Below are 72,089 nucleotides of genomic sequence, written 5' to 3'. Positions count from 1 at the left end.
TGAATATGCATCACGCAGTCTCTTCTGACATAGTGCACTTGAATCCTAAAAGACATCTTTTTTTTTTTTTGCTCTCTTCTCCATTCCTAGTCCCAGCCGCTTCACACACAAACGATTCGGTTGCTGCTGTTACAGGAACTGATCCTGATTTATGGCTGCCTTACTGCTCGAAGTTCATCCAATTCAAACGCCAAACCCGGGGCACCCGCGGGGTCTTAAAAACCCTCCGCCCTCCCAAATGGTGGCAATGGGCGAGTCCGTCATAACGCGCCCGCCGACCGACTTGTTGCTCCAAAGGGTAGTACCGTCCCCGGCGTGAATAATAGAACGGCATAATACGAAGCGAGATACTACGGTGAGCGCTGAATAATGCATGAATGTTTCGCTTTCCAAAGCGGGGCCACAATCATCAATATTCGGATGTATCTTGGCGCGGTTCGGTGAATGGTGATGTTTCGATCTATCTCCGCCGCATCTTTACGGGCACACGATTCAACGAACACCGCTCAGGGTTAAACATCCCCCTATGGGAGAGAGCATAGTGCAAAGCGCTATAAAATAAATAACGCTTCAAACTGTATTTCTTTTCCCGCAAAGGTAATGGAGACGGTATGAAATATAAATTTGCCGAAAGCCACCTTGCCGCAACTGCTTCATCAACGGTAAGGCAAGGTAAGGTGCGGGCCCACCTTTAAGATGACAGTTCTATCCGCCTCATCCGGTTCGAGTTCGCGATGCACCAGGACCACCACTACTACTACTGCACTACTGCCATATTTCACCTCAACAACAACGGCAACGGCACCAACATGCTGCGCCGCAGAGTCGTTTCGTAGTCGATGCTGGTGGTGATGGTGGTGGTGGTGTAGTGGTTATCGCCGTCTTAATGGGTCCATAAATTCATGCCGCTCAGTGTGGCCTAATTGCGGAGCTGAAACAATTTCACTGTTTTGCTCATTATCTGGCCGTTTCGGTTGGATTGTTTTCCGGGGCGGCTGGCTTCCTGTTTATGCTGCGGCTCCTTTGGCTGTGGCGGGATCGTCCTGGATCGTCGGACGTCCGTGCGCGATTTCTGTTTGCGTTTCGTTGATTTTTTGTTGCTGTTGCCGCGGCTTGCCTGCTTCTCTGCTCGAAACAACTAGCGGAAGAAACTCGCTCGCTAGTTTGTTTGTAGGATGACCTCGTTTTGGGTTTTCTGTTTTTGAGTTCAGCCCTTTATCTTTGGCTATTTACACAGCGCAATTGCAAGATTGAAGATTTCATTTACTGCTAGCAAAAGTGAATGGCAACAATGGTCGATGAGGGTTTGTTTTATTTTTTGCCAGCACGAGTTTTAGTCTTTTTTGGATAATATAAATTTATTTTAAAGTATATTACCTATCTTGTGGGTAAATGGTGAATAGTATTCATATACTTTTTTTAACAATAGTTAATTTACTCGTGTAATTTTTCACTTTCAAATGAACCATTCAATCTGCAAATCATTAGTAGAAACCAGAAAATAAATGCTTCAAACAAATCTCTGCCAATTGGATTTTGTTTCATTGTGAAACGAAGTCTATCGATGACATTCTACTCATATTTTTTCCAATTAGAGCTTTTCTATACAGCCTTCCTGGAATCGCTCAATGCATGTATAGAAATCCGATGCCAACAGCATGTCCAGCTACAACAAAAGCATGCTTTTAAAATGCAGCAACAACGGCTCTTTCGCGAATGAGTTTATTGTTACACGAAACAAAAACAGCTCCATGATGACTTTCCAGCGAGATAAACAATAACATTCGCGTAATTGTTACCACTATAAGTTCAGCAAAGCTAGCAAGTAAAACAAGCGAGCCCGTACTGCACACGTGTTTTGTTCCTCTGCTTGGCAACTTTTTCCCCGCTCATCGGAGGCACGTACGAGCCGATTCCAAAACTACAGTGCACACTGGTTTTGTGCAGCACGTAGTGATTGCGCAATAAATCGAAAGAATTTATAGTACGACAAAATAGTATGTGAAGTGCGATAAGGATTTGGTCCCATCGAATTTTACTTCCCTGATCTATCTCGTTGTGTGTATGTGCTCTGTACAGAAGTCGGGTGTGTATTGCAATGATTATTAGTCGGACGTGAATTTGTCGCTGCTTTCGGTTAACTTTTGTGCACGCCCTTATTGAGACAAACCCCTTCGTACGACGTACAGGTGTAGGAGTGTTTGGGTAGCTTTTTAGAGGGAGTTTTTTGTGCCAAAAATGTAACAATAAAACTGTAACATTGCACTGTACGTGTTTAAATGTTCACAACGTGATGAGGATGTGTGTTGTTTAAAATAAACAAATCCTACAGTATCGGACAGAAAGATAGGGCATTGGGTTTTTAACGCACCGTGCACCCGTTGGGCCAAGTTTATGTGTGGTTTGTATGTGTTTGTGTTTGTGTGTGTGTGTATGTGTGTGTATGTGTGTGTGTGTATGTGTGTGTGTATGTGTGTGTGCATGTGTGTGTGTGTGTGTGGATGTATGTTTGAATGTGTATTGATGTGTGTGTTTGTTTCACAAGTAGGTCGTTTCGGATAGATTTGTAAGTAGCTTTTTTGTGTTTTGGGTTAGGTTTTAGGTGTGATAAGCAGGACCACCGCCCTCGCGATCAGTGTGTTTTCGATATATTAACAATGTTACGGTCTTCTTTCGCCGTGGTCTTCGGAGGACGACCGGTTGACTTGCGCGTTTCGGTTGTCCAAGCGCGTTTCAGTTGTCTAAGCACGTTTCGGTTGTCCGAAGCGCGTTTGCCACAAAAGTGCGCGATCGTTCCATTACGAACTCGATCCTTTTACGCTTAATGCCAGCAGCAGCCATTCGCTTTTACATATGGCGCTGATGATCGGTACAACGTTTACCTCGACCCATTGTTACTAACATTGCTTGCTTGGACCGTCAAGTACGCGCTGGTTAAAAACTTGGACACGGCTGATCCCGTGCTCTGCCTGCGTTCTACTTCTATACGCGATGAATTACATCGTTGTCGAGCAGCGAAAACATCGCATGGATAAAAACTATCAACGAGTACGCGAGTAAGCGTCTTCCCTTCAAAATCGAGAACAGAATACTGCCGCGCTCATGAAACAAAACGCCCATTGAAAAGAACAACTGCGCGCCAGCTCAATGCACGCACAAAGTTTACCATTCGCACACAACGTGCAACGCAGAGATGCACGAAGGCCTTTCAATGGCGTGCACTGGAGAAACACCTGTGAGAGAATGCCGAGTTCATTGATATTGTGCGTGTGTCCATTTCGCACCGGTGTCGCATTCACAGTCATGAAACAGCACACCTGCGTTTTCGTCCGAGGAACAAGGGCTGCTGTCGATGCAAACTTTAGTTTTTGTCCAAGTGTAAACGCACAACGTTTCACATGATAACACACATAATAAGAATAATTTCAACGCAATATGACATCATGGCAAGCTATGTTTTTCAGACACAAACCCGCGCACTTGCAAATACACATTAAAAAGCACACTCTCTTTCTACTACTACTACACACACACATGCACACACACAGACACACACACATACACACACACACACACTCACACACACACATACACACACAAATACACACATACACACACACAAACACGAGTAACGTGGCAAAACAAGTGCACGGTGCATTGAAAAAAAAGGGTCCTATCTTAATGTCCGTTACTGTAGCTATGCACTATTGTATCAAATCCTAACTTTAATCCTAGGCATGCTAGGCTCTTTTCCGTCAAACAAAATCGAGTTCTTTTATGTTTTAACAACGCTTTATTTTCCAGCAATCTTTTCTTTTATTATTACATCCTAATACCAAAAAAAAAGGACACGACTCCTCACCAAACCAGACCATATTTAGAAGATCTGCAGCCCGAGTTAAGGCCTTTCGCCCAGTGCTCAAAAATAACAGCGCACTGAAGCTGTACGGAAATAACTTGAGCCTTGGCAAACTGCCACACGGCCGTTGGGCAGTTGGATTTTTGTCGCAAAATAAAACAGACATTCAACATCATAACAATAGCCGGGGATGCCGCCCGGCCGGTGTTGGTCGCTGGCCAACAAAAGGAAATTATCTGGCACTGGATCCTCTTCACACCTTTCGAGCATTCGTGCTGAAGTGTTGGTAGCGCTGCAGACTCCGGCTGCGGTAAACCTCAGACAATGACGATGACGGCTGCCGAGATAGTTGCTGCTGCTCGCTTTAAATCTTCCCTTGCTGGAGGATCATTTTTCGGACGAATTTATTGTACCATTCCCGCTCGCAACCCTTCCCATCTTTCCTCACTAAGAGCAGGTTGTGTAAGAGTGGCTGTATCGAGGTAGTACCGATTGTTTGGAATTTAAAATAAAATTGCTACAGAAATACATTCATCACAAACAATCCATGGGTGTGCTTTAAATAACTCTGGTGAAAGTATGTGTTTCCTTTTGGTTTCAGGGAAGGGAAGAAAACCATCACGAGTGGTATTAAGCCGGTCTGAGAGCTTTGTTTTTAACATACCGAAGGCTGAGGCTGGCTGGTAATTGGCACGGTCGGCTTACAATTGCTCATTTACATTGTATTTCTATCATGAAGCATTGCACAGCAACTCAACAAGAAGTGGTCTCCTTGACGTTCATTAGCAGTTTCAAAGTGTGGCTGTTTTTTTTGCATCTGATGCTTAGCAACATGTTTTAAATCTTATTAATGGTTGAAAGCAAACATTTATTTCCCAACAAAATCTCTGCTCAAAGTTTATTGTTATGGTCTATCTCCTATCCACCAATAAATGAACACATCCGGCCCGCCACACAATGGCGAGCTGCTTGCATATACCCCGAAACACATACACACACACAGGGGACCTAAAAAAAACAACAGAATTAACAAAACTTGTACAACACTACAATTAGTCGTCGGTCGGGTTGCTTCATAGCTCGGTCTGCGCACCAGCTCGCACCAACCACTGCAGTGCATTGCATTGTGCGAGCGAGCATATTGTAAAGCATCGAACCGCTGGGCGCCTCTCCCCGCACAACTTCCGACGAGCAGGCGAGGTGGCAGCTTTTTCGGTACAAAGCTGCGGTGTCGGCAATCCATTGACGCCGCACTGCAGCAGATCGAGCGCCCGTCGAAAAGTGCACTTGTTGGACCAGCTGGTGCCGCTGCTGCAGCCGCAACGTGGAGAGCCCCTAACCCTTCGTCGGTTGCGCTGCACCGCATGCATCATCGTCGGGCGCACATCCGGTTCCCATTGCAGCACTGGCACAGGACAAAAGAATTCCACACGGCGCTCCGGATGGACCGATTGGCGATACTTTGCTGTGGGTGGTGGAAGATCCAGCAGCACATCCTGTACGACACTGCCTTTTTGTCAGTGTGAGCGAAGAGTGTATGTGCGTGTGTGTGTGTGTGTGTTTGTTCCAAATTAGTCAAAAAGGAAGTGAACGGAACTTTTCCGAAGTGGAAAGCGGGGTAACGACTTCAAGATGGGAAAATAAAATGAAAAACCAAGCTTGAGCACTGTGCTCAAAACACTTTTAAACAACGCCCAAACAATTTTCACTCAAACATATATAGATGTTTCCTTCCCCTTTCTCTCTCTCTTTCTCTCTCTCTCTCTTTCTATTTCTTTCTCTCTCTCTCTCTGATTTGTAATGAACAATACAATATTCTGTTATGTGTTGTTCAAAAGCTCAATGCATATTTTGTTAGGCTCGTGTAACACTCCGTACAAAGTAAGTTGCACTAATTCGAAAACAACACGCATTGCTTCCTTTTTGATAATGATTTGAAAATGAAAACAAGACACAAAGCATTGAAATTTAATGTTATGTTGATTAGTATTTCTGATTGCGTTGTTTTCTTCCCCCCCGAAGGGCCGAATGCGCTTCCGACAACCCGAACCCATATGCTGGAGGTCAAATAATTTACATATTAATTGAGTTCTACCAGCCAACGTTGAAATTACACCCCCTTTACACATCGAAATTAAACCGTTTACTTCACTCTGTGCTGATTGATGTTTTGTGGAAGTTTTTTTTTTGTGTGAAGCTGTGTGCGGTCGTAGAGGATAATTGTCTCATTTTCTGCACCACGCAGGAGCGAATGGTGCACCAAAAGAGGATACTCATTTTTTACCGCTTTTAAGCCGTTACTTTAAAATGTACGCACTGATTCCATCATCAAATGGATATTTGCATAAAATCACCTCGTTCGCTGTGGCGCAGCGCGGCAGAACCACGGCACGTAAAGCAAACGGCGGTTATTGGGGCGACCGTCAATATCGATCAGCGCCATCGTAGCAAATAATGTCTCATTAAACTGATCCGGCTTGGGAACAATGGCAGCTGCATTTAATCATGGCGATTTACAATCTGCTTCATGAATATGATCCCGCCCATCCTGTCCGATGATTGACATCGTGATGGCCGAACCGGTTGCCAGCCGGCTGGAGTTATGAAAACGTATGATAATCAACACAGTGGAGGTGGAATGCTAACTAAGAGCCACCGGTAATAAATTATCATTAAAGCTTTAATAAGCGCCGATGGCACTTGAATAAAGAGATCAATGCTCTCAGCATAGGTGCAGAATGGAAATCATTAAAAAAAAGTCTTTAACTATGAGTTCGGTAATGTGTTTTTCTGTAATGACGTCATAAACAATCTTCCCATTTTGTTGCTGTGGTTGTCCAGGGATTTTCTTACTTGATTTCACAAGCATTGCATCTTTTAACGCAACCGCAGCATTTGACATCACAATCGCGTAAGTCAGGACATCATCACGATTAAGACTACTGTAGTAAGTTCGATTTTAGATAGTTACGGTCGCCATGTAATATGCAGTGGCAGATATAGGGTATCGGGGGGGGGGGGGGGGGGGGGGGGGGGGGGTATTGAGCATTTTTCCCTAAGCGGAAAAAGAAGTTGAGGCCCCCTGTTGATGTCAAGCGAGGGGGGGTGGGAGGATATATTTTATTTGGCTTTGTTTCAAACTCACCGTGATGGTTTGCTGGCGGGGGGGGGGGGGGGGTTAAAGATACCTCGAATACCCATAAAGTTTATTTATTTATTTATTTATTTTTTAATAATTTAATTTATTTATTTATTTAGCTATTCAACATCTACTCCTTAACTTATTCCCCTAACATCTGCCTTAATCCGGTGACGCCAAAAAGGAAATTAATAAATTATGCTCTCTAAATGTGTTTGTAGTTTAACTAAAATCAAACTGTAAATACCATGTATTGAATTGCCTTGTCATAGCTAGTAACGGCTCATTGTATCCATATATATCCACCAACAAGCAAGTAATGAGAGCGAAGAGGCACGTAGATGTTGCTCTTCTCGAAGAAACAACGTCTAATTCGTTTTTTAGACGAATATTTTAGCAACAAATACACATTGGTTTATCTTAAAACGATGTTCGAGCGTCTATAGGCCAAGCAGAAGGCAACGCGAGCGATAACTTGGCATGGTTGTAAATCCTCTGAATTGGTCGCAATTTTAAAGTAAGTCTTGTAAACTTCCGTTGTATTGCCTCCATTGTGTATTGAACATCGTAGTGCAATTCGGGAACCAAAGTACTGAGCAGTACTTCACCCACCAGCACACAAGACACGTAAACAACGACATAAGACTTAAGACATGACTACATTATTGGAATTGTCGAAAGATAAAACCTAGCATCTTGTATGCCTTGTTAACAGTGTTGTCATCGAGGAAATGGAAATTTAAATTAAAGTCCAGTGTGTAACATCTAGATCACAAACATCCTGATGACGATCTAACACACTGTATAACAACAAATAATTATACTTGATCGTTTTTTAAAGTCTATGAAACGATATAATAAAAAAATTATTCAAGGGATAGCTCTAGATCATTTTTAAGGCACCAAGTACCAAACGCCAAGTATGAGTTTCTTCGTCTATGAGGCCCCTATTGGGCACAGAAGTTCTCGATGAGACTACTGTATAAACTGTTGTATGCGCTGGAATTACCATCCACGGGGCCCCTAAATTGACGGGGGCCCCCGCGGCCGCTCAGTCCGCATACCGTTAAATCCGCCGCTGGTAATATGATGATCGTTCAAACGGCACAACTGATCATCGAGTACTGTCCGGTAGGTCAGCGGTTCACTGACATGTATCGAACAAGAATAAAACTTTGTTCGAAGCGGGCTTTTCGACACTAGATCGCCCAGGCGATCTTAGAAACCCGGAAGGGGTTTCCCTTACTGGAAACGTTGGAGTTTAGAAGCCTTACCTTGAGTAGGGGGACGTAACTTGGATTGGATGTGTGTTACATTGAAAACGTTTGTAGGCGAAGGTTGTATTAAGCATGATGACGTTTCGAAAACAACTGATGTCGTTGTCCTGTCAATTGCTGCGGTTACGTTAAATGTTGCGTCACTTGCGAAATGAAGTAAAAAACCATGGAAAAATAATATTTGATGTATCTTTATTACCAACAGACAAAGAACATATTTCGCCGTCATGTTGCTGTCCATCTTAAAGCGCATAGCGTATGACACCCGTTACATAAATAGATAGATTATACAACAAAAAAATCATAAATATTTCAAAACACTCACAGAACCTCAGTCACACACCAAAAAATGCTACCGCTTGGCCGGCATTCCAAAAACAAACCGCTCAGCGCAAATCCTCTGTCTAAACAGTGATTGCTGTGTTTCGCCATCCCGGGCTATCGCACCAAACTACAACACCACTCGCACCACAAACAGGATGCACAAACAGACCCCGAAGACCCTTGTCAAGAATTATGCCACAGCCCTCTCCCCCCCAACAACCCAGGCCACGCGATGCAAATCCGACGTGTCAACAAATCAGCCTATCACTCAAATCCACCCGCACGCGTTCCCCGGATACGTTACGGCTGGGTTTTGTGGGGCTGCGTCCCCACGCAGCCTAATCCGATGCCCGATCCCGGTTGCCCGGTGTTGTATCCACTCGGAACAAACTATATGATGTTCAGAACGGCTCGTCCATCGTTTACATAACACCTTGCGGGCCTGATGGAATCGGACACGTTGGGCGATTTATTTAAGGCTTATGATGTGCTGGCTGTTGTTCGGTCCGGCCGGCGAGCAAAGCGAACAAAGCGTACCGCGTGGCCCCAAAACCCTGACAGATATGGGGTATAATTGGAAATGGAACTACTGTGTTAAGAGCCGCTGCTGTAGTGGAATTAGTTTTGAATCACGGTTGAAAAACAAACAACTGCTTGTACTGATACGAGCCACTTTGATATGGTATCGGTAAAGCAGGTAAACCCTCTTTACGGTTCTCTTTATAATCCCTTGCAATTTAGATCTTTGTCCAAAAGCCTTTGAAAGCTCCTAAAATGCTCATTTTTTACATCAGGATACAGCTGTAACTGCTAATATTTACATTTACTTCTTGCTACTCATCAAAAATATGAAATTTGAGCTTTAAAAACCTGCTCGTATGAAATTATTTTTATTCATTTAACATCTCATTACATGAATGCTTCAACGTACCTTACGGCGTTTACATCAGCATGAACCACCTCACACTGTTTTGCAAAACACGGCAATCATCGCTAGCATGTTTTCCCATTCATTTCGCTTTAAGCGCGTACGGCACCAACATCCCCATCGGAACCGTCGTAATTAACATCATCAGCCGCGAAACGCAATTACAATCACGCCATGTGGGCAATTAATTCGATACTGCAGTTGATTCCGCTGCAGCGATTTTCAATCACAAAATTCGGTTTCATTTGCACTTTTCCCGATTGCAGCTGCCCTTTTCAAACCCCCCCTCCCCCCTCAAGCCAAAGCTCTCATTACGCAAATGGATGTCCGGACGTCGGGTTTTGGTGCGCGCTGACGGAAACAGGAAATTGTCTCCTATGTATGTTGCAGCACACTTTGGGCACACTTCCGCCCGCGACTGCCGAATTGTCTAATAAATGATTAGAGCTTCGAGCGATGTTGCGTATCGCATCAGCCCTGCAACCCTTTGTTTGACAATTGAATTGTACATCCGCGGTTGTGCAAACAGTGCCAGCATGATCGTGCAATTTAATTTACCATTCCGAAACGCTTTAGAGAAGTTTGCCCGTTGCCACGACAGGGACGGGGGAAGATTGAATGGTGGTGGTGGTGGGGCCATAGCAGATGAGCACAGACTGCAGCAGGACTTTTATCTGTAAAATCCATTTTATTCTAATACGAACTAATGAAACCAATTGGGAGAAACATTTCCAATGGCAAATAGGTGTTTTCCAGTACAGCGCAACGAGAGGAGAATTAATCATAATTTTACAACTGAGCCACCGTTTTCCGGCGCCAAATATTGCCCCAATCGTTTGCCGCCTCAATCCAAATCCTGGTACCGGGGGCTGTTCCAGCTTCAGCCTTCAACCATTAATCTTCCTTTCATCGGTGGTACGATTTAAATAGATGCTTGATTGCTTCCCGGGCGCTCCTAATGCAACACCTCACCCTGTCCATTCTGGTACCGTACGGGCACGCGCGCGCTCGAGCGCCACACCAATACCGACCGCAAACCGTTGATGTATGGTGTCTTTTTCACAAATGGCTTCAGGAATTGATTTTCAACCATTTCCGGTCGTTAATTACCGACTGCGAAACGTGATTGATAGCCCACCGGCTGCGGAGTTTTTGTCCTCGGGACACACACACACACCACACATTGGCTTGGTTTGATCGGACTGTTTCGGACTGTTTTGGAATGCGATTGAGGGGTCCAGATGAAAGAACAAAAAAATAGTCCAGCCATTCCGTGCATACGCTTGGCACGCACTCACAGTGCGCAATGACGCCCAAACGCGGCCCAAAAGTCGTGCTCGCCTGCACTGCTTCCGGTTCGTCACCATTGCTCGTGGCAGCCGATCATACGCGCATACCAGATACTTCTGTCACACGCGGGTAGCATCACCAGGCACTCGCACTGAATCATCTCCATCATCGCACGTACAGATGCGGAACACTGGGCCACACAACAACAGCAACAAAAAACTGTTCGGTGCGATCGGGCCCCCGGTACGGTCCTGCTGCACTTCCGATTCAAATTCAATTTCGCCCGTAAAAGCCTATAAATTATTTCGCATTCGTACCCGTAAGCTTCGCAGTGGATGGCGCCATGCGTTTCCATGCTGTTTGTGTTTATAGAATGCAATAAAACCGTGGCTGGCGCTGGCACATATGTGTCCCCGTGGGTGGCGTGGGACGAACGAAACCGAAGGTGGATAAGGAAACGAAATCAATTCTTACCGAAAGATGCAGCCAGTGTGCAAAGATGGTTTCCAGCGGGGTTGAGACATTTATCTATGGTTTGCTGGGAGTTTGATTTAAAATGCAGATTAAACTGCTCTATGCTGCTATGGTTGGTAGTAGAAAGATAAAGACTTAAATTGCGCGTCTTTGGCCTAGTTTTTGAGTTTGAATGAATGTGATTTGAACGTACGAATAACATATCCAATGCTCACTGCAATGTTTTTAGACTTTTCAAATAACTTACGCTGAGGTCGTGTTGAATACAAATATTATGTATTATCGTCTGCCTTGGTATAACTATTTAAATTGTCTCTCCTACCAGACGATATGTTTATTGTTTGGACTGGAAAGGCAGCAGCATAGAAGGATGTCAGGTCAACGTGCATGTGTCGCCTCATCTCTCCTTTCAAATATTAACTCTAACATCCGCGGTAGAACATAAAGGACAAGACATTTTTTAAAGAACAGATTCCAGAAGTTTTTGTGCAAATGAAGTCATTTTTCAAATGATCTCTATTTAAAGCGCCTCAAGCAATCAAGTTGACCTAAACATAACTTTGAACCAGCTTAGAAATCACTGAAGATATTGTTTTTGTTAGCGTTTTGATTTTCTGTCTATTCAATCGCCATTTATTTTTCTGCTCATCTCCTATCTCCTGCTCACAGCATCTATGAGCAGGAGAATGGGCTTAATTTGCCATATGACGCTATTTACTTAAATTAAATGAAATAAAAAAAAAACTTAATAATTCAAACGAAACAGTTTAAATTTGATCAATTTTTGTCATTGTAAGCTCAAAATGAAATGCTTAAAATTACTTCCGCAAATGATTCACCCCACAAAACATTCCTAAATTGCGCTAAAAATATTCCCACACATCCATCGCGCTGCCCAATTGGTTTCGTAAATAATCCAAGCACTTCAAATTGCATCCATTGCAATAACTCCTATGCAAAGATCCTTCAACCATGCATATGAGTGGTTTTTTCACTTCCCTCGAGATGGCACCTCTCCCCCCATCGAGACACACACTCACAATGGATAAAAGTTGTATTCAGGAAACATATGAGATCGTTTTTGGTACAACAACATAACAACGGCAGCATGAGGGTGGTGCACACACAAAAAAGAGTAAACTTTATAACTATACAAAGCCGTGCCTCCTTGTGGAACGGAACCATGCGAACCCCCATTCCACCGCACATCGTTTGCGCATTGTGCAAAGTATTTTATATTGTGAGTGGGCATGTGTTTTTTTTTTTTTTGGTTGTTGTTGATGTTTTGTGTGTCTGTTTTTGCTACAAAAAAGAAGGAAGAGCAGCAGCAGCAGCAGCAGCAAAAAAAAGAATGGCCTGCATGCATGAATTTTACTTTGTTGAGGCTCCGCGCGTATGATCATTGTTCCGGTGGCCAAAAAGGATGCACACCGTCAGTAATGAAGTGGGTGCAACGGTGCAGTGCGAGAGAGAGAGAGAGAGAGAGAGAGAGAAAGAGAGAAACCCGTAGCCACTATTCACCAAACACAACGGCTGCCAGGAACCAGCGGGAAAGAAAATTCCCAACGGCCGTTCCTTAGTGGTCGAGCTGCGTTTGCTACTGCTGCGCTTCTGCTCCTGCTGGTTTTTTGAAAAGTTTCACCCGGGGTCGAAATAGTTTTCTGTCCTGCTTTTTTTTTTTTTTTTTGTTGCTTTTTGTGCCCGGTGGAACAGTTCAGGGAACCATAGCCACCAGCCAGGATGTGCAAACTCGCACCCAAAGTTTATAGCTCACCCATCCTCTCCGCACACCGTTTCGGCATATAGATTATAAAGGGGGATGGTCGGGAAGGTGGAAAACTTTTTCCACCACTGGCTGGCAGGCAGGGTTCGGGTTTGGGGAAGCTGCCTCAACCCCTAGTGTGTGATGCGCTCCGCTGATCGTCACCGTTGTGTGCAACGTCATTCGGGCCTGCCGTGGTGGTGGACCGACCGTGGGGGCAATGCTTTTGTGTGTGTGTGTGTGTGTGTGTTTCACCTATTTGTGCCCATCACATGCACATTGTTATATTGCGTTATGCATGCATAATCGACGACAAAGGATTCCTCCGTTGTGGGGCGGGTTCGGTCGGCGAATAGTGTTGTACAGATTTTTAATAACTTTTTACACGATTTTAAACACATTTAGCGCATTTATTGGGGGTTAATAAAGGCATTTAGGGTCACTTGTGCCTTTAGATGAGACAATTGCCTCCTTTTATACCTTTCACAAGCATGAAAATGAACGAAAGCTTCAATCACGTCACGCTGTGGTGAAGCTAAACTACCTGCAAAGTCAACAACCGAACACAAAACCGGCACCCCCGAGGAACCCTTTTTCGCGTCCGGCTTAAGAATCGTTCACCGTTTTAAACATGTCGAGCATTTCAAAACCCCGCTCCACGATGAACTGCTGACAAAGGTCATCCATTCATTCCCGCTCCTGCCCGCGTCGATACTTCTATCTCCTCTAGCCCACTAAAACATAATTTCTGTCCATTTGATAAGAATGCGATTCCCGGCAGCCAAGAGCAGCAGGCAGCCCACTACCGTACGGGCACGAGGGCACGTCACGCAAATTTTTGGAAACTTTTTGGCTCTGACGTGACTTTGCACTCAGCATAATCCTTCTTAGAAACAAACGGCGGAATGATAATGGAATTACTTTCACCCGCTTGGAGCGCCCGCGCCCTCTCACGACTACGAACGGTGGAACTGTGTGCCTCGTCCTTCCGATCGTTCGCCTTCCGTTGACAATACGGTATGTACCGGACAGCTTCCTCGGCCTGCAGCCCCGCTAAACGACTCTCGCTGAAAGACGGATTATCTTTGAATATGCAAAGACAGTCATGAGGTGAAGAATTCAAACAAACGGCAGCAGCAGCAACACCAAAAGAAAAGAAGAAACAAGCGCTCTTTCGCTAAGGCTAATACTATTGCCATTGGCGGGATAAAAGCGAACATCAGCTTCTGAAGAGTGACAGATGGCTGCAGGATGGGTGCAGCGGGGAATGGACGGGGACGGATTTATGAGTTTTGTTGTTGAAATGATTTGAATTATCATAATTTGTCCAAACAAGCGTGGCTGCATTGGCACCACCGTTCGCTGGTTGATGGACCAGCGCTGATTTAAAAGCTTTCTGTTGTGTGTGTGTGTGTGTGTGTGTGTGTGTGTGTGTGTGTGTGTGTGTGTGTGTGTGTGTGTGTGTGTGTGTGTGTGGGTGTGTGTGTGTGTGTGTGGGTTTTAAGCAAGTTTTCCACTTCTTTGTTTGGTTCTTTAAAGGTTTTTTTGGTATTAATCCAAAACCCTGTGCTTTCACTTTTCCCTGTGGAGCTACAATTAAAAGAAGAAAAAATCACTTTATTACTCTACCATTGTTTTTTTGGCAGTGGTCCAACCGAAAGAAGCTTACGAAAAGCCATCCACAAGCAAAGACAGCATACACCTACGGAAGGATTGATCCCAGCTTTTAAAAATAGAGCATGAAGGCACGTTTTTTTGAGCCATTTATGTTTGCGCCGTTCTCTATCCAGCTTAACACTAGCGCGGTAAAGCGAAGCGGAAGCCACTACCAGCCGGAAGCGAGAGTGATGACAGGACGCATTCGTTGACGTGCCGCCGTCGCCGCCGCCGTTGTGAGAAATGGTGCCGAGGTTACGCCGAGTGGTTGCGAGCGCTGATATCACCCAACTCCGGCTGCGATGAAACGACCGCGCTTCCACCCGCTGCACAAAGGTGGTACGAAGACGCTTCATTTCCTTCTCCGGCATGAAAAATGATATGAATGCTTAAATGGAGGAAATGAGAAAATTTTCGTCACGTTGCCATAATCAGTCGATTGTCGCACTTGCTGGATCGAAACGCGAATGCGAACGGGTCCGGTTGTTACCATTCCGTTTGGTGTTGAATTAAAAATTTTGTTTGAAAAAAATGGAACAAGATCTGTTGGCGATTCTTGCTGTTACCGACAAGTATGATCCACTTACGCTTCAAACGCTCTGTCTGTTTGAAAACGAACGGTTAAAGCTCTTCCTGCGCTACACATTACACAGCGCGGAGATGACGCAGGAGCATCGGGCAATGGAAAAAAAACGAACGAAGTTTCCCAGTTCCACCACCACCGCAACTAACAACTGCCTCCCCCGAGGATGGAAGCAACGGCACCCTCGCTGCAAAGAATAACGAATTCTACTTCTCTCGCTCCCACTCGGTCGCCTCGGAAAATGTGAAAATATTAAAACAAATGAGAAAACGACGAGCCTGCACGTGAAGCGTGAAGATGAAGCAGCGACAGCTTGAGGGCTAGAATTTGAAGACGACAGACGACGGAAAAACAACAGCAAAAAACATGGAAGATGCGCGCACAACGCTTACGTAGGTACCAGCCAGGGACCATGGAAGCGAAACGCCAACGGCCACGGTGCCGTGCAGTTGGGTGGGTGTTGTTGGGGAAAATATTTTTATAGAAAGATTGATGAGGCTTAAATTGCTTCATTACATTCGACAACGCTCAACGTACTCGTGCTCGTTGGATGTTGGTGTTTTGTTTTGTTTCATTCCTTCCTTCCAGCAAGCTATTTACTTTGTCTTAAGTAGCATCCAGGACGGGCGTCGTTCGCAGGGAAAACATAATGCCGCGTGAACCTTGTTTCGCCGGAATGGGAACGGTTTTGCGCGTGGAAAAATAATGACTATTTAAAGAATCTGCTGCGAGTGCATGCTTTTCGGGTGGATGAAAGGAGGAAAAGCAAAAAAAAAACTTGATCACTTCTGGTGCGGATATCATTAAGCTGCCGTGCGACTACGCATTGCCACCAGTCAAACAGTAAACGATCCGCTATTGCCTATTCACTATCATCATCATCGACATCGACATTGCCATCGTCTAATTTGCACGCTGGTCTGGGCTGTGTCGGTTTGCTGATCCACTCATAAATACAGGTCGTATAAAAATCAACCATCAAGAGGGCTCTTAATTAACGCGTGTCTGGCCCGTGTGAAGCACTATCCAGCCAGTCAGCGAGGCAACAGACGCGTAATAAATGAAGGCGTCTTTGCCAAAACGCCATATAATTTCAGCTCGAATGCGTAATTGATAGTTTCGGGAGCGGGGAGAGGTGCTAAAAACCCTGCCATTCTGCACTGCACCCAGCAGCACATAACGAAACCAATCATTTTGAGTGTCTGCGCCTGCAAGGTTGTGCTTTTGGTACGACCCCAGTCTCAAGCTGTTAACTCCCATTGTATCTGCTTGGGCGCATTAATTATTGCGTCCCCAATTCGGCATAACTTTACACGTGAATCGTTTCCAGTTAACGAGTGGGATGCTGTTTGTGTGTGTTTTTACCAGCAATCATCTCCGATCTCCGATAACGAATAAATAGCATCCGATAGAGCAAACTATTGCTGAGCAGAGGTCACACGCCGCGAGCAAAATGGGAGGGCTTGAGATTATATTTTTTGAGCAGCAGTTTATTTCCTCTAACGGGCGTAGCAAGATATCAAACTGCATAATAAACAACTTTTGCTAATGCCCTTACACCTGCCGTTTGAGGTTTTTTTCTGTTCTCTTTCGTCTGCCTTTGCTCAATACTGCTCTCAAAGCGCTGCAGCGCGAGCAGAAATTCCAATCAAAAATGGCCTGCAGCGAACGGGGCCCACGGTTTATGTCTGGCCGTAATGGATTTTCGTATTATCGCTTCCCAGTAATGGATTGTGGGAGGCGTCAGTTTGTCTATACGTTTGTGTTTAATGCTCAAATCAAGTGTACCCACTCAAAGCCCAGCGTATCGTTATCGATAAATTGGAGCAGAAGCGCGTTTGGTCGGGCGATAATGTATTGGGTTGTTATCATAGCGGTAAGATAAAAAATACCCACTAACCGTTATGACTTTAAGCACCCTTTTCGCTTACTAAAGGCTTCTTCTGTCTGTGAAACCTTTAGGCGAGTACAGCTTAAACGTATTAACAATCAGTGTTAATTGATCAATAAATGCGATACAGTTCGATCCTTAGCGATGCAATTGATTTAAAGTAGTCATTTTGATAAGCTATACGCATGCTAGGCGTTCTTTAAATTGTTGAAACATTTTGACTGTAAGGAATCTTATTTTGGAGCCTTTTATGATTCTAGTCAGCTTTTTTATATGGAGTTTGACAGTTGAAGGCTGAAATCATGTCAACACCCCATACAAATCTACACACAAAACTAGCCTGCAATTTTCAGTCTAGATTATTCTAACCTCAAAGCTAGAATTAGATTCGAGTACTTGGTCGAAAAATGGCAGAACAAGGTAGTGTTTACATTTATCCCACGGTGAATTAAAGAGATCAGTTGGTGGAATCCAGAATCAAAGTGTATGTAATCCAGGTGGTCTCATAGCATGTTTTTTAGAGATCAATTTAAAGATCACTTTTTGACAGGACGGGTGAAAACTTTTGCTCAAACAAGCATTCTGGAGGCTTGACGAATACATAAAACACTCTTAAAATCTTCATTCTGAAAAATCAGCCTTCTAAACTCATACACCTTGGGATAAGCCCACCTGTATATTATACCGAAAGGCCGGGGGACATTGCCCGTACTCGCTAGTGTAATTTCGATTTTTACTAGCGCATCTACCGGCGGCTGACCGAAGCATTTTGCCAAACAATTTGGAGCCGCTTCAGAAAATATGTTATTTTTCCATATTTCCATAATTCGGACAAAAAAGGTACATGTCTTGCACGCATTGCATACATTTTCATGACAAAAACAATGGAAAAACAACTTAGTTTTGAGATCCGGCATGACCATTCCCTCGATGACCAAAAAAAGCTTCCACCAGCTACCGCCAGATGCGCTAGTGAGAATCAAAATTACACTAGCGAGTGCGGACAGTGTCCCCCAGCCTTTAGATACCTGCTCGAAAACTGCTATACAATGCAAGCAGCTGACAGGATGAAAGTTCAGCCTACGAACTTAAAACGGAAAGGGCCTCAATGTTTGACTCTTGTAGAAACAATGACAAATTAACAAGTTATTTGAGCAGATTTATGACAACTGTAATTTTACATTAGCAAAAAAATTCAAAAACTGAGTAATTTGATTGTTAATAATAATATACAATTCATTTGTATTTTCTACTCTTAAGCAATACGGCCTTTTTGGACCGTTACTCCTGAATAAAAAAATAATAATAATAATATACAATTCAAGTAATATTCTAAAAGTGTTTTGGTTTTAGGATGTTTCCTGAAACCAAGATTTTTCGTTTATATGAATTGTGCAAATAAGCAGATAAAACTGTGTAAACACATAAAATTTAAAAAAAAAATGGCTTAGGTCTTCGGTCTAAAATGATTTCAGCATGAAGCAATGCCATCAAAGGATGAATTATTGTTTAGAATTACTCAAGAATGCTTGATTTTTTCTAATATAAACTGGATGTACAGAAATGCTTGAAAATCGTAAATGAAGCACAATGACTTACATAAAAGTAAAACCCGCTGTATAAAACTATCAAAATCCGATTATCAAAATCCAACAAGCCGTAAGGCTACTGCCAATTAGACACAGTAGACATATCCTAGATTGGGAACATTCTGAACGTGATTCAAACACGAAGATATATGCTATACTAAACACTAAACTAACTTGTGTCACATTGAGCTACTACTTGAAGCACACCTACATCATACACTCCTTGAGACCACTATTGACAAGCAGCGTTTTGCACCGATAGCTCTGTTGCTAAGTGGTGCCTTACAGCTACCTCCACCACCATCAATCATCATTAATGATCGAGCCGAGTAAAAATAAATCGTTCGGTATCACTCACCTTGGTAACTGGACGCACTCCTTGGCACAAGCCCGGGACCTAGAAAACCATTACCTTCCGGGAAAAGTCATGATTTTCGCTCAGCAGAAACCTAAGAGCACATTCTCGGAACGAACACATACAGGCACCTGCTACACACTTACCCTCTCGCTAGTAAGCAACTCTCTTGGACACTTTCTTTCACCGTCCGTCCTGACAGGCATAAATATGACAGCAAACTTTCTCCACCACACCTGCGAGTGACAAGCGACCAGAAAAGGGAAGTAGCGGCAAATCGCAATGCTTGCGAGGTGTAAAGTAACCACTGTTCGGGTGCTCTCGACTCAAGGAAAAGGAAGTAGCGGTGTATTTTTTCCCCGTCGCAAGACGATGCGAGGCGAATAAATTTTCCATGTGACAGGTACATCACACAAAACCGAACGTGCAGCAACCAGGGCGACGATGACAACGACGTGTGGCGCGTGCAGAACACAACACACCGGGCTCGGGTGGATCAAGGTTTTTACAGGCTCACGTATGATGGCTGCCGGACCAACGGTACTGGGCTCAAGCTTCTACACGAGCCAAAGGCATGGCACGGCAAGCGCAAATGGTCGTTAGTAATGATTGAGTACATGAAAGGTGAACGGATCATCCATGTGCTAGGGAGGACACTTCGCTGCTTTGGCGCACAAAACGTTGCAATGTCCCTGTACCCGAATGCATCCCGTATCCCTCGTGTGCATTATGTATTTGGGCACGTTCTGAGAAGCTGTTTCCGTACATCCCCAAGTGACTTGTTGGAAGACACTTTGGCAGTACGAAATTTAAAACATTTTGTAATAAAAGAAGCAGTAAAGAGCAGTGCCAAAGGTTAAGGAAAGCTCGCTTGAAATCCTATCCCTTCTGTTTAGGATCATGATTGAATTCTTGGGAAGCTTGTCCACTCAGTTTTCCAAAGAACTTAACTCCTTGCTAGCGTAATAGCTCTTCTAACCGTCTAGTGCCGGCAGCAATGCGTTTGATGATTGAAGCTGGAATGTCACCGATCAAACGCGTTCGCAAAAAGAGAAAAGGATTGATTGGTCAAGATTGATCTGATATGTTGCCAATTGAGCGTACGGGTATCATCAAACGAACGTTGCCTGTCTGCTTTTCAACCCAAAACCAAACGCTTTGCCCTGGTTGCGCTAAGTTCAAACGGAATCCTTTTCCGTTCCACATGACCGCACGATCGAATCGAATCGACCGAAAAGAAGCCTATCGATCAAGTGACCGGGACTGGGAGCTTTCATACACTCCCCCCCCCCCCATGTACCCCGTACTTATAAGTTAAACAATACACACCCTCAGACAAGCATTTGAAACAGCCCAGCAGGCAAGCAGGGCACACCAAACGGTGAATGAAAAATCCTGCCCCATATTGGCAATAAAAATGGTTTGTAACTATTGTTGGTTATTTTTCATACCGTCCAGCACAGCAATTACTCCGGCACTTCCCTGGGAGTAGGCTGTGCATTGCTCCGATCTTTACGAAGAATGTTCATTTCATGCAATGGTGCACACATGTTTTTCGCTCAAAAGGCGCCGGTTGAAGCCAAAAGTCAAACAGGCGGGATGATGGCGGGCTAGTCCAAACCGGGATGGCTCGGTGCATCTGTCGTTTCGATCGCTTCGTAACTGACAATTCGATTGTAAAGTGCATCCGGTCCCGGAGCCGTAGCATGCTGTGGGCCGTGATTGGAAACGTACGTCAAATAGGTCGTATTGTATTGGACCTACCCGAGAGAAGAAGCCGTTCATGGTGAAGCAAACAAACAAACGTTGGGTAATGCACATACCAACAGATTGATGCTGAGGCTCGAGGTAGGACCCTGGCGATCCTTAATGCTACATTTTTTTCAATGTTATACAAGACAGTTAAAAGTAAATTCAAAAGTTGTTCATTCCAAAATGTTCGTATCCCAGCTAAAGTATTAGCTTCACACTGAAACCATCGTGTGGTTTGCGTTTACAACCCGTCAATGAACGAACTACAAAGAGCGCTTGTACGTGCCTGCGCGATAACAAACGCACCCGTCCGTGTGTTGGACCGTGAAAATATGATTATGTTTATGTCGGTACAATAATACTAAATTACGCTCTACGGGAAGCGCATTTCCAACCACGAGCAGCAGTGAGTAAGGGCATAAAAATTGAATAGGAAAAATGGCTGCACTAGCCTTTTTAGCCTGCTTGCAAGTGTGAATGTCAGCTCATTCTCCACTTCCCGTCCGGGGTGCGCAGTGTCGAGCTAATGGTGGAGAATGGAAAGTGCTAGCCATGGCATGGAACATGCAAGGATGGAAGAAAGGAATGAAAAAAAAAAACACAAACCGAATGAAAGCTCCCACAAAAAATAATCCAATTACAATCGTTTCCTGTGGATGGTTTATTTTTTTCTTCCTTTCATGGTAACTCACTGGTAACTTCTGCGCCTTTTCTGTGACTTCATGCTCTAGCTTCACCGCCAAGTTCCGAAGTGAAATAGGGTGGCCGGTTGGTAGTAAAATCTCGTTGCTACAGCCCTTTTCATGGAAAAAAATACAAAAAATACAGTGGATAAAACGCGTAGAGCGCCAACGTGGTCGTGTTGACACGTTGGAATACTAAGGCAGAAATTCGCGGGAGCGCGATCTTTTTTGGGACGAAATGTTTACACTCGGTCGATTTTTGTTATAATGAAGAAACTGCACAATTTTTGTGAAGAACGTTTTACAAAATCTACACTACAAATTTTTCTCAATAAATGAGAATGCACTTACAAACATTTCAGGCACTGTATTAATAAGCTGTTCTACACGAAGTGGCTGCTTTGCAAATAACAAAAAATTGATAACTAGTGATGGGAAAAATGAAGTTTTAGTCTGAATCGATTCTGATCATCTCCAATTTTTTTGTGGAATCGATTGCGGATAGTAGGTCAACTCCGGAATCGGAATCGGCCCCGGGAACGGGTTTGGCTCAAATTCAAGTTCATTTTATCTCTATGAGAATAGGCGTTTGGGTTAAAATTGTATCAATAGCCGCCAAGAACTCAAATTTCGGATTTTCCAACTCAGTTTCTCCTGTGAACGGCATTATTCAACAATCGCGCAAAGTTTTTTTTAGCAGCCCAGTTGTCATAAATAATGTCAGCTGTTGAAAAACATTCTGAATGTTTTGAAAAACGCTGTTTACATTGAAAATTGAGCCATATACAGTGTGTTGCGTTTCTAAAACATCTGATTTCCATTCTAGAGCTGACTCTGATTCCGGAGCCAATACCGATTCCGATGCAGATTTTGACTCCGGAACCGATTTTGACTCCGGAATAGATTCTGACTCCGGAGCCGATTTTGGAATCGGAGTCGGCTCCCGAATTAAAGTTGGCTCCGGAATCGGCTCCGGAATCTACTCCAGAATCGGCTCCGGAATCTACTCCAGAATCGGCTCCGCAATCGGAATCGAATTCGATTCCGGAATAGAAGTTGACACACGAAACGGTCCCGGAATTCCTGAATCAGAATCGGCTCCGAAATTAATTCTGAACACGGAACCGAGTACTTCCAATTCCAAGCTCCCATCACTAGAACCCCCATCAGTAGTCAGTTACACGATCATGTACACAATTTTGCTAACAAAGGTAAGAGAAAAAAACAACGCCCTAACATTCGTACACGTCACCGCACGTCATCGCATTAACCGAAATGACGTTGTTCAATTACAGCCAAATAGTATGCATCACCCTGCATCACGAACACCATTCATCAAACACTAGGTGCAGCCATTGTTTGCTGTGCTTTTTTTCCGCAATCTGTTACACTTTATCTACCCTACTTAGGTATCCCATTGCCAACACATCAGGCAGTGCCGAGTCCGCCGAGTTGATGCTCTATAAAATCAATCCCTTACACCACGGCCCATCCCGAGCAGGTCCACTGCTCCGGAGGCTCTGGATGGATGAAGCATTCATCCATATTTTCTCCCCCGATTATGTTTATCGTGCTCGTGTCCCGTGCCCGTCCGAGCCGATGCCAGCCAGCCAACGGATTAAGACGGTTAAGACGGTCGTTCATCCGTTCGTCACGAACCGAGCATTTATTGGGAAGGTTGTGAGCGCTTGTGTGTGTTACCAGCTAGACCGGACAACCGGTTGCTGCAGTACGGGTGTTCTATCGGGCTATCAAGCACTATGAAGACAAATAGTACAGGGAACCCCCACACCATCGGACCTTCCGGTTAATCCCGTGTGCCTAGAGCATTCGGGGTTTAGCTTTTACGGCACCTTGCCCAGCGCGCGGTACACCCTGCCGTCGTGCTACCACCGTTTCTTTTTACTGTGCAATCAAATTTCCGGATATCTTAATTAATATCAGCTGCTCTCAGTACCTCTGGATTACGAGACCATAAAATGAGCTGCTCCCTGGTCCTGGGGAAGCTTGCGGCTGCTGGAAGGAGTTAAAGTGGAATCGAGATGGCTATCCCCGGTAATGTTCTTTTAGTTGTATTAAGGTAAAATTGGGCCATGCTGCTGGAAATTGTTTTTGGCCTGTTTTATCAAATGTTGATAAGCTTATTTTTAGACTGATAGGCTCAGAAGTAATTCAAAGTGTGTTTAAATGATGTAAAAAATGCACACAATTCACCTATTTTTACTGCAATTAATCATATCAAGCTGTTGTGTTGAGCACACGGGCCGAGCACATAAGGCCCCCATTTGGTGTCATCAGCACCTTGAGTGCAAGCATCCCTGCACAATTCTCCATCCACCACACGCTAAATCCACGCGTTTTTATGGCCATTTTAATGCTGTGCTAGCTTTATCTTCATCAACTTCTAGCCAGCGAGCGCTAACAGCGCGTGAACCTAGCAGAACCATCCTCTCCTTCGCGGTACACGGTAATCCCGGTCCAACAGACACACACACACCTTAGCCGAGCCGAGTTCCCACAGCTCTCACGCCGCTGATCAAAAATTAAACGTGATGATTTATGAAAATATGATTTACAAGTGATTTGTATGCGGCCCACGTACACCGGCACACCACTCGTCGGTTTTCGGTTCGGTTGTTTAAAGGTCCATTACTCTCTTTCTCGCCGGCTCGGTGAGTGTTTCGTTACATTGTTTACTTGCTCCTTTCGAGCTTCTCGCTTTCAGCGCCCACACGAGACATTACTCGGTGCGCCATCGCAACCGCTCACACCGGAACGGGCGCCGCTCTATCCGGTTATTCTACTAGCCACCCTTTCATGGTGGAAGGTGGCAAAAATTTAAACCGATTACGGTGCCATTTTTGCATTGTGCTTGCACCTAGTTCGCATGGAGTTGGATGGCAGCCCGGGTGAGCGGGTGACTTCTTACTTCTTGCGTGCTGCAGCACCGTACGAAATCCGATTCCATCGAACGCGCCAGACGGGACAGAGCGCTACCGGGGCTCCAAAATACATTATGGATGAGAAATGGGACAGTTATCTGGGCTGAAAAGTTGGTGTTATGTTTGCGATTACATGCCGGTACTATTATTCGGTCGTTTCGGGTGTACCGACCGGCGGCTGTATGGATGTGCACTACAGGAATACGTAGCACGTGCTGCATATTTCTTGTTTTATTGCTGTCTTCTACCTGCTGCATGGTGTGCACGAGGCCAGCATCATTTACGTGTGTTCAATTTTCCACTTTTCTACAGATTTTCTTTTATTGTAAAATATCATACCAACATAATGTTGCTTTACGTCATATCGAATGGGTTGTGAAGCTTTAATCAATAGATACATTTTCAATAGTTGCCTCTGACAGCGTGCTTTTTTTTGTTGCGAAAACGTTTCAACGGTACACATTTCAAACGAAAACTTCAATCATGCAATACAATTGATGGCATTACTGATGGGTTTCGCCAAAAGCTTCGGCTGGCTGCATAAGTGCAACCGTTCGCGTGTGGTTGCTGCTCACGCATGAACTACTTTTCAACTTTTGCAAAGCAGACTATAAAATTGGATGCACCCGAACGTGTAGTCGTGTCATGTTCCCTTCCCTCTCCTCTGATGATTTGCTCTGTAGTAATCCTACCCCAGCCGTAAACGTATTACCAGGGGGTTGCATACAGATTTAATCAACAAATGGCATTGATGTAAAGCCTCTAATATGGTTACAAATGGGTTGGCAAGTACGGATCGTTAGGATCATGCCCGCCGGCATGATGAGTGGCCAATTGCACTAAAAGCGTGTGTACTCTATCGAGCCTTTTGCACTTTTTTTTGTGCGTTGTTTGTGCTCTTTTTTCGTTCGGTATGCTTTGAATGCATTTTGAATCAAACATTTACGAAAGCTTACGGTGGGTTAGGTTTCAATGGGATTTTAAAATTTTACGGTTCAATGGATTTTGATAAGAGGAAGCGCTACAATATATGAAATGAATACTGTGTATAATGCGTTACAAAGAACGCGAGCAAAAAAAGTCACTTTGAAAGTTTTTTCACACATATAAACCTTTTCGTTCGAGTTTTAACACCAATCAACTCAACCAACCTAAGTGTGCTTCAGCTTCAATAAATCTTAAAGGATGAATTATGTCCTAATTGCTCATTGCTCATCCCTAGACCCCTTTCATGATGAACTTTCAATACATCATTTACCATTTCTTGTATCGTTTACTCAGAAAAGGCATATTTTATAGTTCAAAACTTATTGTATAATCATCGTTATGAAGCATTAAGAGCGATCTCAAAAGCTTCTTTTGACTTATAAAAAGCCCTTTTCATTGGCGGAACGACTCATGGCAACAGTTATTTTCTTTCAATTTAAACTAGAATGAAAACTTCCTGTCCGTACAGAGCTGAGACGGTTCCATCAAACACACACACACACGCCTAGCAGCTTCTTTGAAGTATCGTTTAAGATACACTCGTAATAAACCTCATTGTGGTGGCGAACCGTATAGAAATTGAACATGATCCAGGCTACCGGGCATACGCTCGCATACCTCAAACGACACACATTCGGTTTGGCGCACTCCGGGCCCCAAAATTCCTTCACATGTATGTTGCGCGTACAACATCAAAGGGTAGAGCACCATACCTTGTGCCCAAAGATTACTGCACCATTTTACGACAGATATGAATGCAGATGTCGAAATTATAAACGCTCGATAGCGCACATTCGGATTGGATTATAAGGGCCTGCTGTGGCCCAGTGTCTGCCCGGTCGGGGCGTACGAATGTGCTTTTGAATTTTTGTCATAGAAGCTGCGCTCGCTTGCATATATTTCAGGGTGCAGCCATGCTTGGTTTGATGAAATTTCTTAGTCATTTCTTTGGAAAGTTACCCATTGTTATGACGCAACTCTGTTGGCTTTGGTGCGTTTGAAGATTCACTTATTCAATTAAAATATGAAAATAAAAGCTCCAGAAGCGATTCAAAGTGAAGATGCCTTGTCTATACTATAGCTCAAAGAAAATATATTAAACCAAATAGATAGACAGCGAGAATTAACTATCATTTCCACACCCACTGAATGACAACAGACAATCCGCAACACATTCTATGGCTTCATTTTAACCATCATTACTTCTACCGTAGATTACACATTCCACCCGGGATGAAATCAATCCTTTCATCGGACGCGGATTCCTACGATCAAACCACTATCCTTAGCCCTTAGCGATCATCGGTCACCCCCCGTTCGGAAGATTGGAAAAACAAAGTAAGCAGAAAACCTTTCGCTGGTGTTATGCAAATCAGACAACCTTGTTAAAAGAATGGCAGCGGAAGTGTAAAATGAAAAGAAAAAAATAAACGTGCCACTTTTCACACTTCTTTTGTTAGCTTTTTGCCCTCGCTGCCCATGGATGCGATGTCAGAATTCTATCATGCAAATGCTGCGTCGTGGGGCGAGGATGCTTTTAACACGCCCCTTTGTCTACATTAATTGAACCGTGGGCAAGATTTCTCCGATCGAAAGCAATCGCTTTGAGATGGTAAACGATCGAACACCACCCGGAACACAAGCGGTCACTGTGTGTGTGTATTAGCTGTTCCGTAATCGTTCGATCTGAACTGATTTTATGCAAACACGCTTTGGAACGTTTTAGCATGTAAAATCTTGAGAAATAGTTTTCTCTGTCGTTTGCCGTTTTACCGTCCAATGGTTGAAGGAATGTTATGTTTAAATACTGAACAGAAGTAAATGAGATTCAATAAAAAGTTACAAAAAACATGCACCAAGTACGGTATAATAAAAAGCATTTAAAAAATCTGCCCTCGAAAAAATACCGCCAAATGGTAAAAGGTTGAAAGTTATTGGAACAACATACACTATGAAAATGAAATATCGACACGGCGGGCAATAAAAAGTAGGTCGAAAGATAAAAATGCAAATGATCTAACGAGCGAACGTGCCCGATGTAGTACCCGCGTGCAGATTCTATCCGTTGCTGGTACATAATTTATATTTTCAATTCCACCTACCCGGGGTAGAATGCGTATGTGGTTGACTGTGTGTGACTGTGTGGGAATGTGGTTTACCAAACGCAACCCTCCCCGAGTTTGCACTCCCATCGCGTCGAGCTGCCTCCCGTCATTCAACCCACCGTGACACTTACTGCCATTCAGCACATTTCCGCGTATGATGAAGTTTTGCCTGACTTCCGGTACTGCTGCTTTGCTTTGCTAGCACGCTTTACAACGGCAATGTGTAAAACGAAACGGAAGTGTGTTCTCGGGCAGACTTCGGGCACGGCTCCTTGGCTTGCTTGCGCGGTGAGGCAGGGATTTCTTTTAGTTTTCGTTTTTCTTCTTGTCAAACTATCGCTTTTGAATGTTTTATATTTTACTTTTATTTATTCGCACTACAGAGTTTTCTACCGGGGAGCTTTGGGGAGTAAAACTCCCACCAAAACTATGAGCAAAACTTTGGTCGCCTCTTCAATGACGAGTCTTTGCACGCAATCAAGGGAACATTCGCTTCGGGGAGTTTTATTCAAGATATTCAATTCATATCTGCTTTTCATGTTGTGTAGGATTTTCCCAGGTGAAAGTTACTTGCACATTTTGAAGCTCATAGCACGGTTTATTGACAGAAATTTAAAACAATGTAAAATATAACCTAGTTGTGTGTAAAAAATACATAAAATGTTAAAATCATTGTAGAAACTTCAGTAATGGATATTACTAAAAACAAAACAATATCATGCAAGCCATATGAAAAATGCATTTGTTGGATAAGTCTACCTCAATATATGAGCCAAACATACCCTTAGACAACATCGACAAAAATAACCCTGCACAGCATCGATGGTAAAGAACCAAGCATACCGGCCGTTTTGCGTCATGCTCACGAGAAGGCCTTTTTCTCACAGTGATTGCATCCTCTCTCAAACAAAAGCATAAATTTCCCCACTCACTCGCTGATGAGCGCTCAATTCACAGGGAAAAACATTCTCCCCTCACTCAAGCGCCACGCTCAGCTCACTCAGCCTAGTTCGCTCCGCTCAATTCGGTGCGCGGTTCTCACCATTAATTCCATGCCATCGCGTGCCTCGCTCTCGGCGCATGGATGCTGGGCGGCATCCTTCCCCTTTTTGGCAGCACTAGTTTTTAGCACAACACGACAGCCCGACACCATTTTCCACTGGACGGTCACAGGACCACTGCCCTACATGCAGTATCCGCTTCAGTATCTGCCGTAGACGTTTGCACAACGCAGGCACGCCGTCGCTCTACGCCCGCAAAAGGTCGGAGTTTCAACACCAAAAATTACGACAAACGAACGACTTTTCTCGCCCTTCACCCATCCTCCCCTCGGGTTCCGGGTCCGGACGAGTCGATCACTCGGGTTCGCACGCTCGGCGTCCGAAAATCACGGCCGGGTCTGACGCGTAAAGTTCTCAAGGACGAATCCTTGATGGGTTTCCGTAGGCGTTTCGGTGTTTGTTTACAAGTAACATTAATGGCATCGTAGCTTACAATCACGCAGCTAGTGGAGCAGGAGGAAAAGGGAGGGGGTGGTGGAAGGAAGAAAAACTGGTGGCAAAAAAAAACAGTTAGAAAGCAGAAAGTAAGAGATAAGCAAACGGGAGACAGCGTAAGTGTAAGTGATATGCCGGTTTTTTTTTGTGGTGTGACATACAGGCCAACCATGGAAGCAATGTCAACATACTGACGGGTGAAATATTGGTGGATGTTTGCACCTAGGGTTCCGGGTTTTCCTTCAATTAGTGGACGTAACGATTTGTAGCTGCAGCAATTTAAGGAGCAGTCCAAAGAAGTTGAGTGTAAAATACTCAATCCGTTTACAAAGCTAGTAAGTAGCAAGCCACAATCAAGCTGAAAAGCTTTTTGTTTTGTTTTAGTTTATTTATATTTATATACGTTAATTTAAACTGTCAAGCAATACGGCCTTTTTGGACCGTTACTCCTGAATAAAAAAAAAATTAAACTGTCATCATTTGATGTCTTTTCTATGCTTAAGCATATAAACCATACCTTGAATATCTCCAAATATCCTTCCAGGAATGCATGGTTCTGTTATATCCTCAAAAAACGACCGTTCTGTTAATAAAGAAAACTCTGCAAAACCTGGGCAAAAAAAACACCTACAATGAATACCATATTGAGCTAAAAATAAATCCCAAAACCGAGCCCGAATCAGTCAAATGATTTGCTCAAATGATGGGTTTTATTCTCCACCGTCCTAGCTAACCGTCCTGGGGACGCGTGGGCTCATTTAATTTGCCATGTAAAGCAACCGATCGAACCCCATTTTCTGAGCGCCACACACACGCACACACGCTCGACTGTGTGCCTCGCACCGGAAATATAATCCCAACCGCACCCGTCGAGTCCTTTCCGAGGGGTCAATGTTATTTATTTTTTTGTCCCCCTGTCCCCGGTGCGCCATTGACGGGAGGGGAAATTGGTACATGCAAATATTCGTATCTCGCCCGGACAATCTGCCGCGTCTGTAAGCGAGCGATCTAAAGCTAAAGCTTCTTTTTGTTACCCTTCCCAAGCCCTTGCCCTGTTGTTGCTGTCATGTTTTTGCCTCTAACTCTGCAACCCGGCCAGTGGGGTAGCTTTCATGTTTGAATGCATGTGAAATGTTACGACCCCGACGTTTCATCTTCACACACCCATTCCGTCTCCCATGCATCCCCGGGTAAATTGGGTCACACCGGTTTGGATTCCATTGACAAATGAGATGATCATGACCAGCGACGACGATGATGGTGTTGGTTGATCCCTTTCGTTTTTGGTGTCCTCCATGTGTGTGTGTGCAAAGGAAGGTGGTGAGGAGGAGGGAGTTAGTGTAGTGAACGAAAATAAATTGCTGTTACGTGAATCGATTAACCATAATATGGACTCATCGTCCCGTATAACCCTTTCCGTTGTCGAAGATCCGGCCCTGCTTATCGCTTTCTCCGCTCATTCTTTCTCTTCCCATCCCCCATTCAATCGCTTTGAATGCACACACACACACACACGGACATGGAAGGTTTATTATTCGCACCGTGTGCCTTGTGCCTATCACGATAAGGCCCCAGTAATAACTACCTACTGGGACTGGCGAGCAACAAAAGGTCTTTAATTTCGTACAGACTAATGTGAATTTATCATCGCACAGCAGACGACCTTCCGGTTCCGGCCCTGCTCCTCCGCCCTCGAAAGCGATTACTTGTTGGCATATTGTGACCGTTATCATGTTCCACAGACGGTTATTGTGTGTATGTGTTTGTTGGGCACTATCGATTACAACGGAAAGGTTAAGCAATAAGCGACTAATGCTTTAAAAAGAAGTGAAATAATTCAAATGGTTTCTTGAAGTTCAATACCTATTAGATTCAAATAAGGAAATACTATTCAAAAACAGACTCTAACGCTTGATTGCTCTATTTAAAGGATTGTTTCATACCTCAACCCTCATCCATCTGCTCCCATCGATCGCTAAACGGTATTGTGCTTTCTATTGCGTATCGAAAACTAACCAGCAGAGCGAACGGAAATGGTGTGCTTTTTTGTTTTCACATTCATCCCACCCTCTGCCTTTTTTTCTGCCGTCAACGCGTTTTCCACCGAGCGCAATAAATGCCCGCAAGTGTGGACAGCCACTTCATCGCAGTCAGCTTCTTGTCGGTCGGTGTCGGGCAGGGCTGCCGTGCTACGACCGGAACACTCACAAAAGACAGAGCTGTCAAAAAGTGCAAACCATCCTGGCTGGTTTTGGGTTTTTTTGTTTGTGTTTTGTTTGCACCGCTGTTCGATCGCCGAACAGTTTTTACTGTTGATACGTTTTTCACCCAACTGCCAGTCGAATGGCAGTTATCGATGGTGTTCGACGAGGGGTTGTTGCTGCTTCTTCCATTCCATTCGCTCGCATCCTGAGACCTTCACATACAACGCACAGCGGCACTAACGTCACATGTGATCAGTTAGTTGGAGGAGTTTTTTTTGCGCTCTATTTTTTCCTCCTTTTCCGTTTAATCAGGATGCTTTGGCGAATGGTGCTTTTGCGAGCTTTTTTCGTTTGAAATTAGTTTGCCGTTTTTTTTGCATGGCAATTGCACAAGGGGAACGAAACTTCAGTTTTACTAATTCAAGCGAATTGCGAACGTAAAAAATGACTCTTTTTCGTGGAATAGTGAGATCTTCGTGATCAATCGTGATGTTTGCATCAAATGAACGATGGGGTTTTTCCGTGATATGACAGATGTTTACCTCTACAGCTCCTGTTTCGCAATCAATATACATTATAATTGACCTATTTGACATTCACACGTTCGACGTTACACTAAGATACGTCTAAATCCTGTAGCTACCTTTCCAACAGTTTATCCAATGAAGTGCTCTTTACATTTCCTGGCACTGCTCTTTGATTCTAACAAAAATGTTTACTCTCGAACATTTTCATACACCCGAGGGTGCGAGATGAGGGTTGCAATCGATCAAAGAGGACGATTGAAAGAATTGATTGTGGGTTTAGAGCTCTAATTTCAGTTCCATTTCAGTTTGAATGTCTATTTGATTATCGTTTTTTTATAGAACAGCGAAGAGGATATAAATATTTTGATTATTTTAAAAGCAATCAACAACTTTATGATGAAAAAAGGAAAATAATTTGACTTAATGTGTACATTTCGATACTTTTGGAAAAAAATGATTTTGTACACAAAAAGATACAGGAATATCAATGGTTCTCTGCCTCAAAAGAGTTCCAGAGTTAGTAGCTAAGACCAATGGTTGAGCGCAAAAGGATAGAAGCTTCTCTACCTCGACGACACACGAAAGCTTCCAATAAATACCATCACCATTGCCAGTAAGCTGCTGAATCCAGCCACCAATCCTATTGAATCCGCCTTTAATGAAGCGAAACATGTAGCTGCACAGGAAACGATTGTAACAAGCAACCCAGAACCAACACACAAACACAATCAGATCCCTGCGCAGGAAGCGATGTGTCCAATAAATTTCAGTTTCGTTTTCCTTTTTGCGCTTTCCAGCAAGCTTTCCCGGAACAACAACAAAAAACAAACCTCACCCCCTCGTGCTAATGCCCCCACACACTTCTTTGCACAACCAATACACACACACGTACACAGCGAGCATCTGACGACAGGGCGGATATTTGATTAAACTCAACAGCTTGATGTGATTAAAAAGCGTAGTGCCTGGTATCCTAGCCATGGAAGCACCGAGCTCCGAACCCATCGACGCCATCGCCAACGGAAACAGGATGTGGCGGTGTGGCGGTGTGGCGTTAAACTTAAGAAACCACCGACTTTGACTTCCTTTCGCCGTAGCGCCGAATGTCGAGAATGTCGAATTGATTGTTTATAATTAATTTTCAACTCTGTGCCCCGGAGTTGCGAGTTGGAGAAAAGCGATGGCGGAGGAACGGCGTCACTGCTTGCGGAGTAATTTACACACTTTTACTAATCGTGTGATCGATGCGGCTCCGGCCGAGACTAATGTTACCGTTTTAAATTATACGCTGTTGTGGTGGGGGGGGGGGGGAGGGTTTTGTGCTAAAAATGGGAAATGCTGTCATTATTGCGGTGTGTCGTGGAAACGTGTTGCCCCGGGGGAACAAATGTATCAGATTTGTATAGATAAGTGATTAGAGGAAAACAAGTTTGTTCGGGATGCAAAACGGAACGCTCTATCAGATTTGGGTTTGAATTGAATTTTAGAATGAATGATAAAGCATCTGCAGTGAACTAACAAACACACAACCCAACTAGATGTCCCTATCTCTGCGGCCATTTTTCATGCCTCGTATACAATACAGATAACCAAAGGGAGGATGTATCTCCGATGGGAGGATTCTAATTGAATGACTTTCTAGCTTTGAAGCTACCATTTGTCGAAGTAAGTGGCATCCATTTATCTTTTAATTAAATCATTTCAATCGCAGCCATATGCAGTACATGAGAGCGATTGTCCTGCAAGCAGTGCAAGGGTTAGTAGCATTATGCTTTTATAGTACAAATGTGAACTTCACTAATAAAAAGCTTCTCAAAACGTACTGCAAAACACTCATCGTAACGTTCTTGTACGAATGCTTCTCAGTTCAAATTAGCAATAACATATTTCTCTAAAATAGCAAAAACCCTTACTACTTCTTTACTATCTGAAACATTGTTTTTGTAGCAAAATAATTGTACTTCATGTATGCACTCCACTTCTCCAAGCATCTCACTTAAGGAAAAGTAACAATAAAAAAACCGGACCAGCAATATCTCCAACTTGCCCTATCAAATCCCTAGACTGTTTTTCGTCTACACAAACGTTTTTTTATCGTTCCGAACAAGAATTCCGATACGGAACACTTTTGGGGAGACAGCAATAAACAGTGCTTATTTACATCTACACCCTAACCCATGGTCATGTCCATCCCTGCCCCACTTTACGGCTCTGTGACACACTGTTTAACTTTTTCATCGAGCACGACCTCGAGTGGTGCCTCGGAATGTGCCCTGCAGTTGCCAGCAAAAAAGCAAAAAGGGATACAAGAGAACAACCAGCAGCCAGGCGGATGTTTTTGGTTTTTGCTAAGCCGAGCAACGGTGTCACTAACAAATGGTGGTCCATTCCCCCCGGGGAGATGCTATTTTCGATGTTGACTTTTGAGGAATTGATTGAGGGAGAAGGATATTTAGCAATGCGAAAACATCTCACAAATGGATGGGTGTTATTTGGGATGGAGAAAGGGTAACATTTATTGCTTTAGTGCAGTAATAAAGATCAAAAAGCTTGTGCCAAATGGTGTCAACTGTAAGTAGTGCTAACGAAAGACACTTGAACTTTCAAACACAATTTTCAAAAGAGAAAGCTTGAAATAGTTGTTAATAGCTATCAAAGGCAGTAATTTTAAATAGTTTCAAGTGTTTTTACTCTTTCTATCATTGCACCTTCACTATATTATGAATCAGTTTCCTGTACAACGATCACTCAAAGGCTATAAATTGAGCGTAAATGCAATTCATGTTGCAATCGTCAACAGCTTTCACACTTCCGTTCTGTAACGCTTTGGGAGATATAACCCCACGTACACTTGACTATCACTATCATGAAGGCCAGCTTTTTGGCTCCATTTACTCCACTGCTTCGTCCAGCTGCTGGTCATCCAGTGAATTTAAAAAAAAACCCGGTGCTTAAAAGTTGAAAAACTGCCGAAATTCCCATCCCCGAGCACGCTCTCGAGCAATTACTTCAGCGAAATACTTCATTGAAAAGCGCAGAGCGAAACATGATATTTATCCGGTAAGCGGAAGTTTTTTTTCAGGTCTACAATACCTCACGTTTGAAAGAATGAAAGGATGCTCGATCACAAGAATATTTTGGAAATGTTTTCAGCCATAAGAAGGGGTCATGGTTGTGCGAATAAAAGTTTTTTTTAATAAATATTTTTTTCGTGCGTTGCAATGTTTTGAGTAGAGCTGATGGCACTTGTGCTGCAAGTGAGATATGCATTGAAATTCATGAAAATAGTGGCTGATCTCTTACGTTTATGTTTTTTTTTGTTGAGGCTTTTTTTGTACCGAGTTTTTAATTTTTCACCTATTATTGCCTTACTAGTAGTATACATCCAATGATCATAGCGAAATCATACAGCATACGATGTCTATAGCAAAATTCGTTTATGTTAGAATACCCTACGGTAAAAAATTTGTTCATTTTTCCCACGATAACATAGTACTTTTTACGCAAAATCGGTGCAAAATTTTGCATACGTGCCGTGCGAAAAATTCCCACCTGCAAATAACGAATGCAGCCCTTAGCTACGATCCAAATCCAGGCCATAGTTACGCCAGTGACAGGCATCATAAACGTTCCAACCAAATTCCATACCTCACGGTTACATCACAACCACCTCCACAAAACAAAGGGTAAAACCAAACGAGAAAGAAAAAGCAACGCCAACAAGCGTCACGTCCGTTCACGCCCTGTCTCAATACGCATAATCCTGTCCGTGAGCGATGTCGTGTGCGCGAATGTTCGACCTCCAAAACGATGTCGTATCGCCCCCGCCATCAACCCGGCCCGATTGCCCTGGTTGCAAGCCAAAAATTTCCATTTAAGCGATTTTTATCACGCCCCAGTGACAAACATCAATCAATTTTGATCAAGCTTAACACCGATAAACGGCCTGATCGCACGTCACTATGCCATAAACAAAAAAAAAAAGGTTATGTCTCAGGGTGTCACAGAGCGTCCGTTTTTTTGTTTCGCACAGGGGGATTTTTTGTGTGTGTTATTGTCATACCGTGCGATTTTCTTGCCGCGTAGAACATGCGCATCATTTCATTATGCCTTTCTCTTCGCAATATTTGTTTTTTCCTGGAATGCAAAAGTTGTTCCCATATTTTTTTTGTTTTGGTTTTTGTGTGTGTGTATCCATCGATCCTTGACAATATTGTGAAAGGTTTGGCATTTCGCTTTCGACGTACGCTGCTCTAAAGAGAAGCAAACAGAGAGCAGATACAAAAGAAGATGGTCTTCCCGGCATTCGCTTTTCTCACTGCAACCGAAACCAGAAAAGGATGCTGACACGTAATGCCTGCCGTCCTTCCTCTAACGATCGAATAAATCGCAGTCAATCGTAGCCTCGCGCGTCTCGTGTGTCTCGGGTGTTTCCTTAGCGGGGAGCGTTTTGTCACGGGGAGCAACCGATTTGCGATTGACATCGCCCAGGAATGTTGGCACGCCACGCCACGCTAATAGAGGCCAAGCGCTAACGGAACGGCATGCCCGAAACGAAATACCAAACCGATGATGCTGAGCAGAAGCGGCAAAGGCGTAGGGTTGTCCCCGTTAGCTGACATTCAAGCATGTCCGGTGGAACACATACGAACAGGCCGATCGTTGCAACATTGTTTTGTTTCATGAAAAAGCGTGTACAAAAACAGGCACATTCACTGCAGCATTCTTACATGCTTAGGATCGCTTAGCGAACGAGCGTGTAGCATTTGAATGGTGAGTCAGACAGGATGACACGGTTTTCGAACATACCATCATTTTCATTCATTTTGTTGTCCTTAGGCTCAAAGGAAATAGAAAGGAAGGCGTAAGGAAATGTCGTTCGATCAAACATCAATCAAACGATCCAATATCGCGTAAAATGACAGTGAGTTGGACAACCCATGTCTTTAATGTGGCTTTCTGACTGACAAGCTTTTCTCAATACTTTTTCTTTGTATGGCAGCCCCTCTTTAAACCTTTCGCAGCTAGAGCGATATTTACCTACATAGTTCCCCATCTGTAGCTGCATATTTTCCATCATTAATCATTCAACAACTTGCGGGCACACTTGTTGGTCAAATTATTATCATACCTCTTTATCGCACCTACACAAACACAGCGTTCCCGACCGTTCTGTCTACATGGAAAAAGCTATTTGTCTCCGGTTCAGTGATTTCCTTTTCCGTACCACAGGTGCACCACCAACGCTCGTTAAACAATGGCTAAACCCTCGTGTGTAACTAATTAAATCTCATCAATCTTCATTTCATGATTTGCTAAGCTTATTTCGCAGCTCTTTCTCTCCTTCTCGTTCCCACCTGGCGCATACAAGGCAGCTTTCCCTTAGCTTTGTGGTTCTCGCAAAGCTCACAAGATATCCTGTGAGCTGTGGAGTTAGAGTTTTGTTGTTGAAATCTAGCTGCAAATCGAATTACACTAAAGGTGTACTAGACCGAATTCTACTAAAAACACGCTCTGACACTGATCCATTGCGAGAAGCATGGAGGTGATTTCTGTTTATGTTGAAGCCCTCTAGGAAAGACAGCTTGCTAATCGACGTAATCGAATGTCCTTGGTACAACTCGAGAATAGACAGACCGAAGAGAAATCTCCCCGTGTGTGAGTTGCATCCTCACGATAAGCTCGATGACTCTCAATTTAAACATGCTGTTCGGCATTCTATAACACTGACCTCAGTCAGTCAGACTGAGATGAATGTTTTAATTGTATTGCTTCTGGAAAGTTGGGTCATCCAATTCAAATATGATCAAACATAATCGTTTACTATTGAATGTATCAATGCTTGCCAAAGGTCCTTTAATAACCGGAAAATGCCCGAGATAATTCAAATTGTTGTTACCTGTAAATCCATTTAATCCATTTAATTTAAATCTCTTTTGCTTTGCTTCCCACTTTCCCTAATTGGTACTTAACATCAATTACAAAGGGAAGTAATTCCAATTTCTCGCAACGACATCATAATCGGATGCAATCGTTGGTATTGTAATCGAACATCCTGGAATACAAAATCAAACACACATTACTGACGCAAATCAAACACTACGAGTTAAAGCTAATAATTTAAATCGTAAAAATTAAACAAACATTTCTGTCAACCAACCTGTTTATCCTTACTAAAACAGCTTTTCGATTTTTATCGTGCTAAATTAATGCTCTTCTCCACCAAACCACTCCATACTAAATCCCCTTTAGCACTTCATTTCAACTATAACAATAATAGTTATGCAAATTCCACCCCAAATGCTTCCGCCGGTTCGTTTACACCTCGGTTCGCAATAAAAAGCCCTACATCACACTAATTCCAAACCAAACGCTGCCGCTCAGCTCGTGCACACATTTCTCCTCGTGTCTGCAACCGTTCTCCGGCTGTAATCAGAACGCCAACCGACACTACCGAGCATGGGATGGCAATGGTAAAATGGTTTAAACCGGGGTTTTCCTTCCCGTTTTGCCTTTATGGAGCAGCTCTTGTTAAATTACCTCCACAGCAAGATTACCCAAAACACACGGCAATTATCTTGCGCGGAGGTCAACGAGCAGACAGCAGAAGAGCGAGGCGTCTGGAAAGTAATCGGAACGGGTCAAAGAGCGTTGCTCATTAATGCATAATTTAGTGCATAATATGCAAACCGAGGGTACCAAGGTTAATGCTTGTTGACACGTTTGGTTGTGTGAAAATGATTGAAATTTCATTTTGTGCAGGAGATGTCCTTGTTTTTAAAAACAATTCATGTCGCGTCTTAAGCTTACTTTAAAAAATAATTAAAACCACTTTTTACTACTGCTTGGCTTGCTGTTAACCGATAAAAGGGTTGTGAAAAAGGATTTTTTCTTCAAATTATTGTCCTTCCACTCGCATTCACAAGCCGTAGTTAAAGCTCATAAATACAGAATGTTGCTTTATTCTTGTTTCTCCCATTTAAAGCTTTACCCTTGCCCGAACTGCTTCGATGCGATGCGGTGATTGTTGTGAGAGAACCTCCCGTCGTCTGTTTTTGTATTTCGATCAGCACCGTTTGTAAAGCCCCAACCGTCGTCGTTGTCGTCACGTGATACCCTACGGGTAAACTTTAACTGGGTCATCCGTGGCAGAGTCGGTAAACAATTCGTGCGTTGTGTTGAATTTTAATAGCACCACTTGAACGTTAAGCAAATTGATCGATTTTTCGAGAAACTTTTGTCCGGAAAGTTGCTACCAATAGGGTGCGCAGGGTGGTTTCGGCAATGGATGGAAAGGCGGTAAAGAGGATGTGCTTCGCATATTTGGATCATCATCAATTATCCACCGAATGTTAGAAGTCTTATCAATAAAGCATTGAAGTTGCAGCTGGTAAAAAGTGGCTCATCAACCATCCGCGCAGAGTAGAGATAATAATCAATAGATGTACAGCTACCATCAAAAGACACACAACGGGTGCTTTGTTTGATATATAGCTATTTTTCATTTATCATTATATTGAAATCGGTACCAAGTTTATTCTGCCCGTTCCCTTGCTCAACACGATAACTGCTACTTAGACCCTTTTGCTTACTTTATTGATTTCCTGTCTCGGTGGGAAAACAAATCCCTATATCAACCGCTGCCGCAGTGGACCTTTTGGCCTTTGGCAGCGCCTACGCGAAAGGTTAAATGGCTTCCTTCAAACCATGCAACCCCCATGCACGGCAACCTGTTAGCAATCTTGGCCACGGTACAAGCAACATCGTGGCTCGTCACGCAAATATCCTTCCTTTTTCGCCGGTTCGTTAGTCACGCAAACGCGAACGCCTTTTTTAATGAAACGATCGCTACAACCATCATCCGAACACTCTCTCCGTTTGGGTTGGGTTTGGAGGATAGGCCGGAAATTGTTTTCGTTGCGATCGAGCTGGATGGATCAACCGATTTCCGGGGAAAGAGCAAGACTCGACCGGTGGCAACTGGTGGCTGTCGGTTTGAAGTAATTGATTTTTTTTCGTTTTGATGTAGAATGTTCTCGCGATTGTTGGCCGGCAAGCCAACACATTTCATTGTTTCCGTTCATGTGCGCAAAGACAGGAAGCAGGAAATCACAACACAGCTCGACTACGTCGGTCGCTGTGAAGCTAAAAGGTGTTTAGCGTAATTTGTAATAACTGCTCATGCATTGCAGCTCGATGATGAGTGAAATTAGTTTCCACCATCAATCAGCAGGAGGTTGGCCGGATCTGCCGGATGGTGCAGAAAAGATTCTATTGCTTCCTGGGCTGATAAGGGATGAGAAAAGGCTATGTCAAAATGGTTGCCATTCTTTCCGATTTTAGGATTTCGCGAGATTTAGATCGTTAAAGTAGTGCCGTTTCCAATAGACTAAAGAATATAAACTGAAAACTAATACTTAATAAAAAAAGGATTTCAATGTTGTTCAGAATTCCAGCCTTTTCTCATCCATAGAAAAGCGTGACATGCAAAAAGTTAGCAAGAAAACCATTTAGTTCATTTATTGGAGCTTTAATTTATTTTCTTCTAATTCTACCCTTTTTCCGGCCAATGCCACTCACATTCACCGTCGATGCAAATGTTTAGTCAGCAGGCAAATGCATGGTGTTGTTTTTAATTTTCTCCAAGCTTCTCTCCTGCTGTGTCATGTATAATCGTTGTTAAAAAGTAGCTCAAACCCAAACAAACAATAGTTGCATGAATTGAAAATGAAGTAGACCAAAAAAGGAGCAAAAACAACAACATTCATTTACGTACAGTCGAACATATTGAATGCCTAATGAACCCGGAATGCTGCACATGAAACCTCGCACAAGGCTGAATTTAAATTTAGGTCACTTGCTTTGCATTAATTTGGATTCGAAGTGAAATCAATTAAGGTGGAGAGCAATTTATTCGGCAGGCTTTCTCTCCCGATGCAGCAAAACATACAGGAGCAGTACATTCGACTCGTACATTGAATACAGATTCGTTAGAAATAGTGACACATTTAAATATTTCATTACCGATATGCTCCGTACATGCAAACTAATGGGTAATGAAAAATACGAATTTAATAAACGCAAACAATGTACAATCCCCTCGGCAAAGGAGCTTCATACAAGACATTTACTCACGCCACAAGGACGGAACGTACTTTCCCGTACGTGAATGCTTCATTATTGCGAACTAGAATGGCTCCTTCAGGACTTTAGGCGAATAGGGCAATAAAGTTCTCCAGGGAACTTCTCGGAAAGGAAGGCATCTCCCCACAACATTGCCTACCGATCGTTGCTAGTGCCTACAGAACATTGCCTCTATAAGGCTAGTGCTAGCGTGATAATCAAACGGGCAAATTACTTTCTCGGGGAAAAAAATCGATTCAACCGTTCGAAATAGGGTGCGATGATGAAACCTCGGGGTCATATAATATTGTTTCTTCGTTACGTTATTTGGTGCAAAGTATACTCACACGCACGCCGATGGGTCTACGAGCAGCAGACGCCCGTCTTACGGGGTATTTCTCGGGATGCGAGGTTCCAGGAACGCACTAGCTAATAATGGAATTACTTTCTTGAGCCTCAGTCGATTCATAAGAGGGTAACATTGTGTACCTAAATAATACCAGAGCCTTACTAAGAGCCCATTTTGTTTGCTTTAATGTAACGCGTACAAGTCCATTTAACCGCAAATATTACAGTAATAATTCAATATTCCTTACCTTAAAGCACCTGAGCCCTTTAGTACAGAAAACTTTATTAACTCACAGACAGTTTCGGTTTCACAGTCAATAAACTTGCTCGGGCTTGAGTTTCTTTTTGTTTGTGCTGCCGTACTTTTTAACACCATGTTTCATGCACTCATCGTTCACGGGGCGATAGTAGTATCGTCTGCTAACTTTGATCCATCCTTTACTGCCACACCATGAAGTAAATTGATCAAAGTCTGCACGAACACTGCATCAGAATCTCGCTCATCCTTGCCTGTCTGTGTCTTCTCTTCCCCCAGATTCACACCATCATCATTTCACGCGAAGCCGTTTCGCCAGATTCTTCTTCCGCAGACGCTACGTACAGCAAACACCTTCCAGATGCCGCACGACTCTCCACTATAAGCCATGCGGCTGCAGGCAAGCCGACTATCATCCGACCTTCATCGATACATTGCGCCGCAACGGATCGGATCATCCACGTGTACGACTTGCACGATGACGGTAAGCTGGGATGAGGTGGAGGATTTTTTTGTTGTTGCCAGCTCACATTTTGCAGAGCATTCTACCAACACAGCCGGGTGCGCTCAGAATAGTGCGGGGGGTAATATTTGCGTCGTGCTAAGTCTTGTGCAAAATTTCATCAAACAGCATGCGGATGCGGCTTATGAAATACTTGGGGGAATGGAATTTATTTGATTAACAATTTTGTTCGAAAATGCCTGCAGTGTGCTGGGCCGATTGGTACGGGATGATGAAGTCAAGCTTGAAGCTGGTATCAATTGCGTTTAATGTCTTAGATAACTTCAGCCATCTTTAATTAAGCTTTATTTTATTTGAATCATTTTTCTACGACTCAAATACTCTATGTTATGTTCCATGATATTAAACAAGGTTTAGTTTGAAATGTAGCTTCATTCGCCTTTCTATTGACTCTAAATAACCGGGACGTTGCACGTAACACACTGTTTACCACTTGTTAGTACGCAAAAGGCATAGCTACATGATTTCCTGCACCTCAGCACTCAACTCAAGCTTAGCCGAGCCTCACACGATGCATCCTTTCAAGTGTGTGCCCGTTCACGTCCCTGTTGACGAGGCTGAAGTGCTCCGGCTGAAAGCGGAAAAGGTTCTCCTTTGCCTACTTTTGTCTGCTCGTGTCCTTAGAGAGTTTGTTTCCGCGTGTTCCCTACACTCTACAGGACAGTCATCGAGTTGCGCTTTCTTTCGCGCTGAAAAGCCGCGGCCAAGCTGCTAGCTGCTTATGCCGAGTATGAGTGGCTGCTGCTTGGCTTGGGATGCCGATAAAGAGCACAACTAGCGCTCTGTCACTAGAACTGACTGACGGCACGAGTACGGCTACTTGATACCGTGTACACTTTTGTGCACTGTATAATTGAAACAATGTGATGGAGTGGTTTGTTTGTGTGCAGAGTGCAACTCGTTGAAGCTATTTCTAGCACAACAACATATCTTTCAGTTTGTATGGAAAAATAGTTTTTTTTCTGGTTTGAGTATGGTAATTAAACATAAAAGACTGATTTGCTACCACGAAACCACTAACTTGACAGATATGATTCTTCCCAGCAAAACATACAAAATAAAACCGAGCCACATTTCCAACCCTTCCTAAGCCTAAGCCTTGCTTTTTCTTTTCCCTGTCAGCCGAGAGAGCAATTCGTCCCAGCAAGCGCACTCAAGCTGCAGCTGCAACTACGCAAATTAGCGTACGCTCCATGAGCACGTTTGCTCATTTGTATTTCCGTCCGCCCTGTCCCGCGTGGCAGAAATTCATTGAGGGATTATATTATTCCCCCCCCTCCCCCCTTTTTCGATGCCACATGCAACATGCACTCATGTGCAGCAGTGCACCACAGACACGAGGCAGACGCCAGGCCGAGTAGGCGCATGCGGTGAACTTTGTGTGGCAAACCGCAGAAAGAAAGTTCCACTCATTGCCGCGGCCCCCATGGGCAAAGAAGCGAAGCCTGAAGCAGGATATCTGTGCTTACCGAACCGCATTAGAACCCGCAAAACTACATAATGAAACGGGGCGGGCAAGTTGGGTGGACAACAGGGGGGGGGGGGGGGCAAATAAACATGGCTTCCGGGCTGGGCGAGTCTGGGAAACGGCGACACATACACCGAGGGGAGCAATGAGAAGTTGCAACAGACAAGGTTTAGAGTTGCAGCAACAGGAAAAGCTGGGGAGGTCGTACGAAGGATATATATCGCCACCGAAGCCTTTGCCCTTGCAAAAGCCTTAAAGCTTGTTTTTATTTTCCAGTTTTGTTTGTTTGTTGTTGCTGCTGCTGCCACTACCGTTGCACTGGCTGGTGGAGGACGATAATGAAAAGCTAATGACATGAGGCTGTGCATAAGAGCAGAAAGCTGCAGCAGCAGGAAGCAGGAACGTTCTGGCCGGATGTAGACATTATACTGTCGCACAGGAAACCACACTTGGGATTGAAATCTCCTGCCGACGTCACCGGTTTGGCTGTGAGTGCCACTGCTACTGCAGCGGCAATGTTATTTAATTCTTGCCCTACACTTGCCAGCAACACACACACACACACAGACTCCTACTTCTATCGATAGGCGGACAATGGCATAAAGAAACAGCGTCCCTTGCCTTACTTCCCAGAATACTAATTGCATGTTCAAGTTTAACTGCAACTGCATATGTCCTTCCGAAACGCCCTGCCTCCGGGGATGCTCGAAACATACGGCAAAAGATCCTCCAGCAGTTGTTTTGACATCTCAAAAGCACAGCAAGAAAGCATTGGGCCTCCGCCTTGAAGCTTGTTCCCAGCACTGGACCACACAGCTCACCAGCAAAACAACGGCAACAATGTTGCGCAAGGCACTTCATAACTTTTCTCGCACAGCAAAAACCGTCCCGACCGTTTGACTCTCTGTGTGTGAGTGTGTTTTGTTTTTGTCCGGCAGCAACCAACTAGAAATCGGAAACAATTTCAAGCTAAATTTCATTCCCTCTGTTTTATTCTCTCGCTCTTTTCGAATCCTCCACTCCGGCAGTAGCAGTCCACAACGGGACTTCCACACAATCTGATCAAAGAACGCAATAATTGTTTCATCATTTCATTGCACAAATTTAACCACTTTTCGATCGTTCGGTCGTAAAACAAACCGGCCAGTGGAGTGGCTGTGTGTGTGTGTGTGTCGGTGTGTGTGCCACGGTCTGGCCGCAGAAGTTGTGCCGCCGGCTCTCGAGCAGCAATTATGTTGCGCTTCACTTTGCCGACTAATGGTATGCTGTTTTATGTTGCTGATTTCTTGCAAGATTTGTTCGATTCGCTTCCACCGATGTATTGATGCACTCACAGGGAGCAGCGGGGACTGATTTTAGAGTCCATTTATTTCGCTTTTCTCCCCCCCCCCCCCCCTACCCAGAGCAACCCGCGTGCAGGGAGGGGGAGAAGTCATCGACAATTGATGAGACTTTAAAACGTCAAACTCGATCATATAATAAATTGTTATTGCATTTTAAGAGAGCTTTCAATGAACTTCTTCTTCAACGTTAGGATCTAATTGAGCGCAGACAAATGGCAAGGGTGAGTTATTGATTTAAGAGTCCTCCGCTGTTTTAGTGTTGTGCCTTGTTGTTGCTGCTCGGGAAGCTCTGGAAGCAATTTCATTTGTAAAGAAGTTTCAAGCCCGTCCGTTGAGAGCACACTTCATCAGGTCCCAATTGTGTGGCATTCTTGTTTCGGAAACCGAGCCGGCAATTATTATCCTCGGAAACGTATTTCAGCGCTAAAGCACGAACCCTCCAGCAGCACCGTTTAACTGTGGCCAAAACAGAGAAGGCCATCGTACCGTGTTGGTGGATCCTATTTAGACTGCTGATCCAATGCTCCTTTCATCCAGCCGGGCTGTGACTGCTGCGTGTTCGCACCCCAGAACGGAAAGAAAGCACGACACCGGCCCAAGAACAAAGGGCAAGCACATTAAGCACATCCTTCGGGTTGCGCTTCCCCGGTTTGTGCGGGAGTCTTGACGCGCGTCTCTAAGCAGCAAAGAGAACCCATCTGCAAAGCTGACCGAAAGCAACCCCCGTGGAACACTTCAATGGCGAACGCGTTACTCCCTGCTTTCCTTTTGGGTCCAGTTTCCAGTGTCCTCTCTCTCTCTCTCTCTCTCTCTCTCTCTCTCTCTCTCTCTCTCTCTCTCTCTTTGATTGTGTGTTTGTATGCCACTTCGTCAATGCTCATTCTCACATGCGTGTCAAAGGCCAGCACCTAACACACAACAGTCCTGGGAGGAAATGGAATTAGCAGACGGATGGGTCCGTAGGACATGGGACATGCGACAGCACACGCAGCAGCTTGCTGCTTGCATTCATCATCGTCAGCGAGCAAACGTGATGCTGAAGCACGATGAATACCGTACGCCACACGCTGAATGATGCTGCACAAACTGTGTGTCCGCTTGCAAGACACCGTGTGCCATCCGTGTTGCCGCCTTGCCATCCTGTTCTTTTTTTACTTGTTTCTCGTTTCTTTGCGATGATGTGATGCGGACAGAATGAAGGATGCCTTTTGAGAGGTTCAGTGCCCCCGCCTACATTGAGCGGAACCTTTTCGACGGTGGGTGACATTTGCACCAAGCTGTGTAAAAAGGAACCCCTCATCGTGATGTCATTTGAGGCGCACACTTAAAGGGCGAGGAGCTGGGTCGTGATTAACACTTAGCTGAAACAATATAAACTGCACACGGCACATGGTAGGAGCAGACGTTGGCAAGTTGTTGAATGTGAATGGTAGTTGGGTTTGGATGCAGCAGTAGCAGCTCAAAGCATCAGCTCACCCGCATTAATCCCAATAGAAGAAGCAGGCGCTGGGTGGAATGAGTTCAGCTGGAATGAAGCACATGCAAAGGAATTCCATCTACTTCAGTTCATACCCCATAAAGACACACTTCTAATGTACACTTTATATGTCTGCGGATTGGAAGCTATAATGCAAAGAGCATCAGTAAAGATTAAGACTACAAACTACGCTCCAAAAAACAACAGCAACTTGAAAACCCTTCCAAAAATATCAACTTTATGATAAATTGCTCAACCTTCCGGCAGTATTGGAAAGGAGCAGGGATATGCTCAGATTGAAATGTTAAGACACTGGCGTGTGCGTGCGTGCTAGCCCTATCTCTTTAACACCAGTTGCCATTTGGAAGCAGCCAGTTTTCTGCCCGACAAACTTGCAGCAACTCCCATTTCTCTACCCCAAAATGGCCATCATGCTCAAATATTTATCGTAGTTTTATGTTAAACATATCGGCGAGAATGATTTATGTAGGCATCATTTGCTCCCGAGCAGTAAGCTATCAACTCGTATGTTTACATATTCACAAGAGAAGGAGCGGGTATCTTCTGTGTGTGTTTTTTTGGGGGCATCACAGTTCCTAAAAGCATCCCCGGAAAGCTAACCCAGTATTAACGAACCACACGAGCTCGAGGGGAGAAAACTTAAGAGTTACCAAATCTCTTACATTTCTAGTTGTGTGTGTGTGTGTGTGGGGCTGGGCTGTAGTAATAAAAGCTTCTCCCTATGCTTTATGGCAGAGTGTTTGATGATAGGGTTATCTTTCTACGAATATTGAGCCGGCTCCTGAGTGTGTAGTAAGGGAGAAGTCGATTTAAAGCGAAGGAAACTTACACAACGGAAGCAGGGAGTACTTTGGGAGTGCTGAAAGGGCTAGGGATAGGATGACTCTTTTCACAAGTCGTGTAGAAATGCATGTGGGTTACTGGCAAGAGATAGGAGAAAAATAATAATGCAAACGATGGCCCGACGGGAATAGAATTATTGCAAATGAAACACCAGCATAATCTTACTTCCTTTATAGTTCATCATTCCCAGGAAATTACAGTGACGCTTCTTCTCTGAAAAGGGCTTCATCGAAAGTGTCATTGGCTAATATTTGCACTGTCTTTAGATGTGTAATATTAAGCTTTAAGTTTCCAGTCCTGCTCGGCACAACTTAAAGCAACCAACCGCCAACGTATTTCAGTAGCTGCTTTTCTCTTTCTTCGTGACTTAAAAAATCCATTTGTACCAACCAGCTAATCCAACAAAACCAGCAATAAACTAGAAAAAGAAAAGAAAGCAAACAAACGAATATCATGCTCAGAAGTTCAAACGGAAGCGAATGATTACATGCAAGCGATGGGACTGTGTGTGTAATGTTTCCCTTTTGCTTTAAATTTACTGCAAAACCGCATCCGACCAGCACCGACACCACCGGGTAGAGCAAAGCCATCGCCTTAAGGTACAGCAACAGCAACACGGTACCGAAACTTTCCCCATTACCGGTCCCCGTTCTGGGCTTTCATCGGGATCTCTGTATGTGTGTCTGCAAGATCAAAAACAATCCTAACCACATAACAAAAAAACCTCAAAGCCGCTCGAGCAAGCAACCGCAACCGTCCTGCTCATGTATAGCATGTGAGACAATAGGGTTGTGTCAGTGCAGACAGTTCAAGGATATGCAACAGTTTCGAAGGTTTCGAAGCCTTACTAGCATTGAAAGAGAAAAATCAACTACACAATCTTGATCCAAATTACGTGTCAATGATTGTGGACAAAAGCTTTATGCTTGAATACTTCTACAGTAAATGTCAGCAACTTTTAAGCCATATTTATTGTTGGGCAATATGGTATCATTTGAACTATGACAAGAAAGAGGGGGGAAAATAATTCCACACAATGGCATGTAAATCATGTAGCTTGAAGCATAAAAAGAAGGATTTTCTATACATCAACAGTTCCATCATAAAGCTACAAACTGGTGCATTTAATTACCTTTTCGCAGAATTCGTACACACACCACCATAATAATTAATTTGTGACCTAGCATTAAATTCCTCGAAATGCTGATAACAATCCAGAAAATCAAAGTAACTCTTCCGCAAACGAGCCACATGGACACCGCAAAGGGGTAGACAAAAAGTCAACAGTACACTGCATAACTGCGACCCACAAAGTCCCAGTTGCAATTGTTATTACGCATGAGGCAATAGAGGAGAAAAAATACAAAAATGCACCGTGGACAGCTACAACCAGGGCGACAAACTGGGTAAACATTAAATAGACTGTTGAGTGAAATAAGCTCTCCATTACAATGAAGGTTGAAACTCATCAGAACTACGTGCTGACTTTTTTTTGTGATTGCTGCAAAGTTGCGTGCCTTCACAGCAACGTACAACAGACACACAATATGTATACACACACAAAGCACGGAACGGTACAACGAAAATTGAAATGTTGATAACGTAGTCAGCCGAGTCAACCAAATCAACCGTCCCATCTCTAGAGTACTATGTTCTGCAGTAGCAGCAGCGGTAGCAGCACCATTTTTGATGTCTTTTTAGTTTTTCGCTGTTCTTCGCTTCGCTGTCAGCTAGTTGTGTCAGCTCTTCTTCGCTTTCAATCGATCAGCAACGAGTGGAGCAGTCGTTGCTGTTTGCCGACGAAACACAACGTTTTGAGGACCATTTGGAAGGCAAACGCTGCAGCTGCTGGAGCTACAACCATCGGGACGTAGTGCATTAGTGACATACGATTTCGGACATAAAGGACAATCGGTGCAACAAAAAGACAGAGCGAAAGGATCTATTGGCTATGAATGTTCAAGGAGACACGTTGAGGGCATTTGTTGAGAAGGATACGCTTCGCGAAAGATGAAAGTGAAGTGTTTTATTTCCATACCATATTAAACTTTTTTTTTTCTATAAATTTCATACTGTTACTGTAAACCTTTAACTACAAAGAACATATTTCTTTTATTCTAAAAAACTTATAAGCTTCTTTTAACTTTAAAAAAAACTATCCATAAAATACCTTATTTCACACGCTTCACTACTTTTACGTCGGTCGATCGCAGTATTGCTAGAAGCTATGAGCAAGAGCACATCGAACGAAAGGAATTTCATTACCGGGAAGCCAAAACCTTTCAGGTCCAATTTCCGCTCGAAACGCAATGTGGAGCTTCCGCTCTTTTTCCTCCCACTCCCCATCGGGACCATTGTCTGCTCCATGACGCTTCCTACGGTAATAAGTGACACTATCGCCCGTACCAGCTCTCAGCGGCGTGGAAAATGAAATTAAACGCTATAAAAATATTCTTTTAAAGCAACTAATTTACTTCTTACCGCGACCGGTTCGGTCCAGCGGTCCTTTGTAAGCCATCACATTATGGCACAGTGTCGTCTTGTGTCTGAACAACTAATAACTTAATTAAAGCTAGCCGGTCACTCTTTGCTGGAATGATTTTGCTTTTTGGTTTTGGTTCCGCCAACCGGTAACCATTTCCCCGTTTGTTGGCGGAAAGGCCTGGAGGCGCGGTACCCGGTTTTCTACGAAAGACAACTTCCTGCACATGTCTTGCTGTTTGTCTTTACAAAATAAAGGACCACCGGAAGGATAGCGTTACATTGGCCAAACCCCTTACGCCATTGCTTGACGTTCGTTGGTTGGCAGATTGTAGCGTACGCCCGAAACGCTCCACTATCTATTGGCAAATAGTGCAGCGGGGGAAAAGTTTTCCACGCTGTGTATGAGAGGGACTGTGTGTGTGATGTGGATTCGACTCTATTTGCACAAAAAGCAGCGCAGTGGTAAGTTCTTCTTCCGCGGTTTTGTTGGGTTTGTGTCGCTTGGCCACACGGGAGCCTTGATATGAGAAACCACCGGGACGACGTGACGTGTTCCCGTTCTGGGAAGACGCGCACATCAGTGACACTCCACATATGGATGGGAAAGTCTGGGCTGGGATGCCACCGAATGCCACAGTGGTCCGTGCCCAGCGCTTGCATCGTTGGTTGTGCCCTGGTGTAACTCTGCTGGGCGTTGTTTAGAGCACGATTACGCCGCTAGCAACCGGATAATACCGTGGGAAATGTATGAAGCTACCACTCGGCAGCGAACGGCCGTACTACCCCGGCGGGCGGGTGTTGATTTTATGTTGCCATTTACTTGTTTCTTTTTTTACTTCGTTTCCGCTCCGCTTTTCCAATCCAATAAGCTGCCCTGTTTTCATTGCCATTTTTCCCAGGGGCCAGATCAATACGTTTGCACAGGGACGCTACTAATGCGACGACGTTACAGGAGAGTGTGTGTGTGTCTGTGTGGGTAAGAATCCATTGAAAGGACACTTCAACTTTGCTTTTCCAAGAATGTGGCAAGGAAAAAGCTAATGCACGTGAACAGGAAATAAAAGGCTCTCATCCGTCCCTGCAAACTTCACAAGCCAACCAAAGACTCAACCAGAGAATTCGTACTAAGCAGTATAAAGGTAGGACATTGAAGACATTGGAACTTCAGGAATTGTAAAGACTTTAAATGCAATTCCTAACATTAAGAATGTATGAACGTCACAAGTTCAAAAATAGCTCTCCTTCGAAGCAAGAAGCTTTGGGTGTAGCTTTTATATTTATTTCCAACCTGAGGCCTTACAAAACGAGCCCAACTTCGCTAGAACTCGAACGATTTCCCACGAAAGAACCAACGTATGCAAACTTGTTACACAGCTGGAAAGCAGAAAATAAAACAACGATTCTATGTCGTGTATAATCTCCAGTTTGGGAGGCTTTCTTCGAGCCGTGTCCATGTACATGTTTCTTTGCCCACCCTTCAGCAGAGGACCTGCTGTGTCTCGGTTTCGCCCGTAATGATGCAGCTTTTTTGATTTATGGGTGCAATTGTTCTCCCGCTCACATCGCTTCTTTAGCCTGGCATTAAGGTTTAACATAAATACCCTAATGCTTCTCCCCCCCCCCCCCCCCCCCCCCCACTACGCTGGACAATATGCTTGCCGGCACGAAACCCGGTCCCACTTGCTCCGGGTGATACCTATCGTACCACAAGCTCGATGCTCGATTCAGTTGCGAAGCATTCTTTCCCCAAACGAGACACTCGTCGTCGCTTCCGGCAGAGCATTAGTCCATCGTCGTCCGTTGGTCCGGGATCTAAACTCCTAAAGCCTGTTACAAGGCCTCGGAACCCCGGGTGACGAGCCGATGTAAAGAGTGGCGCATGGGTAACGAGAGCCACAGAAACACACGCAGATGGAGAAAAGCCCACCACCACAAAACTGTGGTCGACCGGGTCGTCGGCCAAGAGTCACACGGTGGCCCACAACCACAACCGCAGAGAGCATTGGAACATAATCTCCGGTTCCTCTGGGGTTGGGAGGAAGGGGAAGGGGGGCACCTACTGCCCGGGGTGAAAACACGCACCCAACCTGATATTGGGAACCGGTGTGCTGCTGTACAACTTACGCATTCGCCGACTCAGAGCTCATTCTAGGGGTTGAGGTTCGTACATCATTTCCTTGTTTTATGCACGACCGCGTACTCTGTTGCGGAGATAACGGCGCGGTGATGCCGAATGGTGCTGGTGGCGCTGCAGGGTAGATGCATTCTGCAACGTTGTCCGAATGCAACTGTGGCAACGTTATCTCTTGCTCAGGGAGTGCAAACGGAGCAAACGAACACGGAGCAACTCCGTATGCACGGCACAGTGAAAGGAACAACTTTTCACACCGGAAACACCATTTGCAGGCCCAGAACACAAAGGCAGACACATCCACTGACTATATCTGACGACAAAAACACACACACACTTGCACCTTGACGCCTTTCTGCTTAGTGATTCCTGCCCTGACGCTATTTTCTCGCATGATGTAATTAGTATGAGAATGTTGTCCAACCGAATAAATAAGCTCGGGCCACCGCCCGCATTCGTGCACGCCGTGCACCCGCTTTAATCCCGCAATTATTCTTGCCAACGGCCACCAGCCACCCGTATTATCGTTCCTACGCCTCTAATCCCCCCTAGCTCAAACGGTTACGGTAGCGTAAATTTGCCGACGTAAAGTTTAGCCCCACTTGTGCTTTTTTTCTGGCAAAGAAGGTTTTTTGTTTGCCTTTCGTTTGTTCTTCATGCTTATCAGCATATTTTATGTGATACTTTGCCTCTTTTTCCTTCCTCTGCTGGCTATATTTTGTCATGCTATTCAACTTTTCCCGCCATACGTTCGCCCGTGTTGAGGTGTTAAACTGAAGTGTCAAGGCTGAAACAAACGCCCCACAGTTTTGGGGATTAAGAAGTAATGGAGATACACACATACATACATTGCAACTATCTTAAAGAAGTGGGGTGCTGTATGTGTGTGACCATGAGTTTAACTTTGCAGGAACAAGCTATTACGTTGTGATACTACGTAGTTTAATGTTTTATACGATACATTCGAACCTATTCCATTAAAAAGTGGTTTCTTTGGATATGATTTGTGATAGGGTAAGTGTACCTATTATGGCTGTAATATGTTATCAAGATACCGATTTTACGCCTGTAAAAATAAGTATTGGGTAAAATTTCAAACTAATTGATGAGGCTAATCATAAAAAAAACTTTCGTACACCTTTCTGATGACAACGTGCTTGGACACACACACAAACCTGACAAGCCTTCATATCACCTGGAAGCTATACCGAAGCCAGCTACTGTTTCAGCGCGATACGAAGATGAGCACAAATCCGGGTGGTCTGTTTGAATTTGTTTATATGAAGAATCGTAACCATAGTTCAACTATCTTCTGACCAAGATACTTCTGGCCAAGACTAGCACTAACTATCGATTAGGGAAGAACAAGAGCGCATTTGGCAATAAGGCGACACGAGCGGTTTCAGATTTCGCTTTCTTCGTATGAATGTCATTCAAGGCTGTATTATTTTGGTGAAACTGATTCGATTTCATTCTACTGACTATTCCACTGATTACTGATTCGACCACTTTACAAATAAATGATGCTTAAAACACATATTAACACTTTAGATTGCGAAAATAACGAGAAACCCCAGTTTTTCACATGTAAACTACGCGCTACGACCAAAACGATAGTTGTCAACAAAGCATCCATAGCATACTGCAATACATGGTACACCGAAGGTTAGTTGTACCAATTATGGACGTACAGGAAAAAGGCATATTTTCGAATGAAATGTTGGTAGATTTTGATGTGAAGTCGTTAAATAACTAATATTTTGCACCAAAATAATGATTTTGAGATAAAATTATGGTTAGGTGCTTGAAAATCGCTAATATCCTACAGTGCTGCTCTTAGCAAAATGGTAAGAGATACCAAAAATCTTGGCAACACATTTTAAAAGGGTGATATTTAACAAACGGATGTGACCAGCATAGAACTAATGAAGCACAAATGTGTTAAAATGTTCTTAAGTGAAATGAAAAATCCTTCAGTGGTTTTAGAATACAAATATACTGTTTTAGAGTGAAAATAGCGTTCGTTATAGCCATAATTGGTGCTATAGCCACAATTGGTACACTTACCCTACTTCCAATGAGTTTTTTATTTTATTTTATCAATGTAACTTCCCATGCAAATGAAGTCTGCGTCGGATATGAATCGTTGTGAGGTTAATAGTGTTTGCCACACATTTTATCTCTCTCTTTTACGCATCACAAGTTTCCGAACAACCCACCGATTGGAATGAAATCAATGCATCAGCTCCATTCTCACGCTCTTCTAGGAACGTAACAAAAGCCTTCATCCCACATATACTGTGGGAATACTCTCAACTCAATCAAACATCACGTTTACTGTCAAATTTTGCAAACAACGTTCCTGCAAGAACAACACACCCATGCATCTATACAAATCTGTTAAAATAATTAAAATTCCCGGAAACTTGTTCCTGCTTCGTGTGGAGCGAAGCTGATTTCTTTTCGCTTTTCATCAAACCTCGTCCATCGTGGATTGTTGATTTCATGCGTGATTTCCAGGGAACGCATCTTCACCATAGCTTTCATTTGTGCTGCCCTGTGCCTATTTGTTTGTGTTGCTTTCATTGAAACCGGTTCTTTGACTCTAGAAAATTACTGGAAATTCTCGATTCGCTTGTTGAGTTGTTTAAAACAGATTCAATCATTTGATCACATTATTACTTCAACTGCTGCAAACGAAATAGCGTTTACTTTTATTCCGTGAACAAGTCGAAGCATTTCCCGGTAGCGAGTTGTGTGGTTTGTAGAATTTCACGGAAAAAACTTCGATGTATGTCAGAAATTCAGCAAGATATGAAGCGTGCAAAGAATGCTGCACCTTTTCACTTCTCATGAACTACTATTTCTTCACTGCTGTTAACTTTTTCCTCCAACCATCCAGACATTATTGTTTGCAGCCTGTGGTATTATTTTCGTCCATACATTCTACCCCCATTTTAGCCCTACCCCACAACCCGTTCTTAACAGTGATGGTGATAATGGTGGAAATGAAAAACAAAACCGGTAGCAAGAAGCTAAAGCAACTTGCTTTTTCACCCGTTCTTGGAATCGAGAGTTCCATTCACACAATTCTGGCACAGGTTTCTCCATAGCGAGGATTTCTGTGTGTTCCCTGGAGTCATACCCCCTCTTCCTGGATATTCTTTTCTTTCGATTCTTTCCCTCTTTGAGAAGTGAACAGGAAAAAAGCAGCCGAGACTCAGTCTTTTCAAATGGTTGTTTTTCTACTCTACCTTTCTCTACCAGCTACTACTACTCCTCCTTTTTTGTTTTCATTCACCAGCTTATCCTTTTCCAGCTCTTTCGAGGACGGTTCTGTGCCGTGCAGATCCGCTCGGCAAAGGAACAAACCAGAGAGAGAGAGAGAGCGCGCAGCGTTGCCTTTAGGCTTTAATTCAATACAATTTATACGCTGTACGTATGCCAATTTTCATTTGTCACCCTTGAGCCATAAGCCCCGACGTGTTCGTAGCAAAGCCCCATACGCTCTGCATGTATTTCGAGGAATTTCGCACCAGCGAAGAAGGATACGCGTATCCTAATGGGTCACATGAAGCCACTGGAGAGGACACTTGTACCTTTACACTTGTCAATTAACATCACCTTACGTGAACACAAATCGCACCGGAGGAATACTGTCAAACAGTGGGGAAGGTTCAACAAACACTCCACGTGTCCACGGTGTCCCTTGTGGGGCGTCTTCCTAGCCTGTTTACCACACCTTACCAAGTGAATCGATTGCTCGTTTGAGTGTGTTTTTGCTAAATCTTCTTTTTCCACCAAGTCGTTTCCCTTCTAAAAGCATACAGAAGAAGGAAAGTACATTCCACGAAACGAACTGTGCAAACAAATCTACCATTACACACAATCAGGAACCACAGCACCAGGTTTGTGTTGCCGGTTTTCTGTTTTATTTTCATTACTTCAACAATTCTTGTCCTTGATTTCACTTTTGCTCTGTCTATGGTACGCTCTCTGTCTCTGCTTTACTCATGCTAAACTGAGTCTGAATGACGCAACCGGCGCACAAAGAGGGGAAATATTTGCATTTAGATCGAACTGTCCGCTGAGCTGAGCAACGCAACTTCCTGATGCTGATTGCGTAGCTTGGAACACGCGTTGAGCGATGGTGTCTGCACGGGTTGTTTTACGGCACAAATCTGCAAGTATATTTGAAATTAATAATAGCCAACCCCGGAGTCCGATTTGCTTGCTGCTGTGAGATCAACATTTTCATTCTGGCAGCCTCGGACCCTAACTAGCCTCATCTTCCGAGTCTGTGAACTTTTGCTCCTTGACCTGCTGTAGCAAACCCTTCGGTGTACACTGGGAAAGGTAAAGTCTAGCTTCTTGACGACTCGGAAAAACGTTTCAAGATGACAGTCGAGATGAAGCGCCCCGTATTGCAGTGTGACTCCAGCGGCAAAGAAATCCCAAACAATTGCTACCCACTTCTCGTAGTGCTAGTAGCTCTTTGTCATGTTTCCCTATTCCGTTTGTCTGCAACCATCGTCCACAATTACCCATCTACCGAATCCTCTTAAGCATTGCCTGCAATTACCTTCGGTTGCGGTAGCTCATCGTACTGGAGCATCGCGTGCTGGCTGACAGTTTTGTCGACATGCACGAAAGGACCTTCTTCTGCTTCGTCTCCATGCAGTGTCACCGCTAACCAGAAGTAGTTTCGTGTCGCCAGCACAACAACGCTGACTACACCAATCACAGCCATCACGGGAGGGCGGAGAGCGAAGGTGATTAGCTTTACCATAAATACAGCACAGTCAAGATTTTGTCTTCCACTAGCAGCAAAGTGCAGCAATCACAGCAAAGCCCTACCCCCCACTAGCACAGCGTTCAACTTTGTATATGTTGTGCCCGGGCCGCCGTGTTCGTTTCCAGTTCGTTCCACAGCCGGGGATGGATTCGGGCTGGCTTTACGTGCGATTTGTGCGACTGACTATTACGAAACATTTGAATCCATTTCACCCGTTTTGTCTCGAATCGAATTCGGCCTCGAATGAGGGAGACGACCACGCGTTGACAGACGTGGATTTGCGGAAAACTTTGACAAGGTGTCGGGAAGGATTACGAAGGGCTGTGTAGTTGACAACGAACACACAACCGTGTGTAGAGTATTATTACCACAACATTAGGCAATTCCGTCGTCACCTGGCTTCGTCGTCGTCAGTGGCTTTCCATGGGGAGTGGCTGCACACACCCTTCAAACACTGCCACTGAAAGCATCACAAGATTGATGAAAGATGGCATCCAACCGTAATTGTCTGTGTGTGTGTGTGTGGTCGCCTCAGCAATCGTCTAAATCGCCCCCTAAAGCTTAGGCTTTGCTGATTCACCATAAAGCCCACCTCGTGCCTCCTGCCAAACCACAAACCGCCAGTGATTTATGTGGAGCCTGTGTGTAAGCATTTCTTCCTGTCCGTGTCCTGCTTTCTGCGGCAACGGTTACAATCGCAATCATTTTCCATCTCGTAAGTAGCTCCCATCGGTGCACGGAAGCTATTTTAACGGGATATTAAATAAGCATAAACTTTAAATGCGCTTTGCATACATTGGTACAAGGTGTGCTGCCGTACCTGTACAGCCCGCTACAACCCTGACACTGAGCACGGAGGAGCGTGGGCAAAGGGACCAAAGTGCCTGCGGGAAATGGTCTTCAATTAACAAGAGCTTGCATATTACACAAACCCCGCCACGATACGCAACCAACGAGAACGAGCACGCCCTTGATAGATTGTCGACCCATCCTGTCGACGGACCTAGGGTAAGATAATTCGTATTATACCGCTCGTTAAATGGTTCAATCATCTGGAAAGCGTTATCGTGTGTAGCAATGTTGGTAGCATCATCCCGGAAAGCCAACAGGGTAACCCCTAAACCCACATGCCCACACATCTGCTCATTAAAGTTAACGTAATATGTACACCTCCACCCCTCGAGCCAAGAAGGTTCTGTTTCTGTTCTCTGGGGTGCTTTTGTGTGCCTGTGTGTGGACGAGTACCAGGACGTACCGAAAACCCCATCCGTGTCTTGTGCAGTGCGAAGAAGAGTTTCGGCTTATCGTCCTCTGCCCGCAAGCGAAATCTGCTACGGGGTTTTGGTTCATATTTAATATTTCAATTAGTGCGCATCATAATTTAGCACACACATACACAGATACGTCGGTCGGACGGTGCTGGGATATTTCAGCAGGGTAACTGGGAAGATTTATCCAATGGAAAAATTATTTATGATGGCCCCTTTTCGGTGTAGCGCTCCCCAGGGAGTTGAGATGAAAATGAACCAGATTAACCACACAAGAGGCGGTACCCAACGTAAGGGACGACTCGGGAATGCCTCCTGGAAACGACACTTTCCCGTAGGCAGGTGACACTCATGGGGTGAAGCATTCCACAGCACAACCCGTCGCTCAGCTGTCAACAATGCACTATCCTTGCAAACATCCAACCAGAGCGTCAGTTTTCACCAAACCGAGGCAAGCCAAAGGGAAAGTAAATGACCTGCTTCGTGAGAACCTTGGGAACAAGTTGCCCGCCCATACATACGGGTAGCTATTTTTAGAACCACAGCCACTAGCCTCCCTGCCAGCCCTGTGTACCGTGAATTAAACGGCAAAGCATAGACCCAACCACATCGGGGGAGAAAAAGCATCTTCCTCATGGAACGGGGTTTTTGGCTCGACAGCTTCTGACAGAAGATGATGGTAGAATAAAGACTACTTCTTTTTTTCTGGCAAAAGCGAGATTGCTCCTTTCGCTTCCCTTTTTACGGAGCAGACAGTACGGTAAGCCACAGAATGAAATATAATACCCGCTCGTAGTGCTGCTGCTGCTGGCGTCCCAGTACCGAGTCGGTTGAAGGGCATGATCTGACTGGTATTAAATTTGAAGCTTCCGAAAACAGACTGACGATCACGGTGGTTTGCGGGGCTAGTACTACCCGGGAAGGGGCGGACGGTTGTTCATTAACAAATTACTTTAAAGCCGAGCTAAATGAGGATGTGTGTGCGTGTGTTTGTATGTGTGGTGCTGCAGCACGAGCATTCTAATCCGTGTAATCCCTTTCTTATTGCGCTCAATTTTCACCTTCATGATGGATGAGGCAGCGTTGAGTGTTGAGTGGGTAGTGCTGCTTTGTGTATGCAGCGCATAAACCATGCTCGGCAGCATGATTTACTCCCGGCTGATGCTGATTTGTCGCTAAATAAATTATCCAATTGATCATGAGCACTTCTAAAACCGTTGCACATAAACCGGGGGATTAATGGAATTAAAAAGGGAAGTTTTCCCAACATTTCCACAATTTAAAATAAATACTAATGAAGGTAAATTACTTTGATGAAACTCGTGCTTTTAGATATAACTGGTCAATTTTAACAGATTACAGGGCTGCGCAACTCAATTTCAAATATCTCCTTTACTCTAAAGCAGACATGTCAAACATACGGCCCGCGAAGAACTTTGGCAGTTATTTGCATGAAGTAATGGATCTTAACTTAAAGTAAATTAAAGAAAAACGGGTGTATTTACTTTTCTCCACTGAGGAAGAAGGTTTAAACATTCAGTTTTAATAGTTCGATTATCGAAGAGTGAAGTAAGTTACACATAGTTACTTGTTTGGGAAGGTATCCGCGAGGATGACATGTAGCAAGTGTTTTAGTAGTTGTTTCCTGAGTGCACTCTAAAGTCATACTGTCAATATTTTCACCCAATTTCCGACATTGAGGCTTTCTGGAAAGATCGGAAATCATGTATTGGAATTCCACTTTCTTCACTTCATTAATGAAGATACTCTGTAGATATGGTTGTGCAAAAATAAGGTCGATATATTTGAAAACCATGAAAAAACCAAGCACAAAAGTGCTAAATTTTGATTTATTAGTCATTACCGTTGCCAAAATATACGAGGTACAAATTGTGTGTCATTGTGTGAAGGCAAATTTCCGAGCAGGCATGACCGCCGCTGAAGTGAAGCATAAGTAAATTCATGAATTTCATGAACTGTTTATTGAAGGTTACGAATAAAATTGATAAGATTCTAGATCCAAGAATAAGTCCTTATTTATTTTTGCCGATAAAAAGCATCCCCACCCCACCGCCAACTAACTGCGGCCCGCGAAAATATTTTGAACCGTAATCCGGCCCGCGACCCAAAACGAGTTTGACATCACTGCTTAAAAGAGTACGAACAAATTAATGGCCTGGAGAATAAATTAAAATGAGGTACTAATGATAACCCTTTATGAGACCTAAAACCAACATCAAAACCATTCTGATTATGATACGAATACATTACCTATTCTGATTCAAGAACTGTACATAACCTAATGTCGGTCCTGGATCAGATACTGAACCTATACCACTCCTGGAATCGATAGCGATCCCATACCGGTCCAAGCACTGATCATGAACCCGTACATGCCCTGGAACCTATCAAGAAATCATACCTGTTCTGCTACTGATCATAAACCCGTACCGGACCTGGAACCAATCATGAACCCATACATGCCCTGGAACCTATTTATGAATTAATACTTGCTCTGGAACCTTTCAAGAATACATACCGGTCCTAGAACATATCATGAACCCGTACTGGTTCTGGAACCTATCATGAACCCATACCAATCTTGGATCTGATCATGAATCCATACCGGTACTGGAACCGACCATGAACCCACACGAATCTAGAAATAGCTCTCGATTTCACACATTTCCTGGAACAGTACCCAGAACTGTTCCGAATTCAGAACGATACTTGAACCTGGGCCAGGAACCTATACAGTTCCAATCGACAAACCACACCCGGTAGTAAAAGTGCAGCGTAGGAATTAAAGTATTTCCTAAATAGCGTAGGAATTTTGGTAGAATTTCAATAGTGATTACAAACAGTATTTTTGCAAACATCCTTTGCCTCAGTTCGAGTTCCACAACAACACACCACCGCAAACGTTCCAAACGTTCACAGAAGCTCACTCCACGAACGCAATGTCTCATCAGCTAGCTTATTTACCATTTGCTTGAAGGGCGGATACGTAGCGCAAGTTAAACACCAAATAAATTAAATTCTTCACCGATGCTCTACCGACACAAACACACCCCAATGCCCCCCGCCCTAACACATGCCCGGGTTCATTCTCGGGAGAAACAAATACCACAAAACACATACACGCTTAAGCTTGCAACTCTCGCAATCAAGCATATATCTACATTGCCTCAGCCATTGGCCCATAGCCTCCCGCCCCTCCGGGAGCTAAAGCTGCTGTAAGACGCAAGACACTCATGATGTTCATAAAACAATGGCGCAAACGAGCGCGGGCGCGCGCGCTACCGCTAGAGGTCAAATAGGATGCTGCTCGGGCAGATCCGGCAAGATCCGAGACAGTAGACAGTACGCACACACACACACACACTAGAACGCAGTACAACGGGGGTACAAATTGAATTTTATTCAGCTGAAAATTTCTATTTGCATTCCATTTCGGGCGAAGGAAATTGTTGTGAGCCGCTCTGAACCGCTGAACTGGATGGAGGCGGACAGGCCAGCTCTGTATGTCGTGTGCCGAGCTGTCGACCGGCATTACTGCCGCACTGGGAGTGCCGTGAGCACGAACCACTGCCCCACAGTGCGGCTAGGTCAAGCAGTCGAGCTGCTTGGGAAAGCATGATTCCACGCTCATCGGATGCATAATGCGGTATGCACGTTGCATGTTTCAATCAGCAGCGCACTGATAGCGGTCAGCAGTCCATTGTTAGCCGAGCGTCACCGGAGAACCGGCTGCTCGGTGGGTCTCTGGGTCTGCAAATCACGTCTCAACAATCGGACGCAGAGGAGGAACGCACGTCAGGCGTTCGATGTACCGATGGGCCGGTCAGTTCCGATGCGTCCGATACAGGCTACACCGAGGAAACATCGTACCACCCCTCAGTTAACCACAACAAGATTCACAAACACACACACACGCAAGGTGCTGGTAACATATGGCGGGCGGTGATCGTTGCGGTGCCCACCCACCCACCCGGAACAAGCGATCAATGTCCGAACGAAAAACCCAACAGCCCCCGTGTTTCACTCAATCATTCCGAATGTTGCAAACCGGCTGACGTGCGCTGCCTAGCTTCAAGAAATATCAACACAAACCCAGGCAGGCTGCGTCTCGTGTTACACCGGCTATTGGCATCTACCGGAAAGCAATCCACGGCCAAACCCATCAGGAGACGCTGTTGTTGTTGTTGATTCTGCAAACCCCTTACAAACGCAAATAATTATTTCCTGCAGGGCATTTGGATCCGGGATTGGGGAATCGTGCGGTCTGGCAAAGTCTTTGCCAGCAACGAGTCGGAGCGGTGAGCCTGTAACTGGTGGGCTCCCATCATCAGTCAACGGCCCACCGTCCGTACAGCGTTCAATTTCCAACCGTTGGGTAGAAAAGTGTTGCTTGGTTGGATGCTGGCAAAGCGTAACAGGAGCGCACACCCAAGAATCCTACCTCACGGTGGGAAATGTTGCTAATTGCTTTATGTCCAGCTCACCGACAAAACCACAGTCGGCACACGAACACACACACAAACCAAGGGCGTTTCGTTTGTACCGGGGTTTTCCGCTTCTTCTGGACGATCTGGACCGCTTGCTAGGAGGTTGTGCGCGCCGAGTATGCGAGATTGAACGGCGTTGGTGAAGTGGATGAAATTCTCTTTGTCGCTTGAAATAACATTTACGATTGCCATTGGGGGAGGTTTGGCTTACCGGGTGTATGGGTTGGTTCGAACTTCCTAATGAAACCGGAAGCTCTTTTCAGAATTCACAATGGGGCAATGGAACACGCCGTAGTGAGGTAGAATGGTTTTGAGCTTAAAGTCTGTAAATGGGACGGCCATCCACACAAACACACTGTCCAAACAGTGTCTGGGAAACAACAACAGGTGCACGGCACGAGGTAATTCCAGCAGAGTTCTTTGTGATCGGAAAGTTTGATCGGAATTAAAACCAACTTAAGGGGAAGGTATGAACGGTTGGTCAAAACTGGCATGGTTTATGATGAGTAAATAAGAAACGTGCAGTCACCACCATACCAGTCATACAATCGTTGCCACCTAATTTTGGCTCTAAGGCATCAATTTTTGACAGTGCACATCAGTTTTTGACTCTAATGCACCTATTTTTGTCTGTAAGTCATCAATTTTTGGCTCTTGTAGGAATCATTATAATTTTACAAGGCTGCAAAACTTCCAAAATAGACAAACAAATTGTTTAATTTGAAATTAAAACAATGAAATTATTCACTTTTTAACATAATTTCAATAACTTCGAAATACACAATTTCACAAAATTGCGTTAAATTCTGTACGTAAAGCGATTGACAGCGCAGTCAAAAATTAATGCTTTAGAGACAAAAATTGATGCGCACTGTCAAAAATTTATGAATTCATGGCAAAAATTGTGACACACTGTCAAAAATTGGTGCTTTCGAGACATAAACAGCTGAGTTAGAGTCAAAATTTCGCGGCAACGATTGTGCCGCCATACGTAGGACTGACTATCACACAGGCAGGCCTCAACCGAGAACGGTTTATGAACCAAAAGAAGAAGAAGAAGAAGAAGAAGAAGAAGCAGAAGAAGAAGAAGAATAAAAAGAAGACTGTAAATAAATTTGTGATATAATAGTACTGTTAGAACAATCAACTTGTGTCAAAGATGGTGTTGTTACATTATACATTGTTTAGTTGAGCTGCAATGGAGAAGCCTGGTTGTTTGTAGAAAAATGCTCAATTAAAAAGGTTAAAAACTTTGAAGTAAAAGCTTCTAATATTAATAACTTATATCTAGATTACAATTACACCTAATTCAAACCGAAAAATGAAGAAATAATATTGAAATAACAAACCAAAAGCGAATCTCGCACTGCTTGTACTAACCAGTGCGACAGGACGGCACCCGGTACTGTCAAATTACAGTTGTGCAAATCCATCCATTCCCGGGACAGTAACTACCGTGTTACTGCACTGCAAACATGGCGCACTAGGAACCATCCCTTCCCGAAAACCCCCGGATCGAATGCTCCAGTCTCGCGCTACCAAAACGACCATTAGTAACGACCTTCCGAGGTGCCGAACCCAGCTCGTTCGCTCATGTCATCCCACACCGTTTATCTTGTATGCTTATTCCATCTATCACTTACCATCTTATCTATCTTTTACGAGCCCTCCCATTTTGTCCCGGTTTGCTTGCTTCCTTCTTTTTTGCCCCTTTTAGCTTTCACTCGGCCAAAGGACACCCGACTCTCTTACACGCTGGATTTCGGAGCTAACGTTGGATGGGTTTTGAACAAAAAATAAACGGGAGCTACACTCCACAAACCTAACATTTTTGTCTCTCTCTCTCTCTATCTTTCTCTCTCTCTCTATCTCTCTCTCTGCCTCTCTCTCTGTCTCTCTCTGAGCTCTGGACACGATTTATTTCGATCAGTGTTTCGTATATCATCCCGGCCAAGCTATCAGGGGGCAGCTCCATAACTTTGCACGGCTTTTGGTCCCACCATAACCGTTTGGTGTAATGTGCATCACCCGAAACCGGAAATTTTCCATACAGTTGCGTGGTTGGGTGCGTTTTCCACTTCCAGTTTAACAGTACAGGGGTGAGTTTGGGGCACTGACAGCTTTGCTCTCGGTCAGTCAATTTTGTATGATTTAACATAAGTAGACTGCTCTTCCTGTTGCCGGTTCCTGTTCATCCTCTTTAGCGTCCATTGGCGCTTGACGGTTGCGTTCGGGCTTTTGCAAGTCACATCATCCCGCGTGTGTGTGTGTGTGTGTCTGTGTGTGCGTGCGAGGCGGCGTGGTTCTATCTATTATCTTTATCACCGCACCAACCCTCCCTGTACCGTACACATCAATGAGGTTGAAGGCTACATGCATAAGCAGCATATCGATGCTCTTGCCACTGCTCGCTTTTGTCTGCTGCTTGGCTGGGGGGCGGGGGAATTGATCGGTTTGGCGTAGATTGTGGAGTGGAGTTTAACAATGTTCAATGTTCGGATCTGCCAGTACCCGTCATGTAATATGTTCCACAGTGTTTGCGTTCCAAAGCCACTACGCAGACAGCCGAAGCTTTATGAGCTTTAAGTGCGTTAGCGCTGCTGACTATCTCCAATCGATTTTGGTAAACAGTATAACCTTTGTTATGCGTTACAGTGGTTTTATAAGCCTTCTGGAAATGCTGAAGTTAAACTCTACTAAATGAGAATATTTAAGCAAACTTGTCGCGATGAAAGTCCTTCAGTGAAAAGCAATCAATATTCCAGGCAACATCTGACCACAGGATTCAAGGTGCTGCCCACACAAGAGCTGATCTTACCTAAGCTTTTGCTCATGTAAAATGCAAAATGGAACCTGCTGGATGAGCCCTCAACTCATCCTCAGGGAGTATCGAGACTGCTTCTTTACGTCATTTTCCAACCACACACAGTCTCCCGGGACATTCCCAGCAAAGCGAAAGCGAACATCATGCATTTAAAGCGCAAATCTCGCTCTCTCTCTCCGCAGATGCTTTAATGTGTTAATGTGAAGACTTTTTACTTCAGTTTAACATAACATTCTACACGCTTTGGAAGTATTTCTCCCACCCGTCGCACTGAAGACAACGATTTATGAGCCCCCGGTACATGTTTACGACTGCTCGCCGACCGCGTATCAGCTCAGGGTTTCCTTACGCCATTGGGCGTCGTCATAAAAAACGCAACCTTCATAAAGATTTGATACCGCACCAATATTAGGCGCCCGTTAGTGCTTCCACTGCTCTCTCAGGCAGTGATTTCGTCTGTGGCTCACCCGCGATGTGCTGTTCTCAACTAAATTTTTGGCAATGACTATCCCTCCTTGCGGCAGAGTTTTCAAGCATTCCTGTATTTACGACAACCTACCCTAGCCAAAGGGACAGGTGAAAATGTTGGCCACCCAACCTAGAAGATATTGCTCCGAGGGTTTTGGAAAGGAACATGGTTCGGTATGGCATCGGTCTGGGCCTTTCCCCATAAAAAAGACCGATACATGCTACGCAACGGAACAAGACATCAGCTGTTATTGCTACCGACGAAGACATCGAAAGGCCCTGAGGATGCAAAAAACAAGGCCCAAACGTTACGTACGTTCACGCAGTAACGTTGTTTGCTTGTTTTTTCTGCTCACCTTGTCCTTCTCCCTCTTCGTCACCCCTTAATTGTCCCCGCCAGTCGCCGATGGAAAGTATCGAACCGACCGTAAAGGTTCGACCAGCGCGCAGGACATGTCGGGCAGGACTTGGGCGAGGAAAAGTGAAAGTAAACTTCAAGTCCGTCCATGTTTTCCTATTGACTTTGGGCATGTTTGCGAAACCATTTGCCGACGAAACCTGTAAAGTCGATTGTGCGTACCCCTGGCCGTGTCCTTGTAGGTGCTTCTTGGCTTGTTTTTTTCATGTTGCACTCTGTTCCCAGTAATTACCGTCGCTTGCTCGCCGCCACTTTGCTTGTGCCTATTTACACTGTCACAGACATAACTTTGCAGCATCTCGCAATGTGAAACGGAGCATAAAGGTTCCGGTGTTTGAAAGAAACCTTCGACCCGATCGGGACTACTAATTTAGCACGCACTTTTAATTAAAAGCCCACAGAATCCGGTGCTGCTAGCAAAAGGTGTTCCAGTAAGGCACCTTGAGGCACCATCCCCCCGCCAGTAACATCGATTATTCATGCACTCTTCTAAGGAGAAACCAATGGCACCGATGTTGGTTGGTGTTGTTTGGGCAATCTCCCTCCCTGCCTTGTTCCTGCGCAGTTGTTCCGGTAACCCTCAGTGCTGGTGGTTCAGTGGAAAGTGGCAACATTACCGGTACAGTTTGGGGAAGCTGACAAAATGTACAGTGTACCAGGTGAAGCCCCAACTCCCTCCGTTTGTTTACCGTTTGCCTGCCAGTGTTACAGAAAGCTCTCGCTGTACCCTTTGGTACATAAACCTGCACATTTCTGCTTTAATGCACATGCAAACACATACACACACACAACACACAAGGGCAGACAAACTGTTTGACAAACTGCTGTAAAGCAAGTGCAGGTGCCAGCCCCAGTTATTAGCCTAAATCGTTTACCTAAACTCGCCTGTTTGCTGACAAACTTTTCAAAACCCCAGCTCGATTGACAACCAGTCAGCCATTTAGTGTGTCGGGACGGGAGGGGAACTTTGAGGGCACCACAACAACCCCGCAAAGCTGTTGCTTGTTTATAATACAACTAACTGTAGGCAAGCGGCTCCATGAAGTTGATGCTGTGTTTTGTGGGAATTTGCTATTCAACTCAACCAAACCAACGCGCACAAAAAGCGTTTCGAGGCTCCATTCATTTTGCGAAATAGTGTTTATCATTAAATATTCAAAAATATTACACATTTACACAAGCGTCGGATAGGCTGCTTCGTGCTATTAACCTTTCTATTTGTTGATTTTTTGATACGCCCTTTTCCCCGTTAAGCAGCTTTCCGCACGCAATACGTACCAGTTTCACCTTTAATCACGTGGTGAGCTCGCATTGATGCCGCGACCAGTGCGCCATTGCCCAACTAATCGACACGGGCGTAAGAAGATAACGCACATGAATACATGGACACCTTTTCCGCTTCCCCGATCCTATTGGTTCGCAGCTCCCCGCCTCATCGGCCGAGAGCAGCAAGCTTTTCATGCTGCACTGACTATCAAACGCGATCGCGCGGGCTAATGCCCATTCAAGCCATTCAAATGGCTTTTCTCATTTGCGCTCCAACCATGCCATGCCAACACAGAAGCGTGTAATCGTGGATTAATGTGTAATATTTTACCCTACTAAATGGTTGCTAGCAGCAGTGAAGAGGCCTTTGAATAGAAGAGAGTTGGCAAGAATTGAGATACCCACTTGCTCGTGCTCGTAATTGAGATCCGTGCAAGGCTTCACGGCAAGCGGTGGTTTGTGATTTTACCCTTTATAACAACCCCTAGCTGTCCAGTTGTGTGAGTGGGAGGGCTATTTACAAACTTCAAAGACTGTGTCAAAATTAACGTACACGCTTAACGCTGAGCGTCCCCATTGGGGAGAGTGCGTAAAGGTTATAATATCCCACTCACCCCGCTGCTGCTGGAGTTTGAAAATGACCTCAAAAATGATAAGGGACACTCTCTCACACGCACACGCACACACACACTGTTGGATTAGGTAATCGAAGACATCATGAAACGATTTGGGAAGCTCCTGTCAAACCCTTCGGGGACCCTGGGCTTTCCCGCAGAGCAGCGCTGACTGCTGTCATACTTTTGAAAGTTTCCCACCTTTTCCCTGTTCTGAATCCCTAGCTGTAAGGGAGAATAAGGAAAAATAAGAAACCCTTTTTTAGTGAGCATGATAACTTTCACACAAACTTTCTATTTGAAAACTTTCAAATTAACCCAGGACAGACGTCACATTCTACGCCTTTGGTAGCAAGAAAGGGTCAGCCCCGTTCTTTTGCATCTGTTTGTCTTTTATTCCTTTCGAAACTTTGAAGCTAGTTTCGATTAAACGCCAGAATCTTCCATTAAGCTAGCAAGGGGGGGTTGGTTGCAAAATTCAAATTGTCTCTCACTTCGGGTGTGTGTTTCCTGCGAAAGATGTAAGATGCTGCAAATTGAATTAAGGGAGCACGAACACTTCTAGCTAGGGTTTTTTTTTCTTCATTGTGTTTTTCTTTTTTTCTTTACAGAAGCGAAGGCATAAGGCATGGCAATCGAGAGGGATGGTACAGACATCCTTGAGGATTCATCAGACGTGAAGATTAATCGGCACTCGCTGCGGACGGACCGAGCAGCGATGATAAGGACCGACGATACAGAAGCAGCGCATCTGTATCCGCTCCGTCTACGCTCCTAAGAAAGCTGGGTAAATAGGCGAATGTCTGGCGAATGTGGGTCTGCCGTTGGGCAACACTACACTAATGAGTGCGTCTTGTGCTTTCGATAGTGTCACTTTGCTCGCTGCTTCAAGCTGATGACAAACTGTCGTCCACTGCTACGCGAATCTCTTCCCTTTAAACGCGCTATCCCGCACTAATGCTTGCTTTGTGATTCATTCATCCACAAAGGTTCCGCAACGCCGGTGTTCAGCATCGTCCTGCACGCAGAATAGCACACCATTGACCCTTCGAAGAGGCGACGGGCTAATTATAACGGTAATTAATTCCACTGTTCATCAGGCCTCTCGCAATGACGCAGTGCTCTTCCGATTCGGGAACGGCTTCAATATCCACGGGGCTTCGCACGTTCCTATTTGGCACGCATTGAGATGAGATGTGAACACACTTCCCGATCGAAGACACATGAATGCACATGAATGCACAAAATACGCTCAATTCAACGTGGGTAATTCGGTCTCACGTACTTCTGCTTTAACCACTCGAAGACGACTGTAAATACTGTTCCATGGCTCCTGGGTACTGGCACATCTCACTGGGTAAGTATCGCCATGGTCACTGGATCTGTCTCCCTCCGCAAATCAAACGCTCATTATCAGCCCCTCACATTTCCGTGTCAACACCTCCTTTCGAACGCGTTTGTTTTGACACATTTACATAAACACGATCTCAGTAGACCAAACTCCGTATCGTTCATTCGTTTCGGTGTTTCGTCGCTCGCAGCTCAAACATGGACCCGTTGGGAGGCTGTCGAAATTATCAATTGCTATCCGTGCTGGCTCAGCGCATCTGCTCCCTTGTCGTGTGTTTGATCAAACATGTGCGGCAAGAGAACATAGCGGTGCAGACTGTTTTGCGCCAAGCGCTGCTTCCCATGCACCGTGCGTTGACGGAGTTTTTGTTCGGCCAGGCGCATTCGTCCCAGCACTTCAGTCCACTTCAGCTGCGTGATTCTACACATTCGCTTCTCTCCTTACCGTCGATGCCTGTAAGTAGCTTTTTTTTTTGGTGTGGGCACCATTTTAATTCATTTTATTTTCCCTAATTCCAGCTCTATCCCAACCAACCGTCCCTTCACCAGCCAACCCTTGAACGTTTCCCATCGTTCCGCGGCAACATCACGCCACCGGAAGGCTCCATCACTCCACCGCGCGGCAGTACACCACCTTCCTGGCTCGGCGGCACACCGATCGGTTTCACCTCAACGCCACTTCGCACGCCAACGGTGCGTCCCCAGCCGGAACCGTTTGCGCTCATCAATCAGCTGCTGACAGCGATACGCACCTCGAATGAGGGCAATTTGTCAAACGTCACCGAACAGTACGCCAGCGATCCCGTTTTCCGCGAGCGGGCCCTCCGCGAGCTGGATGAGCTACGATCGTGCATTGCACCGCAACTGGGAGGCGCGTGCAATGGGGCAGGGCAGGCAGTGCGTGCCCTGCTGGACCGGGTAGAGCAGGCGGAAATAACGCTCTCGATGCTTATCAACAATTTAGAGCAATTGCAAAATCATTGAAGACTGTTTGAAGCATACGCGAAGGAAAAAGAATAAAACTTTGTGGATTTTAATTGAAGTCTTAAAATTAAATGAGTCATTCAATAAATTATGCATAATACAAACAAGTTTTCGAACGAACAAACGAACTGTGTAACGGTTAATTTCAAACTGAATACTTGCCCTCTGGTGGTTGTTCCGCTAAGTACATCGAAATAATGCATAAGTTACACTAGCGAAACATAGATGGCGCTACCGTTTGGAGATGAAGTATCATTGTGAGAATATTTAGTTTTTAAGCAAGGACAGAAACTTTTTTTCATAAAAGATTTAAATAATTTACAACACATGCACACATTAACAAATTATTATTATAACAAATCATTACATTTTTATTTTTTATTTAACAAATCTTCTAAATTTCGAATAAACTGTTCCGTCCATTTAGAAGTCGCATCACAGCGGGACGTACCTTCTCTCAACATGATTCCCATGTGCGTCATTTGTAACCTCATAAAAGTGTAATTGATTCCCTTTTCGCCAAAAACGAGCCTGTCTGCATGTAATCGGTTATTCCGTCACCAGCCTGACACTTTCTTTTCCATCGAAACCAACGGCCTAGGCGACAAATCTGCCCCGGATCGGTACTGGAAAAGCGTCAGCTTGTGCGTGTTTGGTAAATACTTCTAAATTGTTTGGGAACTTTCCATTGAACCTTTTGACACACCCGTTGCCCACACCACCAGGTAGCTGTTATTTCGTACGGAGTTTGGTTCGAGCTTCACGCCTTATTATGTATCGATACCAAACGCCTCGACTGTTAAAATCAAATAACGACTACCAACGGAAGTTCGTTTAAATGAGCAAAGTTATTAAACGCATCGGTAGTGCAATTTTGAGTAGCTTGCGTTCCTTTTGCAGTACAAAGACAGGCGTTATGGGAACTTGGTTGTAAAATGCTGCTGAGAAGGGTGTTTCGTGACGGGATGTATGGACAGGCAGGAATGTGTTTAATTAGATGAAGCATTTACACATTTAACACATCCACAATAGCGGTTGACAGGTTGGCGGCGTAAATCAATCGGGCTTAAGTTGACCACGAAAGCTGTTTCGAATATTTAGGGAGCTTTTTTAAAGTTCTATCAGCACACAATCTACTAAATTGTGTTGCAATAGAGAATAGGGTAAATGTACCAATAGTGGTGCAATTTGTAGTGGTACCGATGTGTTTTAATGGATTTAAAGTGTGAGGAAGGATAATTTCTGAATATTTTAACACATAGCAATTGGAATATGTTTTATCTACGCAATCACAACCATTTTTATCATGAAATACATCAAATTTACGAAAAAATACATATTTTTGTGACTGCTTCGTTGTACCTATAATGGTGGTATGGTTCCTATAGTCGTCGTATTGTGTTCCTATAGTGGTGGTAAACAAAGATGCATCAAAAACGGTGTATAATATCAATGAAACTTAGTTTCGAAGCTGTTTTCGTATGAATAGCAAGGATTACTGCCATAATATAGGTTTCTTGCGTAATTTGATCGTAAAAAAATGTATAAATTTGATCAATGAAACTATTGACTAAAGTACTGCATCACACCTGTCATCAACCTACACCCGGAAGAGTGTGCTTGATATGAAGTCAATTTTTCATTCAGCCATATAAGCGAATTTTGGCCTGTTTTTGGTAAATTACCTACATAAAACTCATTTCTGTTGCTCATTTTAGTGAAAACAGTACGACATGTCAAAATTATCCTCGAAA

The 72,089-nt window shown here is 44.3% G+C and overlaps 1 protein-coding gene across 4 annotated transcripts; it reads left to right on the top strand.

The window, feature by feature from the left end:
• Positions 1–28,776: 28,776 nt before the first annotated feature.
• On the top strand, positions 28,777–71,670 carry LOC4576286 (uncharacterized). Of its 4 annotated transcripts, none has more exons than XM_061646961.1 (7): positions 28,777–29,181; positions 29,256–29,427; positions 41,830–42,034; positions 68,613–68,788; positions 68,991–69,358; positions 69,543–69,807; positions 69,871–71,670. In XM_061646961.1, the coding sequence occupies exons 6-7, from the start codon at positions 69,550–69,552 to the stop codon at positions 70,333–70,335; spliced, it is 723 nt and encodes a 240-aa protein (XP_061502945.1). In that variant the 5' UTR covers positions 28,777–29,181; positions 29,256–29,427; positions 41,830–42,034; positions 68,613–68,788; positions 68,991–69,358; positions 69,543–69,549; the 3' UTR covers positions 70,336–71,670. The 4 variants fall into 4 exon arrangements, with proteins under 4 accessions (XP_061502945.1, XP_061502944.1, XP_001237745.1 ...); XM_061646960.1 differs by adding an exon at positions 50,609–50,848 and having other exon boundaries at positions 28,777–29,427; XM_061646962.1 differs by having other exon boundaries at positions 28,811–28,858.
• Positions 71,671–72,089: the final 419 nt, after the last annotated feature.

Source organism: Anopheles gambiae, chromosome 2, assembly GCF_943734735.2.
Source record: "Anopheles gambiae chromosome 2, idAnoGambNW_F1_1, whole genome shotgun sequence".
Taxonomy (NCBI): domain Eukaryota; kingdom Metazoa; phylum Arthropoda; class Insecta; order Diptera; family Culicidae; genus Anopheles; species Anopheles gambiae.
This window is presented reverse-complemented; position numbering and strand designations above follow the sequence as displayed.

Bases quoted from the DNA above. Each gene is read 5' to 3' on its own strand.
- LOC4576286 (XM_061646961.1), top strand. From the start codon at position 69,550: ATGGACCCGTTGGGAGGCTGTCGAAATTATCAATTGCTATCCGTGCTG. The intron at 69,808-69,870 runs GTAAGTAGCTTT...CCCTAATTCCAG, and splicing joins TCTCCTTACCGTCGATGCCT to CTCTATCCCAACCAACCGTC.